This window comes from Quercus lobata, chromosome 7 (genome assembly GCF_001633185.2).
Source record: "Quercus lobata isolate SW786 chromosome 7, ValleyOak3.0 Primary Assembly, whole genome shotgun sequence".
Taxonomy (NCBI): Eukaryota; Viridiplantae; Streptophyta; class Magnoliopsida; order Fagales; family Fagaceae; genus Quercus; species Quercus lobata.
In genome coordinates this window covers 34,819,612-34,886,112 of record NC_044910.1, presented here as the reverse complement: position 1 = coordinate 34,886,112, position 66,501 = coordinate 34,819,612, and the positions used below count along the sequence as shown (strand labels likewise).

The following is a 66,501-nucleotide window of genomic DNA, read 5'->3' as shown; positions in this document are numbered from 1 at the left end:
TTAGGAAATTAGAAGATTGCGGCATTTCACACAACTTCCCTCATACTATTTTGTACCATCATATACATACTGCAAGGTTTATTTCCTTGCCATTTTTTTTAAAAGGTAACTTTGCTATCCTTTTTTTTGGGTGGTTTTTCTGATCAGAGTAATAAGCATACTCGGTTTGTATAACTTATTTAGTGTGTGGAGAGCATAAACTTTAACCTTTGATTTATGTATTGTCTCTTTTCAGATGCCCTGATACTAAAATATGATGATCAGAGGCTATGCTGGCATTTCAAAGCCTGGTTTTTTGCTTGTACATTCAGATTTACCTATTCTTACTTGCACCCAAGTTGACTTGCTTATCAATTCTTAAGGAGCTGGGTGACCAACTGACCATGAGAGAAGGATAGGGTTGATTACAAAATGTGAACATTTGCTTTGGGTTCTATGGGTTCATCAATGTCCAAGCCAGATGCTGTTCGTTTGGGTTGGAAACGAACAGCTTCTAGAAATGAAGAATTGATATAGTCGTCCCTATGTATTGTCTAAACCCTAAATCCTCATCCCTATATAGTCATCCTAGATGATTGGAAATGAAGAATGAGAAGGCAGCAACACGTGCCAGGTTTTATAAGTTCTTGCGGGGAATTGGCATTGTTCCTGATGAGCTTGATGGTGTGGTGATTCCTGTGACAACTGAGTTTATGAGGGAGAGTGGATTTTCATCACACATTAACACTTACAATTGATGACCTTAAAAACTATCCGCTTGTTCTTGGCTGTAGTGTAAAGAAAAACTATCCACTTTCATTGAGTTCTTGAGAAGATATCCACTAGTTCTACATGCTAGTGTTGTTAATGACCTTGCTCTAGTGGCCAAGTATCTTCCTGGATATAAAGTCCCACGATATTCCTTTGGATTCAAGCTTGAGGTGACCTTGAGCACATCGGTGGCATATTTGGTTGGAATTGGGGTGGTAAGAAGAGAAATTGGAGGGGGTTTTAACTAGATACCCTGAGATTTTAGGCATGCGGGTAGGCAGGGTGATCAAACCTTTTGTGGAGTACCTGGAGAGCTTGAGCATTCCAAGATTGGCTGTGCCTAGACTGATAGAGAAGTGGCCTCACATCCTGGGCTTTGGATCAGATGAGAGGGTAAAACCTGTGTTCATTATCCCTTTTGGAGCTCAATTTTAGAAAAACATTACTTCCATATGTAGTAGCACAGTATCCTGAGATTATAGCACTTGACTTGAAGCCAAAGCTTCTCAGTCAACAGAGTTTTCTTAGTTCAATTATTGATATTGGTCCTGGTTTTGGCAAAGTTGTTGAGAAGATGCCACAGGTAATTAGCCTCAGTAAAGAACCTGTGATAATGCGTTGGATTTTACTAAAGAACTGTGGATTCTCCTTGCAACAAGTGAGGAAGATGGTCGTGGGCTGTATTTTTTTTCCCTGCCTTCTTTACTTATGGTCTGGAGTCTACAATAAAAACCGAGACATAGGATGGTTGCAAAGAAGGGGTTAAAGTGTTCTCTGATACTATTGACATAGAGGAGATGGAAACATAACCATCATTTGACAAGAATACACTAATGGAACTAAAGAGTGATGAGTCAGCTTCTGATTATGATGAGGACTGTAATGAAGACTATGTATAGAAATCAGGCGTCAACTTCAGCCATAAGTCTGCTGCGGAATATCATGGCTTTTCTCAAACTGGATCTTACAGTAGACAGTTCAGATGCAAAAGTTAAATTGTAAAATTATTTACTTGTAGTATTTCATAAATTTTACTTAATTTTTGTGTGTACTTACATGTAGTGGATCAGACTCTGGTGCTTACATTTTCTTTTTTAGGTCCTTTTTTAAGGCTGTTGTCTAAATATGTTGTCTGAAGCCTGGCATGTACACACTTGTGAAAGCACAACTGATCTAGTAAACTCTGAGCGTCTGAAAACTGATAATATAGCCTTGATGCTTTGGTCATCATCGCTGGAAAAATAATATGAAAGAAATCAAGTTAAGGATAGGATTGCAGATTGACTGAGGGGAGAAGATAGGGAGTGGATCTGTGGATGGTCCAAAGATTTGAAAACTCAATCAGTTGTTTTCTTCAAAGTGAAGATGAATGCCTCATGGAAATGGTTTGATTTTGTATAATCTTAAACTTGCTTTGGGGTTGTCATTGAGGTCAAAGATGAAAAAGATCCTGAAATTCCTACTCAAAAAAAGGAAAAAAAAAAAAAAAATAACAAAGCTTCTTCTCTAGTTCTTGGAACATGGACTAAATGACTTTTCTATTAGATAAGCATGATGCATGATTAAACATGCAATTATCAATGTAGTAAATTTTTTGACATAAGGTGGTTATCAAGTTTGCAATGGTCAATTAAGAGAATCTATATGTCACTGCCCCCATTAATTAATTAAGTCTAGTATCTTCAGGTTGCCAAGGACCTGCTTGATCTACTGGCAGTCTGGCACCACCCCTTGTGAAAAACAATGGGGAGTTTCAACGTTCTGGTCCTGCATTCGATTCTAGGCAAGAATGGTTTATAACTGAGAACTGAGAAGGGTTTCAGTATGTAGAGGACTACCTTGATTGTATGAAGTAAATGAGCAGAATAAGAAAGAAAGAAAGAATAGGAAGGTGTGATAATACTTTCTCCTCAATAGCACCATTGATGAGATGGTCTTCAGATCTTTAGTGTAAAAACAAGTTCTGATGAATAATGCTAACATGCACAGCAACATAGCTAAAAATACTATAACTAAACATGAAGCTTCTACTGAAGTCTTCAAGTAACTAAGAAAGTAATAAGATATCAGAGCAGCAACAAAGCCAAACGTTTTTGCTGTTTCAAAAAACACCACTTGTAAGAGTACGGACATAGACAATCCATATTCCATTCCAATTGAACGACCCACATAGAAGTCAAAATGCATTCAATTTCAGTCATTATCTTCTGGCTGATGTTCCTCCTGCATGGAAATAAACATCTTATAAGAATTCCGGTACTTCAACTACAAAAGAAAACTTGCACAAAAAATAGAATGATGCAAGCAAATTGGATATCAACATCATGGCTAGATACCCTATCATGTCAACAATAAATGTCACACTTATCCTCTCCACTCATGGAACCATTTTAAACAAGTTCAAGAACACCAAACAGCTTACTCAAAACATCAGTGCTCTTAGTAAAATACTTATTTTGCCTACAGCCAGTAGAATGCAATAACATGAAAACCATCCATGAAATGCAACCCCAAGCTATGTTGACAAGTATTCAACCAAGCCAAAATTGTTTTTTTAGTACAGATTTTAAATCAAATAGTTTTACAAAATACTAAATCCTGCAGCAGTGCACCAATATTAGAGAGAGAATTGATCCAAGAACTTAAGCCAAAGCAGCAAGTTTAAAGTTTCCACACCTTCCACTCTCTTTATCATGTATATTGTGTAAGAGTATTATTTGATATACTTATGGAAATATTAGAATGCTTACAATTACAGCTTTAGATGTGGATTTCCACTTTCCTTGTCCAGCTTCCCCAGCCTCCAATTGCAGAACACGACGAACAGTTAAATCTTCAAAATCCTTCCTGACACTATTACATTAACAGGACATGAATCAATTAAATCTTCAAAGGCACAATCATCAAATGACTTCAACTATCAAAAACAACTAGAAAGGAAATAGCAACAGAAACACAGAGAAAGCACTAGGAGGCCTCTTAGGTAAGTATCTTTCTTGGCCTTCTATAACTGCTACATACACTATACACCATCCACTATGTAATATATTTAATTTAATGAGTATCGATTGTCATATCACTATCCTGAAAAACTTGGCAATGGCCATGAAACTAACATGGTCACATCAAGGAACAACCTGTTACAAAGTTATCTGAAACCACTGAATACAAAAACTAAAAAACCTGTCATCAATGGGCTTCAGTGCTTTCTTTAAGTTCTTTGCTGCCCCTTTACCGTTGCCAGCTATCATTGTTATAAGCACCTATTGGGAAAAAAAAAGATGAAGTAATTCGAAAAATAATAGTTGTGAAAGGACATACAACTCAAACTGGGACATGTATGTGGAACAACATAAATGACATTAATAAATAAAAAGAGAAGCACAAGCTTGATTGACCTTCTGATCATGTTTCCAACAATAGAGGTCAATGCAACACAGATACATAATAGGTAAGTTCATACATGCCTTAGCAAACAGAGAGATAAAGTCAGGAAGAAGTTCATTCTTGAAGAATATGCACATATATAAAGAGCAACTGAGGTTCTTCAATCACCCATGAAGGCAATGACCATTTTCACGAAAAGAGAAAGAAAGAAAGAAAACATTTAACAATTAACAAAGGACATCTGATAACAATATCAAAATAAGGGGACCAAAAGAAAAGTCAGGATTAGCCATTAGGACACAATAGGAGCATTCTCAGGTGCCAAAGCAGAAAAAAGTGACATTTAATTATGCGGTGTAATCTCACAAAACTGGAGACGAGATGTATAAAAAGGAATCATTACTTCAATTGATGTATCAATAATATATCACTGGCTGGCATCAAGAAAGAATTAAAAGATTCGAAAATATCATTTTTATAACTTCAATTCAATCTTATAATGAATTTTAAAAATAGTTAAACCAAACAATACTGGAAGTTTGATTTCCTTCATTAGTACACATGCGGCATCCTCATAAAAAAAATCGTCTGAAAGTGTCTATAATATATGAGATGAACACCTCTATGCGGTTCTTGCCCAAATTTCACATGCCAAGTAATTTCATCTTCTAGTTGTCCAAAGGCTACAAAGGATCTCATAGGATACGAGGCTAGTATGGGCTTTGTAAAGATGCTAACTGATGTAGTTTCCTCAGCCTTTAATTTGTTTATAAACTTATAAAGAAACAAATAATTGAGAGAAGATACTAAACACATGAGATTTACTCACCAAAATTTGGAAATTTTGAGTAGTGGTGAGCTCATTGCTGATGCTCTTAAGAAATAAAGACAGTTTCTAGAATTTTTCTACCAGTGTTATCTAGTGTGTGAAGCATTAAGCCCTAGGAGTGAATCCTAGAACACTAAAGTGAATCTGGGTCTTTTTCTTTCTTCTTTCTTTTTTAGGATAATTCGATAGTTACAGTGGGGTCTTTTCCCATCTTGTTTTCTCCTACTCCCCTCTCTATCTTCTGATCATAATTAGTCTAATAACCTGAAGTTCCAATACTTTTAGTCTCTACCTAAGGTACAAAGCTTTACCCAATTTGTTTAACATGACCCAGCCAAAACAAAAGTCATTTATCAAGCCGGCTTCTAAATACATTAGGTGCCACAAGAGGTGATATATTATGTGTAACCGTTGGATGTAATATCCCTATCACATGAGGGTGGGTCTCACACCCCCCACCGCATGAGAGAGGATATTGAGAGTGCAACATGTTACACAAAATAATAAATCATCAAGACGATTATCAAGACTTCATAAATCTATATGGAGAACACAACTTAACCATTGACTGGCCAGAAAATTAAACCTGTTAATCATCAACATAATAGGAAAGTGGACAAGTGCGATGCAAGAACATGTTGAGTACTTGAATTTGACCATACAGGTCACCAAGTCTAAATTACATCTTACCTGCAACTTTTTGGGAACTGTCATGTGTTGATGCCCAATAGACATTAAGGAAATGGGAGATGAATCATCAAACAAACCGAGTTTGTTAAATCCTGCTAGTAAGTCACTAAAATCTGCAATACCTTCAGTTTAAAGACAAAAAAAATTAATGCATATTTGAAGTTGCGTTTCCTATACATTCCAACATGGAAGGATGCTTTAAAAAGTTGAATGTGATCAATTAATTGAGAAAACCATTAAAAAAGGGAAAAAAAAGGAAAAGAAAGAGAAATGCTACATTCAGTTTATCAAAAAAGAAAAAAGAAAAAAACAAATGCTACATTCATAATTTACTGCGAATTTTAAGTAGTAAATTGTTACTAATTGGTAAAAAGTGACAAACTCATATTTAAACCAGTAACATCTTGTCACTTAGGATTTGTTATGAAAATGTTGTAAATATAGTATTTATACTAAACTCATCAAATAGGACATACCAAACAAAAATGCCAATTTTCGCTGAAACTTGTGCCTCGAACAACTTGCAACACTACTAACAGTGCTTTGTTCTTGATCATCACTTTCCATAGCAGCATCCTCGTTGTTATCAGGATCATCATCATCAAACTCATGACCACTCCCTTCTCCTCTGCCTTCACCATCATCATTGACATTATCATCCTCATTTGCTTCAATGTGAAGATGGTATGATCTTATATGTTCTTCAATCTCATAATGATTTCCCTCTACAAAATTTCTATCATCACATTGCTTACCATTTTCTCCTTTCCAATCACATTTTCGTTGTTTACCGTTGTAATATTCAGTAACCTCCGATGATTGCATCTCTATTAAAGTTACACCACCATCCCGGCTTGGACAACGAGAAAGCAACAATGATTCATTTATCATATCCCATTTCACAACTGCACCACCTCGAAGGAATTTATCGATGCAGTTAGATCTAAATCTGCTAGTGCCACATATCAAATGTGCGCATTTAGCTATACCATTACATTTGAGCTTCAAGGGTTGGTGAGGGACATCCTTACAGAAAAAACAACGCATACCGCTAATTTCCATAAAATCACGGTCATCATCTGGGGTTATATACTGAAGTCCACCATCACGATTCTGGTCAAACATACCAGAAAAAGTATGACGCCGATGAACATGACTTTCTATATCTAGATGGTGACCCCGATAATAACATGTGGCTCCATGCATATAATGGTCGCATTTACGGGAAAGAACATTATAAATTGGCCTGAGCACTGCAGCCTCTTCTACACCAAGGATGGTGCCCCCACAAGCCGCACAGGCACAAATCTCTGCTCTTTGTTGAGTCCTATTCCATAGGACTCTATGGCCATGTCTGATGAGATGGTGATAAATACAGTGGCTTCGTTGACTATTCGTGCCACAGACAAGATTCCTACAATTTGGATTACTGCATATTAGCGTAAGTGCTTGATGAGGAACTTCGTTACATTGAACACAACGCTGATCATGATTCATCATTCCTGTTAAAAATAAAAAATAAAAAGAAACTATCAATCTTCATTTTAACGTAATCAAATATTTTCCTCTAACTCTTGAAAACGATTTTCCTGCTATGGCAAACAGTAAAATCAAGTGCACATGCATATTCTACAAAGGAGAAGTATCATGTCTACGTAAGGCTATATGCATGCATGGCCAAAAAGACTTGATGTATGGGTCAAATAAAATCCTCTCCAACCCAAGTGAAGTTGGGAGACTTCATTTTATCCTCACATTTATTGTTTTTAAAAATCAACAGTATACATATGGTACCAGAGTGATGCAATTCAAGCAATGATACTGAAAGAATAAATCATGATGAGGAAAAAAGAAAAAAAAATGGTGGAGCTTTTTTTTTATTTTTTATTTTTATTTTATAAAAGGCATGCCTTGACTAAACCATGCCCACAATAAACTTGAATTGGCTTGCTCCAAAGAAACAAATGGAAGTTGAACATTTTGATCTCCGTTGCTTACTTCCCCAAAATAAAAAGACTTTCTAAGTTTCTATGAAAGATGAAAATGCCATTGAGTTAAATAACTTGATTTTCACAAAAATAATCAGACTATGCACGAAGTCAACTCAATAGTCAATGGAAAGGGAGCTCAAACACAACTCCAGTGGTGTAGCTATGATTCAAGTTGAGGGCAAGATTGAAAGACAAAGTTAAAATAAATTTGATTTAATAAATGCTAATTATTATAAGTAATAAGATAAAAAAATATCTGAACAAAATTTAATTTTAACCTAAAATATAGGTATAAAATGTAATTTATTTCTAAAACATAGTTTCAATTAAAAGATACTAACACAAAGAGTCAATATACATTCATCAATAGAATACCTTAAATAAACAGTTCAAAAAAAAAAAAAAATGTAAACAAATACATAATTTAACTACTTAAGAGTAAATTGAGATATACCTATAACCTTCCAAAAAATTCTATATGCATTTTGATTTATTTAGGAATTTGCACAATATGTACTTAATCTTTCTTTTTTCAACACTAGGAAGTGGGAGGGAGAGTAGAGGATCCATCCAAACATACCTTAAGTCCCTAACTTTTATTTTTAATTATTACAAATTTGTGTGTGAAAACACTAAAAAGGATGTTGCAGTATTGTAAAAAGAATTTCTGAAAAAATAAATTAAGATATACATCTTTTAACAATTGATAGTTCTCCCACTCATATAGTGTACCACTTTGTTCTTTTTTAAAATAAATGGATGTTCCACTATAAATGAGAAATATGTAACCTTTAAAAAATTTGGGAAAAAGAAATAGATGTGCAAAATGGTTTTTTTTTTTTTTTTAGTGTCCATGAGTTGAATTCTAAAAAATATAAGAATGTAACATAATAATTTATTGGGATTGTTAAGAGAGATAAATAATATGTAAATCTTACTGTATTAGCCAGAGGTTATTTGTCAAAACTTGAAACAAGGTATACAATTTGGGAGAGGGGTCAATGTATAAAACTCTTATAATTAATAAAGGGAGTAAGATAAGTAAAAATATATCCAAAAAAAAAAACCTCTCATAGAAATTAATCCTGAATCTCGAAAATACAACTAAAAAAGGCATCATTTTTATTTTTAATTTAGAAATGGCAGGCATAATTGAGAAGAAAAACACTGTCTTCATTGATTAGATTAACTATTTACATGATCTCTGCATTATACTAATAACTAAATGAATACAGAATCAATCACTGTGCATTAGCCGTTGAACAGTGATTCTTACAAACAAGCTAAGTTATTTTACTATATATTATATATCATCAAAACAAAAACTAAGTTATTTTACATTTGACCAATTACACAAAGCCACCTGTACTAAAGATGCACCTGCATATCACATGCTCTATCAAACGTAAAATCAGAAGATCACAACATACGACAGGCAGCATAGCACAATATCATAACTACTGTAGTTTATGCAGATGCAGTGACTTCATTATGCAGAACTTTGCCATCCATTTTCTCTACTCTCCAAAGACACTTATTTAATTTATTATACTTTGTATATATAGTAATATCTGATTTTTTTTATTATTATAATAAAAGTAAGGATCTGAAAAGATATGGTAAGAGTAAGGATGTGAAAAAGATATATTTAATTTCCTAGGCCAAAAAAGAAATCTTTGCAAGCAATGCATGAAAAAAGATCCAGATCTAAATGCAAGATAAACTTTTTTATTAAGTAAAAACTAGAATTTTTTTCCCAAAAGAGTTGTGAAAAAACTAAGGGACTTTTACTAATGTTATTTGTATTTTTTAGAAATATATGTGAGAAAAAAAGCATATATAAATATGTATAATGTTGTTTAAATACTGAAAATCGTTGTTTAAAATGCCTTATTAAACACCTCAAGTTTCAGCTGTGAGCTAGAAACACTCACACAAACCAAAAAAGAGAACTTTTTGGCTTTTACACACTTAACTAAGAAATAAAAAGTTGTATACACCAAGATCCAAACGGAAGATAAAAAGGAACAAAGGAAAAGGAAATGAAAGATATACCTTTTGCAAACTATAGAAAGTGTTGTCTTCTTCTTCTTTTTTTTTTTTTTTTTCAAAAGGGCAGTGAAAAATCTAAGTTTTAAACTGTGAGCTGGAAACACTCACACAAACCAAAACAAAAGAGACATTTTAGTTTTTGATAACAAGACCAGAGACTAGCTAGTGTTAAAGAATGAAAGAAAAAAAAAAAAAGTAAAGCTTGAGAGGGTTAAAAGAGAACAGAGAGGTGAGCTCATATATTAGGTACAGTTTTTTTTAAATTTTTTTGCTCAAAATAGTACTGAGGATCTCTGCATTGATGCTCTGTTTTTTCCATCTCCGGTAGCAAAACAGTGACACGGAGAGCTCTGTTTTTGAATAATAATGGGTGGACATGAATGTATGGGCCGGGTACAAGGTTCGGGTTTGACACAGGGCTGGAACATCAGCCCGTACTTTTATTCTTTGGGCCAAAAAATAGGCCCACTTAAAACGTTTCTATCTCTCTCTTCTGAGTGTGTAGCCAACTGGCCATAATCCAGCCTGATCCGCCCAGTTGGGTCAGTTTTTTGGGTTGGTAGGTGGGGTTGGATTGTGATTTTTATTTTTTATTTTTTTACAGTGGTCAGATTGAGTTAGTTTTTTGAGTTGGTGTATTGGGGAAATTTTTTTTTTTTTATAATGGGTAATGTTGGGTTCGGGTCATTTTGGGTTATAAAATTCATAAATCCGTTTAATTTGATTTAATTCACTTGTATTTAATGTATATTTAAAAATTAAAAAAATACATTAATATATATATATAATATAATTTTGTTATTTACTTTTTTACCCTCTTCTTCAATAAAATTCAAGTTCTAAATTCTCCTCATACAGTTTGGTATTATTCTAGAGATTATTTTATTATAAATTTGTTCTTATTTGTGATAATATTGTTCTAATACTCAATTTTAAAATAATAATAATAATTTTTAAAAACAAACAGTCTAACTCATGGGTCTAACCCGATTTACATGTGTTAGGTTAAATTGGACCTATGTGATAATTGGTTTGAATTGAACCTTTTTTTAACCTACTGTAGGTTAGGTTGAAGAAAAACCCCGAATTAACCCAACCATACACATCCCCACTTGAGTTCTGTACTCTTTTTTTTTTTTTTTTTTTTTCTTTTTTCAAATGTTGGGCCACAATTTCGACCTCATGGATTGGACCAGGCCCACCCCCATTCTTTTTTCCTCACAACATCCTCTAACTCGAAATTTCATTGGCTAACTCGCGTGGAACTCCCTCTCACGGCCACGTGTACTTAACGGCCCTTAACCCCGAAGGATCTGGATTTTTCTTGCCGCCGCGGAAACCTATTTAATGGCCCCAAATTTCAACATCTCTTATATGTCTCTGTCTGTAGCCTTACAAAACTCACTCTCATAAAAAAACCTAAAAAATCTCTACCTCTCCGTCGAAACCCGGATCCGAATAAGATGACCCGATTACCATTCCTGACCCTCCTCTTGGTTTCGCTTTTCGTTTTAACCTTAGAAGCGAAAACCAAGGACCTCTACAAGGTAAGCAAAGCATGTCAATTCATTCTTGATTAATTTACTTTGTCTAATTTTGTTTACAATATTGTCAATTTGAACTTGTTTTTGGCTAATTGTGGCTTTAGAAAACAAAAAAGTGTGTTTTTTATTTTATTTGTTTCTTTGTAGATTGCTAATTGGCATTGATTGAATAACTATATTGTTCTAGTTTTTTTATTTTTATTTTTTTTAATTGACATCATTGCTAATTATTTTTGTTACAATAATGTTAATTTTTAACTTGTTTCTTTATGGTTATTTGCTTTAAAGTTGATTACTTGATTAGGTTGATGATGGGAAATTCTCATGCTATGAATTTTGTAACGTGGGTTGAAATAGTTCATACTTCATATTATATAGAGATTTTTTGGTGGAAAAATATTGTAGCTTTCGATATTTGTGAAGTTCTGTGTGCTTTAGGTAATTTAGATTTCACATAAACAAAAAGAAATTTCAAATTTGAATCTTTAATTCTTTCGTGGGTTCCAGTTAGCTCAATTAGAAAATATCAATAATCCTTTTCTTTATATAATATAATCTTTTAAGTATCGTCACTACTTCTTTGTTTGTTTGCATTTTTTATTAATTACCGAGTATTTATCTATCTCTTTTTTGTGGATGATTAAAATTGTTGTTAGGTTCTTGGGGTCGAGAAAACTGCAAGCCAACGGGAAATTCAGAAAGCTTTCCACAAGTAAGTTTTCTTTAAATTTCCATCTCTGTTATGTTATTGTGTAAACTCTAAATTCATGTCTTTCCTACATCAAATTACCTGATCCATGATTCACTCTGCTCGTTTGGTAATAAGGTTCAGTTTTAAAGTGCACAACTTTTTCAAGTTTCAATCCTCCCCCCCCCCCCCCCAACCCCGGGGGCGTGCCCCCCCTTCTCCTGAATACAGCCTTTCCAACCCCAGTTTCAAAAAGCTGAAATAAAAAAAAAGTTGTACCAAACGGGAAATGTCTTCTTTGATGTAATTATGAATTGCAAAAACACATTAAATAGTTCACTTTTTTGTTACTAATATGGCCCTGGCTTGATCCAGCCTGAGTCTGGGCTATAGATGGAAATATATGTCTAAAGGGTATTTTTTGAGTTTTACTTTGCTTTGAATGGATAAAGTCGGTTTAAGTGTTAGTTTTGTCAATAATGATGGTCCTAGCAGTTAATGGTGATGTGGGGTAGTGAAAATTCGGTGTTAGTCTGTGGACAAGGGTTCTTTGAAGATCTTGACCAGTATTTTGCAGAAAAATTTTTACTTTGATAAGGCATTATAGAACAGGATAAGCATTGTCATGTTTTTCCATTTTTTCATCAAGTAGCTACATCAGTGTTGTTAAAAGTGTTGTCAAAAGTGCTGAGCGCACTTAAGCACAAAGGCCTCCTGGAGCCTAGGCGCAAAGCGCAAGCGCGTGCTTGATCGATGTGAAGCACACATTTTAAATTTTTTTTTGATAAATAAAAAAAATTTATTAATGATCAATTAATCATATAAATTACAATAAAACATTTTATATAATTTATATAATTCTATTGTGCTTTACAAAATATATGTAACCATGATATTTGATGGCGATGATTACAAAACATTGTTGAATCAAAATTGAAGTATAGAACCACGAAGGCAAAGGCTAAAAAGTACTAGAATGTTAAGTAATATTATTTTTGTGAGTGTCTGATTTAGTGTTTGTTTGTGTCGTTGTGGTTAAAAATTCAAAAATATCTAAAGAGACAAGCTTAGCCGCGTAGGTGTATGGTAGCACACCACACTATTGGTTTTTATATATTAAATCAATGGCTTATATCAAACATATTTAGATCTAATGGCTAAAAATCAAATCAGGATTTTTTTTATAAATTTTTTTACAAAAAGCTCAAAAAAGCGCGCTTTTGTGAGGGCGCTTCGCTTTAGAGGGAAAAAGCCCCAAGGGCTCTGCACTTTGCGCTTAAGCGCGCTTTTAACAACATTTAGCTACACACCATCCCGATCTATTGGATTATGAGTTTTGGGAAAAGCATGGGTTATTTAAAACCTTGCAAATTGTAGTTTGGCTTCAATTATTCCACTTTCGATTTCAATGTTTGGAAAGGTTTGTAACTAAGAATGTATCTCTTTAGTATAAATGCATTAGCTTCATTATATTTGTGTATAAGTTTACTAAATTATAGCAAATGCACAAAAACACATATTCATTGAGGCATGCATGTATGTGTAATTGTGCACAAATTTATATTTTAGGACAAAATTTAGATACAGTACCTTAGGTTGCTATTCTTTAGGTTCTCTTCTTAAGATTTATCCATGTTGCTACTTAACTAAACAAATATACTTCCATCTATGAAAAAAAATCCACATGGCAAAATCTTAAGAGGGGAATCTAAGGAATAGTACCTAAATACTATACTTAAGTTTTATCCTATATTTTATATTGTTTCCATTGAATTACTCATAGCTGTTTCTAATATTTCTTTTAGGCTCTCTCTTCAATATCACCCAGACAAGAATAAAAATAAGGGTGCTCAGGAGAAGTTTGCTGAAATTAATAATGGTATGATATTTCTAAATTGCTTTGTATCCTGTACAGGTTATTTATTTATTATTTTTAAAATATAAATATAAAAAGAGTCTACTTACATATCCAATCGGCATATAGAATATCTGGATGTGGAAATGAGTACCCGTGTTGTCATCATGAGAACAAATCCATTAATTATTTCTGTTTAAATAATGATCAAATGCAAGTGACTACAATGTGAAGTCTGTATGGTCTGATCTACATCTCTTGTAATTATTGGATGAAAAATGATTCAGTTCTTTTTATTTTGCTTTTGGATATTTCTTTTTGGCATTCATTTTTGTTGGAAATGTTGACTTTACCTTCTTGTTTTCATCAGCGTACGAGATTTTATCTGATGAAGAAAAGAGAAAGAATTATGATATGTATGGGGATGAGAAGGCTAGTCCTAGATTTGATGCTGGCCATTCACAGGACAATGATGGATATACTTACTTCACAAGTGGTGGTGGTGGACCAGGACATGGTCAGAATACTTTCAGACCTGGTGAATGGCAGAGTATGGGGGGGAGTGGAGGCTCCAAGTCATTTTCGTTTTCCTTTGGTGGCTCTGGTGGTCCAGGCTCATTTGGTTTTGGCTTGAATGATATTTTTTCCAACTTTTTTGGCAGTGATACAAAAGGTTGGGGTCAGTTTGGTGGTTTTGGTGGTTCAACCAGGTCTCAATCTGGCCCTAGGAGTTCCTCAAAGAACATAAGGACCATAAATTCACAGGTCTTTCAGAAAGAAATAACTGAACAAGGGATGACTTGGCTTTTGTTCTCGTACACACCCTCATTGAAGGGGAATCAACATATTGAGTCAATCTTAGAGGAGGTAGCCAGTACACTGGAGGGAGCTTTACAGGTACTCCTGTGTTTTTCTTTGTGTTCTCTAGCATTTGACATTCCTTTGATCGGTGTATGCTTATTATGTTTTTCCCTCTGACAGGTTGGAAGCATAAACTGTGAAACAGAACTGTCTTTCTGTAAGGACCTTGGCATATATCCCCGTAGAGCACCCAGGGTATTTATTTATTCATACATATCAAGTGACAAGGGTTCTTTGGTGGAGTACAATGGTGAGTTGGCTGTGCAGGATTTGAAATCATTCTGCCAAGAACACTTGCCAAGATTTTCAAAACGAGTTGACCTGAGGCATTTTGAGTTTCCCTCTGTGACCAGTGAAAAATTACCTAGGGTCATACTTCTTTCCACCAAAAAGGATACACCTGTTATCTGGCGTGTCCTCAGTGGGTTGTATCGCAAGCGCTTCATTCTATATGATGCACAGGTATGTTATCTCTGCCCATTAGTTTGATTTACTTGTTTTCCTTTATAGACCTTTCTTCAGTGAAAAGAAGATACTGTTGATTCAGTCTGGCCTGAAATCATTAATGATTTTATAGGGTGTACAGTGGCAGAATCTATTGGAAAGAATAAGGAGTTTATAAAATGATGACACTTTCTTTACTTGCATATACTTAAATGGAATGCTTTTGTATTAAAATCATTGATTAGGCTTGCCAGGTTAGCTTTCTTAGCAAATTGAATCAGACTCTTTTTCTTATGATGAAAAAGATACTTAGGCGGTTTACATACCAAAAAAAAATATGTTGCTTTTGTGGAGTTTGAAAGTGGTGGTTGGTAGACAGCCTTACAATTTTTGGGGAGGTTAATTTCCAGACGGAAAAAGTTAACCTACAAACTGGTTTGGAGGAAAATTCCTCCATGCCACTAAATGACAATTAATAAAACTATCCATGTGTACTTTTAGTGACATGATCTAAATAATGGAGTCATAGAATTTTTTAAATAATACATGTAGATGGTTTTGAGTCGCCACGTAATGGATTGGATGAGATTCCTCCAAACCAGTTTGGTGGAAAATTTTGTCATTTCCAGACTTAAACCTGCAACATCTCACTTGGGTAGAGGGTACTTCTAGGTTGTTTGCATACTCGAAGTAGATAATTTAATAAAAGATGTAGTAATTCATTCATTTATTACATTGCTCTAGGTTCAAGATGTTACTGATCCGACTGGGAGAAGGTTAGGAGTTGATGCACTTCCGGCCATAGTTGGTTGGCTATCAAATGGGGAGAAGCATGTCCTAAAAACAGGGATCTCTGTGAAAGACATCAAATCTGCAGTTAATGATCTTAGTATCTTACTTGACGGTTTTGAGAAAAAGAACAAGAAGGAAGGAACCAGAAAGGCAAAAACTAGTACAGAGGAGAAGCAGATACCTCTGCTGACGGGTTCTAATTTTGATGCTCTATGTGGAGAATCAACTCCCGTTTGCATTATTGGTGCTTTCAGATCTTCCAGAGCAAGGGAGAAGCTGGAATCAATCCTATCTATGGTGAGTCTAATTTTCTTGCGTAGGGTTTCTTTTCTTGGTTGAGTGGGTAGGTTAAAATTGTGCAATTATTTGTGTCAATAAGCTATATAGCTCCACTGGGTAAGGTTGTGGTTCAAAGACCCACTGGGTGTGTAAGTTGCCAATTAAAAAAATGCGTAATAATTTTTTTTTTTATCAGATTGGGGTGGGGGATTCAAACATAATAGTAAGTTTTTACATCTTAACTGGAGAGAGAACATAAAAGCCATCCAAAGTCAATAAATCAAGGTTTTTCACATATTGGAAGTTCCTTCTCCATGATTGTTATTTATTTATTATTTTTTTTTGGGTCTGATGAATAATTGTGCTTTCAGGTTTCTCAGAAATCACTCACGAGGCGACAAAATTCAGCCTTCGGTTCAAGGGATTCCATTTCCTACGCACTCTTAGATGCCACCAAGCAGTCAGCATTCTTAAATGCATTTGACAAAGCAGGATTTAAATCAGTTGATAAGCTCTTAGTGGCCTACAAACCACGGAAGAGGAAGTTTGCATCGTTTGTTGGTGAAATGACGATAGAAGAAGTAGAGAGGTTTATTGGCTCTGTTCTTAATGGGGACATACAGTTTAGGGAAACAAGAAAGAAGCCGGTCCTTAAGCAAGAGAGCTAATTGTAAAATACTTGTACATAGTTCAGAGTGATAGTGTCATTTATCTTAAGAGTACAGTAGAAATACAGATCATTGGGACTAAAGCAAAGAGTCAGCAAAGAGATACATTTTGGTTTAGCCCCACATATAGCCTTTAGCCATTAGGGCCTATTTGGATTGAGGGAGGAGGAGGAGGAGGAGAGGAGGGGAGTAGCGTAGAGTTGGATGGATCATTAATTAGGTAGAAGCATTTAGTTGTCATGTAAAAGTGCAGTTACAAGAGATTTGCAGAATGGGTGGGAAAATCCCTGGCCCTATAGAAGGGGTTTTTGTTACAAAGATGATAAAGAGTTTTCATACATAAGTTCAGATGTATGAAATCTAATTTTTTTTCATTTTTTGGTTTGGTTACTGTGAAATTTTATCTTATTATTATTATTATTTGATCTCTACGCTCATTTTGAGTTTGTTTAGACTTTAGAGAATGCTAGATGAAGGTGAAGGAATTAGGTACCAATTGTTGGGCCTGGGGAGATTGTTCTTTGCATTACCCTGTGGGCTCTAGATGTGCTGATTGGGTTAGATTAAGTAATGGTGCAAAAGCAGATCATGACCACGAAAGTACGAAACCCAGCTACTCAATTTCCACTAAATTTATAAGCTTTGTTTTATGTAAGCTAAAATGTAAAACTCACTTTTTTAAGTTTTTATTTTATTTTAGTTTTTTAACTTTTTATTTTTGTTTATTTTAGTCATCTAACTTTTAGATTTATTCAATTAAGGTCTTTTTGTTAACTTTTGTTAAAATTTCTTGAAAAAAAATCTGTATTTTTTAATCATTAATTGATTTTTTTTTTTAATTTAAAAAATTTGAAGAAAAATTTAAAAAATTGAAAAATTAATCATAACATATAACAAAAATTGATGAAAAAGTCTTAATTGAATAAACTTGAAAGTTCAAGGATTGAATGAAAGCAAAATTAGAAGGCTAAAATGAAATCTGAAAAAACTTATACGGTCAATTTTGTATTTTAGCCTTTTATATAATCACACAATTTATTAATTTATAAATTTAAATCAATAATAAAATTGTGAGACTCCTGAAACGTTGTACACGACTCTTCAATTAGAATATAGAACTAAAAGACTAGATAGTAAATTTAAAAAAACATTATTGTAACCAAGAGAGTGACTCTTCTTGCAAATTCCTTTTTTCCCTCATCTAATCAAAAAGTTCAAAACTAGCAACTAATGGTAGCCCATTCTGTAGCCTCCTAGGCATCTATTTTGTAATTCATTGTGCCCATTTTCTCACCTTCTATTTCGGTTAGGTAAGTATCTCAAAAGTCTTTTGACCAAGTGGTGTAGGGGTGAGCTCGAGTTTGAAACTTTGGATCAAGCTATCCTCTTTGAGAGTTTGGGAAAAAAAAGTATTGTAGATTTAGTGCGGATTGTGAGATGTGTCTGTCAATAAAGTGGAATATAAAATGTGGTACAGAGGTTTTATATTCTTTATTTTTACCTTCTCAAAAAAAAAAAATCTTTATTTTTATATATATAGACAAAGTTTAGTTACAAAATTGATTGTAATTTTAGGCTATAAAATTGGTTGTAAGTTGTAACCTTACTACAATATCTTTTTATTAGAAGTGAATTTTGACAAATTTATCATTGAATTACATTTTTATTTTTTATTTTTTATTTTATTAAATCTTTCATGCTTGCAAAATTGCTAGAAAATTAAAAATTAATAGCTATGTCATCAATAAATTGTTTAAATTGTAATTTTTTTTTAAATTAAAATTATGCATAAAATATAAGCTTATAAATCATATAGTAAATAAAATTTAATTAACACAAAATTTGATGTGTATTAAGAGCATAAAGAATATGCAATTCAACGGTTAGATTTTCAAAATATGATATTTATTTTATTGAGTAAGGTTGTAGTCTTAAGTTTTTATTCAAAATATAATATTGATTTTATGATCTTTGTACTATTTACTGCTTTCAGCATAAAAAATTACTTCCTGTTATTTCACACAATTTTTTTTGTAATTTTTTTCCTTAATAATAAATAAATTGATGGACAATTCAAATCCATGTTCTTTCTGGCGGAGAAAGAAACTAGTCAAGTAGTCCAATAATCAAACCACAAACCTCTATACAAACATCTTGATAATTTTATATTGATAAAATTTATGTACAGTACCTTAGGTGTTGTTTTTTAGGTTCCCCTTTTAAGATTCAGCCATGTGGCTACTTAATTAAAAAATACACTTCCATCTCATGAGAAAAAAATACACATGACAGAATCTTAAAAGGAGAACCTAAGGAACAGCATCTAAGTACTGTACCTAAGTCCTGTTCATTTTATATATACAAATAATGTTGTTTCCCCAAAACATTAATTTTAGCTTGGACCTATAATAATAATTTTATAATCCCTATGATAACAAATAATGTGTACCCAAACACACATGATGTGAACGCATCTATGTTCTTTATGTCTAGATAATGACATTATTTGACAAAGAATATTCCACAAAGTATTGCCACCTAAACCAGGAGGACAGTTGATGTGGTACTCTTGGTGGACTGTAAATCTCATCTTGGAAGCAAAATTGATCCACCCTTTGAGTTTGAGGTTTTAATTTTCTTCGAGTCATGCATTTTTTTCAATTTAAATATGTTGGGTTTTGTAAAAAGAAATGAAAAAAAGTAGATATTTGAATAAGTGATAGTTTTTTTTTAATAGAAAATTTTTGTGTCCACAAATTTTTACAATACTTTCACAACAAATCTATCTATCTATAGAATCTAAATTAAATTTCAATTGGAGTCTAATTGTGTGATATGTGTACTATTTAATTTTTTAAATTTTTGTGCCAAGTGAATTATTGAGTGTAAAAATCGAAAAGTTGAAATCCAATTAGATTCTAAATTGGATTTCAATTAAAGTTCAATTTTGCACCACATGTCCATCTAATTTTTATTTTTATTTTTGTAGCAAGTGAATTATTGGGTGTAAAAATTGAAGAGTGATGAAATAAATTAGATGTCCTTGTTTATTCCACCACTGTTTACATTGATGATAAGCTAGCAACTAGGACTTGTTTATTTCACCATTGTTTACATTGATGATGTCCTTTTTTATTCCAAATCCATTGATGATTAGTGGAAACATTTGTATTCATTTCTTGATATCATCAGACGTAATGGATTTATTGTCTCTGCTAAGAAAATGAAACTACATCAAATAAAAGTCTGGTAAACTAAAAAGCAAACTTAATATATTAAATATTGATGATAGTGATAAAGAAGATATTGATTCAAGGATTCGAAACAAGTCTTCTCTATCACTATCATCAAAATATATATATATATATATATATATATATATATATATATTAAAAGCCAAAGTGCGGGAAAAAAATAACAAATTAGAATCTAATATGAATTTCAATTGGAGTTCAAATCCAATTAGATTCTAAATTGGGTTTCAATTGTGGTCTAATTTTGCACCACATGTCCATCTAATTTTTTAAATTTTGTAACAAGTGAATTATTGGGTGCAAAAACTAAAGAGTCTAAATCCAATTAAATTTAAATCATATATATATATGTGGGGGGGGGGGGGGGGTCTGAGGACCGAAGGTGAATAGTTCAAGGAGTAGCTTGCATAAATCAACCCAAAGGAGTAAATAAGCTCTGAGGATTCTTTCAACTCGAGGATGGAAGTAGAAGCAGGGCAGTTAGTAACTTATGAAGTCCCAGGGAGAGGGGAAAGAATCATATTGGGGGCAAAGGATGTGAAAGGAAGTTTCTTGAAAGATATACTTCTCACCTCCACATTGAATGCCTTATACCAACCATATCAGCTGAATTAATGTGGAAATGACATCTGAACAGTAACTTCACAGCCAGTAGCCCCTTCTAACACCTTCAGTAGAGTTTTGATGGAACAAGTATCCTAAGGAATGCCTTAAGGTGCATAGGTGGAGGGCTAGGATACAAGGAGGGAAGATATAAAAGGAAAGGAACCTCCCAGAAGTTAAGGGACATTTCTATAAGAAATAGAGTTAGGGGACATTTCTATAAGAAATAGAAAAACAACCAAGTGAATAGGGTATCACTTGGTTTAGAACTTGTAACATTCATATATAAGAAACTAATCCTCAGACATATTTGAGGAGAGCATTATTCTTAATCATCACCTGAATTTCTATTCTCTATCACTCTAAACTCTTCGGCCATACACCATGACTTAGTTTAGAATTGCACTTGAAGTGTTTTCTCACTCTTTGAAGAAATTCTATTGTTTGGGCTTGGTTTGAGGGACAAGGTACCACTGTTCTTTGTGGGCTTGGGCCTTTATTTTCTAAGCACTTACAATTGGTGTCGTTTGTGGGAAAACTCATTTGCAGTTCACTCTTTCCAAGCTATGGTCAACTCCAGATAGCATAGGGAAGAATATGTTGAGTCTCAGCGTGTGGATCATTTTGTTAACTTGGAAAGGAGGAGAGATAAAGAGCACAACCATACCCTAAGTATTAGAGTAGAAACGCAGTGTACTGAACGTATTGAGAGGAGCCACTCAAGAACTGGAAGTCATATTTTACATGAGCAAGAGACTTAGAATCTTAAGTTGGAGATTGACCATTTATGCAAAAAGTTGTGTCGGAGGGAGCATGATAGGGGAGATTCAACACCCTTATCAAGTGAAGGATTTGATGAAGATAGAGATCGTACTTATAGATAGAGGTCAAGGACTCCTCCCAGTGAATCTTTCTCCACATCTTCATGTTTAGATTAGTTAGAAAGGCATAGAAGAAGGCGAGGAGAAAGCTCATCCCCTAGGAACATGGGGAATGATGCAATGAGTAAGGCCCTTCGCGAGATTTCAAAATCACCCTTCACAAGGAGAATTGATAGGGCCAAGCTTCCTCATTTCTTTACATAGCCTATGTTCACCATTTACAATGGGAGAACCGACCCTGTGGAACATATGAGCCACTTCAATCAGAGGATGGCTATCTATTCGAGGAATGAGGCCCTTATGTGCAAGATATTTCCCTCCAGCCTCGAAACTGTTGCTATGAGATGGTTTGATGGGTTGAAGGAGGGTTCAATAAGATCTTTTAAAGAACTAACTACGGCATTTGGAGCGAGGTTTGTGACGTGCAGTAGGGTTCCTAGACCCTTGGATTCCCTATTGTCCATGGTTATGAGGGAAGGGGAGACTTTGAAGACCTACTTAAATAGGCATTGGGAAATGTTTAATGAGATAGATGGTGATTTTGAGAATGTAGCCATTAGAACCTTCAAGGTTGGGCTTCTAATGGAACACGACCTAAAGAAATCTTTGACGATGAAACCCGCTCAAAGTATGCGTCAGCTTGTGGACCACGTTGACGAGCATAAGCAGGTTGAGGAGGATCAAACCCAGGGGAAAGGTAAGGCTAAAGTATTTCCCCTTGAAAAGGGAGACCCTCAGTTAGGAGGATATAATCACAGTCGACCTTGGAGAGAGTCATCAGGGGCTAGCACACAAATGGTCAACTTATTATTTAAGGTGCTAGTTTACCAAATCCTTGAGAAAGTAAAGAATGAGCCATACTTTAAGTGGCCCAATAAGATGGGGGAGACTTGTCTAAGCGTAATCAAAGTCTCTATTGTCACTACCGTCAGGATAGGAACATATAATTGATGATTGTAGAACCTTATGTGACCATTTGGGTTAGTTGGTGAAGGTTAGGAAGTTGAAGCAGTTTTTTCACCAGCCTGCAGGGCAGATAGACTAGGCCCTTGCTGGGTACTAGAGGGATGTTGTTACTCGGCCAGCCTTGGGTACAATCAACATAATTTTTGCCACACCTAGGTGTGATATTGGCTCGTACTCTGGAGTTATGTCTGTAGCTTCAAGGCCAGAGCTGGAGGATCAAGCCTGAGAATCAAAAAGGGTTAAGCTTGAATCATCACCAACTTTGGGCTTCTCAGTGGTGGACAAAGTGGGGACTTTCCAACCCTATGATGATGCCCTAGTGGTGACCCTTAGGATTGAGGGATAGGATGTGAAGAGTGTCCTTGTGGACCAGGGAAGCGGAGTTGAGATGATGTATCCATATTTGTATAAGGGATTAAATCTCAGGCTTGAGGATTTGGAAAAGTATGATTTGCCCTTGGTAGGATTTGATGGGAGAACTACAATCCCCCGAGGAATGATTAAGCTACTCGTACAAGCTGGGGACGAGGTGGTGCAAGTTAACTCTATTATGGTTGAAGCTTATTCCCCTTATACAACTATTTTGGCAAGGCCCTGGCTTTATGCTATAGGGGTAGTGTCGTCTACCTTGCATTTGAAAGTCAAGTATCCTATAGGGGAGCAAGTTGGGGAGTTGGTTGGAAGTCAAGCAATGGCTAGGCAGTCTTTAGTGGCTACTATTGGGTAACAATCACTAGATAAAATTCCTATTAGGAGGGAGAGAGCTCTATAGCAATTAGCCAATCCCAAGGATGGACTTGGGATTGAATCACAGGGGCTACTCTTTAAAGAATTGGAAAGAGTTATAATTGGTTCAGATGAAGATAAGTATTTTCAGGTTAGGGCTTAGTTGTCCCCCATTGAAAAAGAGGAACTTGTAGATTTTTTGAAGGGTAATTTGGATGTCTTTGCATGGAGTGGTTATGAGGCACCAGGGATTGATCTCGATTTTATCTGTCATTAGCTGAATGTAAGTCCTAGGGCTGTACCAAGAAGGCAACCACCCCGATGCTCCTTGAAGGAGCATGCTAATACAGTAAAGGAAAAGGTGAACAAACTTAAGCAGGCCAGGGTAATCAAAGAAGCTTTTTATCCTGAATGGTGGGCTAACATTGTGGTAGTAAAGAAGAAAAATGGGAAATGGCGCGTATGTGTTGATTTCATGGATTTGAACAAGGTGTGCCTGAAGGATCCTTTCTCTGTTCCTTAAATTGATCAGCTAGTGGATGCAATGGTGGGGCATCCTTGGATGAGTTTTTTAGATGCTTTCTAGGGGTACCACTAAATACCTTTGGCGCTGTTTGACCAGGAGAAGATGGCCTTCCGAACTCCCACTGGGAATTACCATTATCAGGTGATGCCTTTTGGCCTAAAGAATGATGGGTCTACGTATTAGAGAATGGTGCTCAGATGTTCAAATCATAGATCGAGTAGACTGTTGAGGCATACATTGATGATATGGTGGCGAAAAGTAAGTAGACTTCGGAGCACTTGAAGACTTAGAAGATGCATTTTCAGTGCTTAGGGAGCATAGGCTATGCCTTAATGCCTCCAAATGCTCTTTTGGTGTTGGCTCGAGAAAGTTTTTAGGGTACATGATAACACACCAGGGAATAGAAGTTAATCCCGACCAAATCAAAGCTATTAAAGATTTGCATCCACCTCGAAATCCCAAAGAAGTACAAAAGTTGATAGGAATGACGATTGCCTTGAATAGGTTTATTTCTTAGTCAGCAGATTGGTGTCGGCCATTTTTCCAGCTTCTTCACAAATGGAAAAACTTTGAATGGACTGAGGAATGTATAGCAGCTTTTGAAGAGTTGAAGCAATATCTATCGCATCCTTCTGTTTTTCCCGACCCAAGAGGGAGGAGGTACTATATGCTTATATAGCAGTCACTGATCACGCGGTAAGCCTAGTTTTGCTCAAAACAGAGAACGGGGTGTAGAAGCCTGTCTATTATGTAAGCAAATCCTTGCAAGTGGCAGAGACTCGTTATTTACCCTTGGAAAAAACAGTTTTGGCCATTATATATGCTACAAGGAAACTTTATCATTATTTCCATGCACATACTATTGTGGTGCTCACGCAACTCCCTTTGCAAGCCCTGCTTCAAAAATCTAACTATACAGGAAGGATTGCTAAGTGGGGGACCATGCTTGGGGCCTTTGATATTAAGAACATGCCTTGTACTGCTATAAAGGGTCAAGTTTTAGCGGACTTGTTGGCAGAGTTTACTAAGGGTGTAGAGGGGGATAAGAATCTAGGACCAAGCGTTTTGGTGGTTTCTACCTCCTCTCTTGTAGCTTGAGAAGTATATACGGATGGAATGACCAACCAAAAGGGTTCTGGAGGGGGGATTGTCCTGGTATCCCCTGAGAATATAGTTGTAGAAAAGTCCATGCGGTTAGGCTTCCCGACCACGAACAACAAAGCAGAGTATGAGGCTTTATTGGCTGGAATGTCAATGGTTGCCAAGCTTGGAGGGGAAGTTGTAGAAGTTTATTCGGATTCATGGTTGGTGGTCGGGCAAGTCAACGGAGAATTTGAGGTTAGAGATCAGCGAATGCAAGGGTATCTCATTAAAGTTAGGCATGCTCAGTCCTGCTTTAAAATTTCTCTCTAAGGCAAATCCTAAGAGGACAGAACTCCCATGCTGATTCATTGGCTATGTTAGCCACCTCTTCTGGACTAGGCCTCCCCAAAGTCATAATTTTAGAAGATTTGGTAGCTCCCAGTTGTAATGGCCAGGTACCAAGTAGAGTGTATAGCATACAAGTTGGGCCAAGTTGGATAGATCCTTTAGTTTTGTTTTTAAAGGAAGGGTTGTTACCCGAGGACAAAGGTGAAGCTAAGAAGATACAGAGAAAGGCTCCGTGATATTGGCTTTCCGAAGAGCAGAAATTGTATAAATGCTCCCACTTGGGATCGTATTTACTGTGTGTTTACCCAGAGGCTGTAGAATCCTTGTTGGAGGAGTTCCATGAAGGGATATGTGGGAGTCACATTGGGGGAAGGTCTTTTTCACATAAAGCTCTCACCCAGGGATATTGGTGGCGAGGTATGCAAAAGGCTGCCCAAGATTATGTCAAGAAATGTGATTAGTGTCAAAGATATGCCCTAAATATTCACCAACTTGTAGGGGTCTTGAATCCACTACCCAGTCCTTGGCCGTTTGCTCAATGGGGCTTGGACATAGTGGGGCCATTCCCAAGGACTGTTGGAAACCGAAGATGGCTTCTCATTGGGACTGACTACTTCACAAAATGGGTGGAAGCCAAGCCACTTTCTAAAATTAGGGACATGAATGCAAAGAGGTCCATTTGGAGGAACATTGTAACCAGATTTAAGATTCCCTATACACTGATCTCGGATAATGGTCTCCAATTTGATAGTAAGGCTTTTAGAAGGTATTGTGGAGAGCTAGGTATCAGAAATAGGTATTCCACTTCGGCCTATTCACAAGGAAATGGGCAAGTAGAGGCAGTCAATAAAGTCATAGTATCTGAGCTAAAGAAAAGGCTGGATGAAGTGAAAGGGAAGTGGGTGGACGAGTTACCCCATTTACTATGGACATATCGCACCACACCTTGAAGAGCAATAGGGGAGACTCCGTTCTCAATGACTTATGGGTTCGAAGCGGTCATACCTCTTGAGGTAGGGTTCCTAACCTTGGAAACTAATCAGTTCAATGTAAAAGAAAAGATCGTTTGCTTTCAGCGAGCTTGGAGTTAGTTGACGAAAGAAGAGAAGTAGCCATGGTTAAAATGGCACATTATCAACAAAAACTTAGACAAGGGTATGACAAGGGAGTTAAGATGAGGCCACTGGCTCTCGGAGATTTGGTCTTAAGGAAAGTAGTGGGAACGACGAAGAATCCATCTTGGGGAAAGTTAGGTCTTAATTGGGAAGGCCCGTACATGATAACTTCAATAGTGAGAATTGAAGCCTATTACTTAGAAGATTTAGACGAAAATGTTGTTTCGCGTCCATGGAATGTAAATAATCTACATAGATATTATTATTAATAATACAATGGATTCTATTCAGTTCTAATTTATTTGTTGGTAGATGCTCGATTTACAGGATGTTTTTCATTGAAATTAACCCTAATATGAAGTTAAACAAAACCTTGGCTTTGTTCAACTCCTCGAGTCACAGGCCTTAGGTAAATTAACCCTTATGTGAAATTGGTTAAGTGTTATATAGAACCTTGGCTTTGTTTGACTCCTCGGGTCACAGGCCTTGGGTAAATTAACCCTTATGTGAAATTGGTTAAGTGTTAAACAAAACTTTGGCCTTGTTCGACTCCTCAAGTCACAGGCCTTGGGTAAATTAACCCTTATACAAAATTGGTTAAGAGTTAAACAGAACCTTAGCCTTGTTCAACTCCTCGGGTCACAGGCCTTGGGTAAATTAACCCTTATGCGAAATTAGTTAAGAGTTAAATAGAACTGTTTGACTCCTTGGGTCACGGGTCTTGGGAAAATTAACCTTTATGCAAAATTGGTTAAGAGTTAAATAGAACCTTGGCCTTATTCGACTCCTTGGGTCATAGGCCTTGGGTAAATTAACCCTTATGTGAAATTGGTTAAGTGTTAAACAGAACCTTGGCTTTGTTCGACTCCTTGGGTCACAGGCCTTAGGTAAATTAACCCTTATGCAAAATTGGGTAAGAGTGAAACAGAACCTTAGCCTTATTCAACTCCTCGGGTCACAAGCCTTGGGTAAATTAACCCTTATGTGAAATTGGTTAAGTGTTAAACAGAGCCTTGGCTTTGTTCGACTCCTCGGGTCATAGGCCTTAGGTAAATTAACCTTTATGTGAAATTGGTTAAGTGTTAAACAAAATCTTGTCCTTGTTCAACTCTTCGAGTCACAAGCCTTGGGTAAATTAACCCTTATGCAAAATTGGGTAAGAGTGAAACAACACCTTGGCCTTGTTCGACTCCTCGGGTCACAAGCCTTGGGTAAATTAACCCTTATGTAAAATTGGTTAAGTGTTAAATAAAACCTTGGCTTTGTTCGACTCCTCGGATCACAAACCTTGGGTAAATTAACCCTTATGTAAAATTGATTGAGTGTTAGGCAAAGTCTTGGTATCAGCGGTCCAAATCAAAAGTGTGGTTGTAAGTCTATCTGAAATCGTGGATTATGCTATTGGGTTTAAGCTAAATTTAAAGATAGTCTAACATGCTTTGATTTATGCGCCTTGGTCAATAGAACGTGTGTTATAACTGTCAAAATAAAGAATTTGGAGTCTATGCAACACAAGAATGCAGTCAAACTTGGATATATTCATTCGAGAATTGATTACAAGGGCATAGAAAGAAAAAAGAGAAGAAAAGGGGCATTAGCTAAACCTGGCCCATTACAAAATCAGCCCAAGTGCTAAGCAAAAAAGAACTTAGCTACAACCTCCTTCTCTTTTTCCTTCTTTTTCTTTTTTAGTTGCTTAACTTCTACAACCTCTTTGGAGTTTGTTGTTCTTTCTCTTTACTAGCAGAAGGTGTAGAAGTCAGTGCTGCTATGGATTTAGGTGTTGAGGAGGTGGAACTTAGGTCGGGAGGAGGAAGGGCAGAACTAGGAGCGATGCAAAGTGCTAGAGGGTAGTAAACCTTATCGGTTCCCCTCAGATTAGAGTCAGCACTAATACCGGCAGTATTAAAGGCTTTGCCCCAAACTTCTAGGCAGAAAGCCCGAGCTACATCTCTGAGCTAGGTAGTCAAGCTTTGGGCAGTTTTGGTCATGCTAGCATCGTAAACAGGCTATTTGGCCTTCGCTTTTTTGGCATCTTTACCCTTAAGTTGTTTCTGTTGAAGTTTGGTCTGCTCAATGGCCAAGGCTAGTTGCATTTTGGCTTTCTTCAGAGAAATTCACAACTCCTCGACCTGCTTTTCGAACCCTGCCAGGGCAACCTCAGCGTTCTTGTGCCCTTTTTCGACCTCAGCCAGGTGAAAAAGTGATTCTTTGTACTTTTTCTCAGCTTTGGCTTGGGCCTTCTCGGAGTGAGCTAGTTTACCCTTTGCATCTTGAGATCTTGACAGAGCATGGTCCACCTACTCCTCGGCCATGAAAGACGCTTGCATAGCTTGTATTCAAAAAAGAAAAAGAAAAAAGAAGTAAGTACGTCTAATTTTGCGTCACATGTTCATCTAATTTTTTAATTTTTGTGGCAAGTGAATTATTGGGTGCAAAAACTAAAGAGTCTAAATCCAATTAAATTTTAAATCATATATATAATGAAAAATTATTACATATTTTAAAATTTTATGGTTTAAAAATGGTGTAAGCTAATATCATGAATAATTTTAACATTTTCTAAAAAATATATAATTTGAACTGTATAATTGTCATTATTTTTAATTGTATCTGTGCATATGCAAGGGGTTACACACTAATATTACGTAGTAGGTCATTATTGGTAGATAAAAAAGTAATTTTTATTGTGAATTCAAATTAGAACTAGTAATAACCTACTATCTAAGATTTGTTATGAAAATGTTCTGACATAACAACTCTTTTTTATATGAAAAAAGATTATTAGGTATCTTACGTACTAAAGAAAGTTACATAATGTAGAATTCACGTGATTTTTGAAATTTTGTCGTATTTTTACTAAAATTCTTTTCATTAGTTTGGAGTTTGTAATACAAAGTTGTTCGTTCTTGTGATATGATGTGATTAGATATTCAATTATGTTACCTTTTGAAATTCGTAGATATGTATTCCTACATCTTTTTAGATAATCTTATTAAAATTTTGTTTTTGGTCAATTTTAACAAATTAAGTGATAGGGATATTTTCGTCCATAAAACTCATCAATTCACTTTGACCCGTTGGGATAGATGCCTCCTCCAATGGGACCAACCAACCACAGACCTGTTGAGATAAATTCCCTATTCAATATCCTCAACATCCTAACGGTTCAGTGGTCCACTCTTCCTGAAGACCCATCAGGTAGCTCGGATATGTGCTTGACGGGCAATCGTACCTCATCCTTTACTTGTATACTAACAGACGGATGATCATACCGACAGATGGATGATCATACCGACGGTTAAGTGTATTGGGTCCCACAAGCCTTTACATGTTCTCCACTCATGTACCCCTACATGGAAATAACTTGAACACCACGTCCAAAGACCCTACTACACATTCATATCCTCCCTATATGGGAAGAGAAACCTTGAAATCTTGGAGCCTTAATTCCAAATCTTCTCTACAAGGAAAGCTCCTACATTCAAGGATCTTGGTCAACTTTACATCACTATATAAGCACCAAACCTTCTCTTTTTTAAAGTGCGTGAAAATTCCTAGCTCTCATACTATTGAGTTCTAGGAGATTTTCCTTTCACTGACTTAAACTTTGGAGGGTCTTTGGCTAGCACCCCACTAGTGCTCTTTGTTGGTTCTTTGTTTTCTTATTCTATAGGTACCCTAGTTGGCACGTGTGTGGATGAACACCTCACTAACTATTTTTGTGCATCATCATTAAGTATAGCAGAAGAGGCGTGCCAAAAAACGATGAGACATCCTTGTAGACTTTGATCACATGCTTCCGTGTGGAGGAGGAGGTTAGAGGACAAGATGCACTCATGACACAAGAGAGCAATGGTAATTCTTCCACAAACGTAAACCTTATTTTTGCCAATAATAATATGCCCAAAAATCATTTTCCTAGAAATAGTCAATTGAAGCCTAAAAAGAGAGTTTTCAAAGATAATAATAGACCTTAAGGAAGGGGAAACCTGAATAAAAATAACAATAAGAACCAAGGACCCCCTTTACAAGATCAATTTAATAAATCTTGTTTTATCTGTGGCAAGAGTAGGCATATTGCTCGATTTTGCAAATTTTGAAAACGTGAACATTCATATATAAGTAACTAATCCTCGGACATACCTGAGGAGGGCATTATTCTCAATCATCACTTGAATTTCTCTTCTCTATCACTCTAAACTCCTTGGCCATACACTAGGACTTAGTTTAGAGTTGCACTTGAAGTGTTTTCTCACTTTCTGAAGAAATTCTATTGTTTGGGCTTGGTTTGAGGGACAATGTACCATTGTTCTTTGTGGGCTTGGGCCTTTATTTTCTGAGAACTTACAATATATAAATATATATATATATATATATATATATAAAATGAAAAACTATTACATATTTTAAAAATCTATGGTTTAAAAAAGGTGTAAGCTAATATCGTGAATAATTTTTACATTTAAAAAAAAAAAATTTGAATCGTATAATTGTGATTATTTTTAATTATACCTATGGATATGCACGGGGTTACACACTAGTATTATGTATTAGGTTGTTATTGGTAGATATAAAAGTAATTTTAATTGTGAATTCAAATTAAAATTAGTAATAACATGTTATCTAAGATTTGTTGTGAAAATGTTGTGACATAACAACTCTTTCTTATTTGAAAGAAGATTGTTAGGTATCTTACGTACTAAAGCAAGTCACATAACGTAGAATTCACCTAATTTTTTTTAACTTTTATCATAATTTTACTTAACTTCTATCCATTAGTTTAAAGTTTGAAACACAATGTCATTTGTTCTTGTGATATGATGTGATTAGATATTCAATTATGTTACTTCTTGAAATTCGTGGATATGTATTCCTACATCTTTATAGGTAATCTTATTGAAGTTTTGTTTCTAGTCAATTTTAACCATTTAAGGGACCATGTTTGGTGGATCCAATTGAATTGAGAGAAAGAAGCCAAGAACTTGAGCTAGTAAAAAGGATATTTAGCACAAACATGTCAATATATAATGGGTCTGGATCCCCTCCAATTCAAAATTCTTCAGTTTTCTCCAGTTTTTACCCAGATGAAGGACATGTGGCACATAAAACATTTGAAGGTCAAAAAAATGCCACATCAAAACATTATTTATCTCCATCTTACCCATCCCATTCACTCAGCAACAACCTCTATTCACAAACCCACCTCCCATGTACACCAACAATCTTGGCAAACGGACGGCAAGGAGCCATTGGAATGGTGCCAGAGAAGCCACCCACTACCACCCATGGCAACAAATAGCAATGCTACGAAGGTTTTGCGGCTACTGTACTTTTATTTTTTGTTTTCATAAAAGGAAATGGTTGCTTTGCTAGGACCAACCATAGTTGGGACATTCTTCTATGCGGCTTTGAGAAGAAGAGGAGAGGAAGCAGTGTAAGAAAGGAAAGAAACTTACCCATATGCAAGATTTCAATTTCCATTTTTTGATAAAAGTTTCAATATTTCAATTTCATTTCTTTTCTTAGATTTCTCAGAGACCAAAAAGTGCAAGATGGTGATGAGCAAAAAGTGAAAATTGACAATCACCAAGTGGCCTTTCTAAGGAGATGACAATCACCATGGGTGTTAGTGGGTGGCGCCTCTGGCACCATTCCGATGGCTCCTTGCCATCTGTTTGCCAAGATTATTGGTGTACATGGGAGGTGGGTTTGTGAATGGAGTTTGCTGCTGAGTGAAAGGGGTGGGTAAGATGGAGATAAATAATGTTTTGATGTGGCATTACCTTCAGATGTTTTATGTGCCACGTGTCCTTCATCCGGGTGAAAACTGGAGAAAACTGAAGAATTTTGAACGGGAGGGGAGCCAGACCCTATGTAAATAGGGTCGGTGGCACACATTAACAAATCTATTTTTAGAAAATTTTTATTAAGAATTGAAAAAGTTGACAACTTTTTCAATTCAAGATAATCTTCTTTCAAAATTGGTTTACTTGTGTAGTAAAATCCATATAAATATATATGACCATCCTTCGAGGTGTCCTATCGTAAGATGGTTATAGTTACAACCAAACAAAGCCTAAATTATGTTTGGTCAAAAGGAAAAGATGGCAGGCACACCAACGCACCACAACTTTTCTTCATATCTAACCAAATTATGTCCTTTCACTTGGAAAATTCAATTTCATGGAGCCCACTCTCTTATTTCATGACACATACACCCCAAATTACACTTCCATGTGATCTTTGCTGTTTCTGTCCATATTTGATATTTACGCACACTTTTTATGAAGAAATTCTAAATCTCGACTTGAGATTTCAATTTTTGTAAGCAAGTTTCACATATGATATATAATCAACATTAGTCATTCAATTTATTTATTTGTTTTCTCAGCAATTTTTTTTTTATTTGTTTGTCTATCTGTTTCTTTCTCTCTCTCTCTCTCCCACTCTCTCTTTCTCAGCACTAATATCAAAACTGGAAATTAGATTTCATATTTCCTTCCTCATGTATCGCCCATCAAGTGTAAATTAAACTTTCAAAAATTTAGATATATCATTTTTTTTTTTTTTTTGAAATTTACATGATTCTTTATATAAAATTAATTTTATTATGGTTAGATGATTTATGTTTTAAATTCGTCTTTGTTTGGATATGTTGAGATTGTTGGGTGATGAACTAAAGTTACAATAATTTACTTTGATATTAGTTTTATTGTTCTATGCATTAAAAATTATTTCATTCTTTTCATACTATAGTTTTATATTGAAAATACTGTTTCTTTTATTTATCAATATGTTTTAATTATTAATGCATATAGAAATCAATTTGGATATAAAAAGGTTAAAAAGTAGAGAAAAATAACAAAATTAATTGAAATAATGACAGTACTAAAACGAAGCCCACAATTTATGCTACAATTTGCCCATGCGATGAATTATGAGTGGTACGTTTATGTTGATCCACGACTTCACAACTTATAACTCGGAAAATGGGCAATTTGTGTGGCAAAGTTAGAGTTTATTGTAGTATTACTCAATTTGGCTGGTCTGAGTACCACTTGAATATTTTTGTGCATAGAGGGTACGTACACGTCCCAATCATTAGCTCATTCTCGTGCCGAGTATTACTCCACATGAAATTCACCAAGTGTTGAGTGCTAGTAGGGTATATGTGCTTACTTGTGCATGCAAACCACACGGGTACCTTTTTATTTCTAGCTAATTGTTGATATGAAATCTGGGTTTTGGCAAGTCCAAATCAATGAAACTGATTAGTACAAGACTGCTTTCACCACTCCATTTGGACATTATGAGTGAAATGTTATGCCTTTTGGCCTTAAGAATGTCCCTAGTTAATTCTAGAACATTATGAAAGATATCTTAAATTCTTTTAGTCATTTCACCATTGTTTACATTGATGATGTCCTTGTTTATTCCAAATCCATTGATGAACACTAGAAACATTTGTATTCATTTCTTGATATCATCAAACGTAATGGTCTTGTTGTCTCTGCTAAGAAAATCAAACTATTTTAAATAAAACTTGGTAAATTGAAAAGCAAACTTAATATGTTAAATATTGATGACAATGATAAAGAAGATATTGATTCAGGGATCCGAATCAAGTCTTCTTTATCATTGTCATCAATATATATATATATATATATATATATATCAAAAGACAAAGCATAGAGAAAATCAAATTAGAATCTAATATGAATTTCAATTGGAGTCCAATTATGCGACATGTGTCCTATTTAATTCTTAATTTTTGTGCCAAGTGAATTATTCAGTGTAAAAATCGAAAAGTCTAAATCCAATTAGATTCTAAATTAGATTTCAATTGAGGTCTAATTTTGCGTCACATGTTCATCTAATTTTTTAATTTTTGTGACAAGTGAATTATTTTGTGCAAAAACTAAAGAGTCTAAATCCAATTAAATTTTAAATCATATATATATATAATGAAAGATTATTACATATTTTAAAAATTTATGGTTTAAAAATGGTGTAAGCTAATATCATGAATAATTTTAACATTTTCTAAAAAAAATATAATTTGAACCGTATAATTGTCATTATTTTTAATTGTACCTGTTCATATGCAAGGGGTTACACACTAATATTACGTAGTAGGTCATTATTGGTAGATAAAAAAGTAATTTTTATTGTGAATTCAAATTAGAACTAGTAATAACCTACTATCTAAGATTTGTTATGAAAATGTTCTGACATAACAACTCTTTTTTATATGAAAAAAGATTGTTAGGTATCTTACGTACTGAAGAAAGTTACATAATGTAGAATTCACGTGATTTTTGAAATTTTGTCACATTTTTTCTAAACTTCTTTTCATTACTTTGGAGTTTGTAATACAAAGTTGTTCGTTCTTGTGATATGATGTGATTAGATATTCAATTATGTTATCTTTTGAAATTCGTGGATATGTATTCCTACATCTTTTTAGATAATCTTATTAAAATTTTGTTTCTAGTCAATTTTAACAAATTAAGTGATAGGGATATTTTCGTCCATAAAACTCATCAATTCACTTTGACCCGTTGGGATAGATGCCTCCTCCAATGGGACCAACCAACCATAGACCTGTTGAGATAAATTCCCTATTCAATATCCTCAACATCCTAACGGTTCAGTGGTCCACTCTTCCTGAAGACCCATCAGGTAGCTCGGATATGTGCTCAACGGGCAATCGTACCTCATCCTTTACTTGTATACTAATAGACGGATGATCGTACTGACAGATGGATGATCATGCCGACGGTTAAGTGTATTGGGTCCCACAAGCCTTTACATGTTCTCCACTCATGTGCCCCTACATGGAAATAACTTGAACACCACGTCCAAAGATCCTACTACACATTCATATCCTCCCTATATGGGAAGAGAAACCTTGAGATCTTGGAGCCTTAATTCCAAATCTTCTCTACAAGGAAAGCTCCTACATTCAAGGATCTTGGTCAACATTACATCACTATATAAGCACCAAACCTTCTCTTTTTTAAGGTGCGTGAAAATTCCTAGCTCTCATGCTATTGAGTTCTAGGAGATTTTCCTATCACTGACTTAAACTTTGGAGGGTCTTTGGCTAGCACCCCACTAGTGCTCTTTGTTGGTTCTTTGTTTTCTTATTCTATAGGTACCCTAGTTGGCACGTGTGTGGATGAACACCTCACTAACTATTTTTGTGCATCATCATTAAGTATAGCAGAAGAGGCGTGCCAAAAAACGATGAGACATCCTTGTAGACTTTGATCACATGCTTCCGTGTGGAGGAGGAGGTTAGAGGACAAGATGCACTCATGACACAAGAGAGCAATGGTAATTCTACCACAAACGTAAACCTTATTTTTGCCAATAATAATATGCCCAAAAATCATTTTCCTAGAAATAGTCAATTGAAGCCTAAAAAGAGAGTTTTCAAAGATAATAATAGACCTTAAGGAAGGGGAAACCTGAATAAAAATAACAATAAGAACCAAGGACCCCCTTTACAAGATCAATTTAATAAATCTTGTTTTATCTGTGGCAAGAGTAGGCATATTGCTCGATTTTGCAAATTTTGAAAACGTGAATCTGTTCTACAGACTACTGTAACTAACGAGCCTTTACACTTCGTCCATGAGAAAGAATTTGATGTCAAGCTTTTTGCTTAACATGGCTGGCTTCAAGCAGGCAATGGAATTTGATAATTATGTAATCACTAAAAAAGGATTATTTGTGGGTAAGGGTTATACTTGTGATGGAATGTTTAAGTTAAATGTTAAGAATAATAAAGCATTTACTAAGTTAAATTTATGTGCTTTCTTCTATTAATTTTTGGCATGCTCATTTGTGTCATTTAAATAGTAGATATTTGGGAATTATAAGTAGTTTAGGATTAATTCCAAGACTGTCATAGATTTTGAAAAATGTCAAACTTGTAGTCAAGCTAAGATTACCAAAAGGCCTCATAAAAGTGTTGTAAGATTTACCCAATTGCTTGAGTTAATTCACTCTGATTTATGTGAATTTGAGGGAATTTTAACTTGTGGAGGAAATAGATATATTATCACTTTTATTGATGATTTCTCAAAATATACAACTATTTATTTATTTAAAAAAAGTGATGCTTTTGAAAAATTTCAAGATTTTAAAAAAAAAGTTTAAAATCAATTCGGTAGAAAAATAAAAAGAATAAGAAGTGATAGAGGCTATAAGTATGAATCAAGTGCATTCAACTTATTTGTTCAGACTTTGGGAATTATCCATGAAACTACTGCACCATATTCACTTGCTTCTAATAGTGTGGCAGAAGGAAAAAATAGAACTCTGATTGAGTTAACAAATGCCATGTTAATTGAATCTGGTGCACCTTTACATTTTTTGGGTGAAGTTATTTTAACTGCATGTCATGTTTTGAATAGGATACCTCATAAAAAGTCACAAACCACACCTTTTAAGATATAGAAAGGACATAAGCCAAATTTGGGATATTTGAGAGTTATCTTGCTCATGTAAGGCTTACTAACCCTAAAATTCCTAAATTAGATATAAGAACTACTACCTATGCTTTTCTTGGTTATGCGATTAATAGTACATCCTATAGATTTTTTGATCTTGAAAACAAAATAATTTTTGAAACTGGTGATGCAATTTTTCATGAAGAAAAATTTTCTTTTAAATTGAAAAATAGTGGGGGTGAAGAAAATATTTTGTCACAACCTAGTTCTTCTACTTCTCATTTACAAAATCAAGAAAACTTTGAAATAGAACCTAGAAGAAGTAAAAGAGCTAGAGTTGAAAAAGATTTTGGTCCTGATTTTTATGTTTTTCACATTGAGGAAAAATTCCCAAAATTTAAAAGAAGCTTTAACATCACTTAATGCTATATTTTGGAAAGAGACTGTAAATAATGAAATAGAATCTCTAATTTCTAATAGAACTTGAAAATTAGTAGATCTTCCACTGGGTTGTAAGACCATAGGTTGTAAATGGTCCTTAGAAAAAAGTTAAAAATAGATGGATCAATAGATAAGTTTAAAGCTATACTTGTTGCAAAAGGTTTTAAGCAAAAAGCTTATCTTGATTTCTTTGATACTTTTTCTCCGGTAACAAGAATTACATCGATTAGATTGTTAATTGCTATTGTTGCAATTTTTGATTTGAAAATTCATCAAATGGATGTAAAAACTGTTTTTCTAAATGGGGACCTAGAGGAAGAGATTTATATGGACCAAACTGAAGGCTTTGTAGAGCCTGGACAAGAAAGCAAGGTATGTAAGCTAACTAAATCCCTATATGACTTAAAACAGGCACCTAAATAGTGGCATGAAAAGTTTGATTCCTGGATGATTGAAAATGGTTATAAATCAAATGAATGTGATAAATGTATTTATTCTAAATCATGGAATAATTTAAATGTTATTATTAGCTTCTATTTGGATGATATGTTGATTTTTGGCTCAAATATGCATGTTATAAATGAGACAAAAAATATACTTAAAAGCCATTTTGATATGAAAGATCTTAGTGAGGCTAATTTTATGTTGGGCCTATAAATTACAAAAAAATGTGATGGAATATTTCTTGATCAATCACATTATGTTGAGAAAATATAATTTTCATAATCACAAAAGTGTAGCTGCTCCTTTTGATTCTACTGTTCATTTATTTCCTGTGAATAGTGATGATGAGATTTTTAATCAAAAGGATTATGCTAGCATCATTGGTAGTTTGCATTATGCTACTGATTGTACTAGACCTGACATTGCATATGCAGTAGGAGTGTTTAGCAAATTTACTAGCAAGCCTAGTAGAGATCATTGGCTAGCTATTGAGCTAGTCATGAGATATTTAATTGGTACCAAAAGTTATGGCTTATTTTATAAAAAATATCCTACTGTGAATGGAGCTTTTAGTGATGCCGATTGAAATACTTTGTCAGGTGATTCTCTCACGACCACTAGTTATATTTTTACCTAAGGTAGTGGTGCTATTTGTTGGAAATCTAAAAAGCAAACAATAATGGCTAATTCTACAATGGAAGATGAATTAATAGCATTAGCATTGGCTAGTGAAGAGGCAAATTGGCTTAGAGATTTTTTATATGAAATTCCACTTTGGTAAAAGCCCATTCCACCTATATTAATTCATTGTGATAGCATTGCTGCAATTGGTAGAGTTAAAAACCGTTATTACAATGGTAAATCCAGACCTATAAGAAAAAAGTATAGTACCGTGAGATCTTATTTGAGTTGTGGCATCATACTATAGATTGTGTTAAATCTAATGAATCTTGTAGATCCATTTACCAAGGCCTTGGAAAAAGATAGCGTCTGGAATACATCAAGGGGAACGGGACTAAAGTCCATAGATTCATGAGCCATGTATAAGGATACCTAACCCAAGGACTAGAAATCCTACGAATTTGGTTCAATGGGAAAAAAAGAATCATACAATAGTCGTAAGAAATGCACTAGTTATTTCTTTAATTATTTATTTTGTAAATAATTTTTTAATTGTTTATCCCTATGATGTAAGTGCATTTATCCCGTAATGTGGAGAGATTGAGTAAAAATCTCTTAATGAAATTTGTAGCTCATATGAGTGGGGTGTCAAAATCATTGTTATGGATACCGTTCCGTTCCGGCCGGAATGGCCGGAAAATTTCGTACCGGCAAATAAACTGGAACGGCAAGCCCCTCTATTCCACCTCGGGTAAGATTTCGGCCTGTTCCGGTGTGTTTCGGCAGTTCCGGGCTGTTTCGGTTAATTTCGCCCGAAATAAAAAATTCGGCCGGTATGAGTTTGTTGCACAGAAAGTTGAACTTGGGAGTCTTGGATCTTCATAACAGACCAAAATCGATCCCATCGTTCCTTTCCACAAATACACTGTAGTCTTTTGCTTCATAAGATGAGTTGTAGAGGAATAACAGTATCAAAACTAGAGGAATGTTGTGGCTCACGCAGTCATGCTTAACAAATCTGGATATCCGTCAGAGAGAGAGAGAGAGAGAGAGAGAGGAGAATACAGAAGAGAGAAAAGACTTGAGAGGAAAACTGAGATAAGTTGCGTGTGAGAGTTAAAAAATAAAAAGAAAGATGAAAGTCATGAAAAGGTAAGATAGTGTGTCAGTTTTAACGTGTAGATCTCATAAAAGATGGGATAGAATTCAAAAGTGAGTAGTGTAAATATCAAGGAGTTAGATACAGTAGACGTGTGTGGATTAGAGAGAACAAATTAAAAATAGGAAGAAAGTGAAATATGGTGGGTGAGAAAAATTATAATAATATAAAAAGTTGTAAATAGAGTTGGCTTGGGCGGTGTGCTTTAGTCAAATTATGAAGCCACTGTCCAGGCTTACTTCAAATTTGCCTTTGCATTAAAAAAATTAATTAGTATTTTAATTAAAATAATAATATTTTAAATGAATTAATTAGATTAATCTTAAAATAACAAATTTTATAAATGTATGAAAATATAACTTTTATGTTTTTTTTTTTTAGTATAAAAAGTAATAGGATATGAAATTATATATATATATATATATATATTATTTTTTTGGAATCCGAAACATCCTAAAACGGTACACTGAAATTATCCGGTACCGAAATATTCCGTTCCACTAGACAAACCGAAACAGGGTCCGAAACGGTATTCATAACAATGGTCAAAATTAGAGGACCCTTGACAAAATTTCACCTATGTGAGTGTGGGGGTGGGGACGCTCCCTATGAGATTTGGATCGCGAATACACTTATGAAACTGGGATCAGCATATGGTCGTAAAGCAAAGAAGTCAATACCGTATTGTACCGGCTAGTATCTTTGGTATTTATCCTACCGATTGGTGAACCGGTATAGAAACACTTACGTTTCATACCGCTTCAAATTTCAACCGATACTAGACTGTATTGGCCTTACCGGAGAAAGTCGGGTGTTTTGGCTGGTAAAACTGATTCGGAATGGTAAAGATAAAACCAAAAAAAAAATAACACTAAAAAAGAAAAAAGCTAAGAAAATGTTATCACCACCGCTTTTAGCCTTGCACCCTTCTCTTTCTCTTCTTCTTACTAAAACTGAAAACTTTTTGCTGAAAGTACTGTTTTGTACGCTGACCAGTGCTCTTCTCAATGCAAAAGTTAAAAAATATATATTAAGGGTCTATTTGAAATCTGCTTATTTTGCTAAAACTGAAAACTTTTTGTTGAAAGTACTATACATAAAGGTAAAAGTTAAATGACATAGTACAGTAGGACCCATAAATAGTATCAAAAAGTGCAGTGAGACCCATGAATAATAGCAAAAATAAACTGAATAGTAAAATAAATTGGCAAAAATAATTTTTGCCAAATAGACACTTAAAGTTGTGTTTGACATTGGCTTAAAAAGTTAGTTTTTTTTTTAAATACTATTTAGCTTATTTTTGCTACTATTGAGCTTATTTTTGCCACTATTTATGAGTCTCATTATACTTTTTGATACTATTCATAAGTTTCACTGTACTATTTCAGTTACCTTTTAGCTTTATTTACAGTACTTTCAGCAAAGAGTTTTTAATTTTAGCTAAATATGCTGTTCCCAAATGGACTCTAAAAGCGAGCTTCTAGGACATGTGGTTGATGGGAGGGTGTTAAGAGTTTGAAGAAAGCTTTGGGTTTTGCCTTTTTCAATGTGAATGAGAGCCATAAGTCTTTTTGAAATTTAAAACTTAAACTTTTTTCTTTATTTTTTTAGTTGATTGAATTGTACTCATATGACATTTCCACTTGTTGTTCAAGAATTAATCCTTCATTTTATTTTTATATTTTACTTTTCATATATTTTTCATTAAGAAACTACATATTTTTTATTTTTTAGGAATTAATCCAAGGTAAAAGAAAAAAAAAGATCTATATATGTACCTGAATATCTATATTTTTATTATAATTTTATAATTATAATGTTGGGTTAGGTTAGAACGTAATATTTTATATATAAATATATATATGTATATAGCGATAGTCCTTAAACGGTACACCAGTATCAACTGGTACCAAAATATTTCGTACCTATAATCAAACCGAAACAACTTCTAGTATAGTATTGACTCCCTTGCCGTAAAATGCTAGCTATAAAAACTCATGTCAACACCTGAGTTGTTATGGGTAAGCAGTGACCCTCAATTTCTCCAAAGCAGTCTAAATTCAAGTTGGAGACCACTACGATTCTAGAATTGAGATCACAGTTTTACTAAGTGAAGGTTCAATGCAGAGCACACCTTCATGATGCATAGTAACCCATCTTTGCATGGTAATCTCTCTTTAGCCAAAAAAATTTAATATTAAAATGAGTGGGGGATTGTTGGAGCATTTTAATATTAATTAATTAAAATGGATTTATATTACAATATAAATGTAAAAATGTGGGAGTTAATATGGAAGATAAAGAGTTAGTAAAAATGTTTAATCCCATATTGAAAAAGAGAGAGACTTTTTATTTTTTATTTTTTAATTGTGGTGATTAATGAGCTAATATAAATTGATTCAGATATTGGGCTAGATGCGTGTGCAAGAAAGAGGCAAATCAGAGAAGGTATGTAACACCAACAAAAATGTTTAGCATCATTTTCATTTACATAATTATGAAATTAGTTTTTTTTTTTAACCTCAAAATCAATTATTAGTACGCAAACATTTCTTTTTTGGCAACATTACTGTTTGCTAAAACTACAAACCAACTTCCAAAACCGCCCCTAGAAACAAATCCCACTATCAAAATCACCCTATAAATTCACTTCCACTACTCTTACTCACTCACACCAATTCCTAAACAAACAAAACACTCCTACACTATACCAGTATTCCTCTGTTCTCTCTCTCTCCAGTTCTAGAACTATCACACAAACAAAAAAACTAAACAAAACCAAAACCATTCCTTCATTTTTTACATTCTCTCTCAGAACATGGACACCAAAATAGGAGCACTCGACGCGTGCCCACCCACCTGCACAGATCTCTATGCCACACCGTCAAACGACCCCGCCTCCACCATCCAAAGCTCATCCTCTCCCACCATTATCACCCCCTCGGACACCACACTGGGTCGCTATCTTGCTCGTCGACTCGTTCAAATCGGTGTCACCGACATATTCTCTGTCCCAGGTGACTTTAACCTCACTCTCCTCGACCACCTCATCGCCGAGCCTGGTCTCACCAACGTCGGCTGCTGTAATGAACTCAACGCTGGCTACGCCGCCGACGGCTACGCGCGGTCCAGTGGCGTAGGCGCGTGCGTTGTTACTTTCACCGTCGGTGGGCTCAGTGTGCTCAACGCGATCGCTGGTGCTTACAGTGAAAACCTTCCTCTCATTTGCATTGCTGGTGGGCCTATCTCCGATGACTATGGAACCAACAGGATTTTGCACCATACTATTGGATTGCCTGACTTTAGTCAAGAGCTTCGGTGTTTTCATACTGTCACTTGCTATCAGGTAAAAAAAATGATTGAAACCCAGTTGAGTTTTGGTAAAAAATATTGAGATCCCGTTGGGTTTTATTGTTTTTAAACAGCCCAACAAATATTTAATATCTGAATCAATACATATTAGCTTATTAATTATCATAACTAATCGCTAACTCACTAACCCACCTTTGCACGGACAACCAGTTAAATAACTATTACAAATAGTAAAAAAAAAAAAAAAAAAAAAAATGTTCTTTGATTACAAATGTAGGATATTCCACATAACACATAAAGGCTACACCTTGGTTGCTTTATGGCAATGAAAACATTATTACCAATATTCCAATAGCTCATAAGTCATAGCTTCATACATAGATATGGGCACAATCTTTATTATCTAATAAAGATGAGAGTAGGACCTATAAAATAAGTATTATTAAGTTGTTAATATGTAAAGGGAATAATTTATAACAATAATAGTTTTATACTGATTTTTTTTTTTTTTTGTTTAGCAGTTATTAGTAGAACGTAATTAGTTTAAATTTCTTTATTAGTTCTATCATTTCAGTAAAAAATAAAAATCTTTATTAGTTGATTTAAATTTCTTTATTAGATGGTTTCAAAACAAAATTTTCTTTATTAGATAAAAAAAAGAAAAGCGAGAGTTATATATTAATCTTAACTCTCTGATTCGTTTTATATAGAATAGTGATTTTAAATTTCTTTATTAGATAAGAAAAGAGAGAGTTATGTATTAATCCAAACTTTGTGTTCGGGTTAAACTTATCTAATACAATATTCTTTAAAATTGGATAGATTGGATTGTTATAAAAATTTAAAGTTATTTTGTTAAATTTATTTTGGCAATAGGTGGGATAAGAATAAGATGATCTAAAAAAAAAGGTGGAGTAACATTGAAAGCAAATTTTTACATTGCAAATACTTTGATGGGATAAGCATAAGTTTAAACGTGATAACTAATAAGCTTAAGTTTAATTTTTTTTATTATTTTTTATTTTTGTTGTAACTGTGATAGACATCTTCTGGCTTCTGCCACTACTACCATCCACCATTTAGCAAACAAAAAATTGTGCTGTATATGATTTCTCCTCAAATATAAATATAAATATATATATATTATATAGATATAGATATAATTTTATTTAAAAAATAATAATAATGATGTGGCAAGTTCTGTACCCTTTTGTTGAATGTTGATTGTAGATTTTCTAACCAAACCTCACATTTACAAATCAAATGGTAGAGAACCAAAGTCTGATTTATGGATTCAACAACACATCAAACCATAACAAAACCAATTACAACAAAACTTAAATCTCACCATAAAACCATAACAGAACCAAACCAAAAAAACCAAAAATTAAACATGCATAACAGAAAGAACAACACACATTCATTACAGAGCAAACAAAAAATCAAAATTAAATTGCTACAAAACCATAACAAAACAAAAGGGCTTAAAACAAAATTGGAGTAGAAAATTAGTAATTCCATAAGACCCAAAACTGTAAGCAATATTTTTTGTAATTTTCGTAATCTATAAAATAGCTTGACTTGAATATGAAAAGAGACAAACAAAATCATATGAAATCAACATGTTCTCCAAAACCAAATAGGATTACAAAAACGTACCAAGATTTAGATGTCAAGACTTGATCAGCTAGCAAAAGCTATGAATAGAGAGAGCGAGACTAAGAGAAGAGGGATGCTTTGTGTTTAAGCCAAAGAGAAGGGAATGAGGGGCAGCATGAAGAGAGAAGAGTAAACCTACGTGTTGAGTTTGTGTTTGTGTCTATCGGGTTTTGTTTATTTTTAAAGATAAGTATCGAATTTTATCCAAAAAAAAAAAAAGGGGAAGAGATAAGTATTGGGTTTTGAAAATAGTGTTTTTGATTTAATTTTTTATTTTTTAAATATTGTGTTGTGCTGATGTGGAAAATTGTGGTGCTGGCAAAGGTTTCAGTTTATATATATATATATATATATAGATTAAAAGGAATAAAAGAGTGTCTCTCATTTTCAACGTGAGATTAAACATTCCGCTAATTCCTTATCTTTTATATTAACTCACACATCTTTACATTTATATTGTCATGTAAATTTATTTTAATTAAATAATATTAAAATGCTCCAACAATCCCCTACTCATTTTAATATTAAAATTTTTAGTTAAAAAGAGATTACCAGGCAAAGACGGGTCATTATGCATCATGAAGGTGTGCTTTGCATTGAACCTTCACTTAGTAAAACAACGATTTCAACTCCAGAGTTGTAGTAGTCTCTGTTAGGTTTTTAGATCCCTGAAAACTAGATTGTTTAATCTAATTAATTAACCAAGTGAATACTTAGGTTTATTATTAAGATCTAGACTAAAACAATAAAGTCATATCATGTAAAGCAGCGGAAAATAAAGAACACAATGATATGATCACCCAGGAAAACCAAACTGGTAAAAAACCTTCGGAGGATTTAACCTAGCTATCCTCAAGGTAAAAGCAAATTCACTAGAAAAAATTGAAGTTTACAATAAGACTTAGACCACTAACATCCTATTGCTACCACATGTAGAACTTATTAATATGACCACATGCAAGCTCCGAATCCACGGATTTGCAACACAAGCACCCACACTTGTGACTTTGAGACTTTACTCAAAGGTTTAGCAACACAAACTCTTTTGTTTGTGACTCCAAGATCACCCTTGAAGGTTCAGATCGTCAACACCTTTGATGACTAGAGAAGGCAGCAACTTCTACATCACCAGATCTTGAGATTTTTCAAGGAATAACACCGATAGAAGATATGAGAGAGATTTTTGGGTATAAAACCCTAGATACAAAAGAGGCACATTCTTCTCTCTCTGAAAAGCCTTATAAAAATGTGCTTAGGATTTCATTTTTTATACCAGAAGAAGTAGATCTGAAACTCTAATCCTTAATGGACTTGAACTGCTGTTGGGCCGACTTAAAGTAGACCCGTGTTTCGATTAGTCGAGCCTGTTTCTCAATCGGTCGAACCAGGCAGTTTCTGAACTCTTCTTTTTGCAGCTTGTATATTCTCGAATCTTGACTTGTATCACCTTGAGCATTGTCTAATAATACTTATAGACTTTAGGATCTATATCTAGACAAGTTTGTGTTCACGGTTTGCCAGTTGTTTTAAACTTTTAGAACCTAACAGTCTTCGACTTAAATTAGGATTGCTTTGGAGAAATTAAGTTTCACTGCTTGCATATAACAACCCAAGTGTTGACATGAGCTTTGATAACTAGCACTTTACAGTGGCATGCTTATCTCAGTTTCATAAGTGTATTTGAGATTAAGTCCAAATCTCATAAGGAGTGACCTCAGCTCCACACTCACAGGTGAAATTTTGTCAAGAGTGCTCTTGTAATTCTGACACTCCACTTATACGACTACAAATTTCATTAAAAGTTTTTTAGTCAACCTTTCCAACATTACAGGATACATGCACTTACATCATAGGGATGAACAATTACAAAATTATTTACAAAATAAATAATTAAAGAAATAGATAGTACATTTCTTATGACCATCATATGATTCATTTTTCCCATTGAACCCAATTCTCAGGATCTCTGGTCCTTAGGTTGGGTATCCTCATACATGGCTCATGAATTTATAGACTTAAGTCTCATCCCCCTCGATGTATTCCAAAACCTATCTTTTGCCAAGGTCTTAGTAAATGGATCTACAAGATTATCGTTAGATTTAACATAATTCACAATTATGATGCAACTACTCAAATAAGATTGCATGGTACTGTGCTTTCTTCTTATAGGTCTAGATTTACAATTGTAATAATGGTTTTTAACTTTACCAATTATGACAATGCTATCACAATGAATTAATATAGATGGAATTCGTTTTTCCCAAAGTGGAATTTCATGTAACAAATCTTTCAGCCAATTTGCCTCTTCACTAGCCGAAGCAAAGGCTATTAATTTAGCTTCTATTGTTGAATTAGCAATTATTGTTTGCTTTTTAGATTTCCAACAAACAGCACTATTACCTAAATTAAAAATATAACTAGTGGTAGAGAGAGAATCACCTGACAAATTATTCCAATTGGCATCACTAAAAGCTTCAATCACAGCAGGGTACTTTTTATAAAATAAGCCATAACTTTTGGCATCAATTAAATATCTCATGACTCACTCAATAGTTAACCAATAATCTCTACTAGGCTTGCTAGTAAATTTGCTGAGCACTCCTATTGCATATGCAATGTCAGATCCACTACAATCAGTAACATAACTCAAACTACCAATGATGCTAGCATAATCATTTTGATTAAAAGTCTCAACATCATTATTCCAAGAAATGAATGAACACAAGAATCAAAAGGAGTAGCTACACTTTTGTGATCATGAAAACTATTTTCTCAAAATTTTCTCAACATAATGTGATTGATTAAGAAATATTTTATCACATGTTTTTGTAATTTTCATGCCCAAAATAAAATTAGTCTCACCAAGATTTTTCATATCAAAATGGCTTTTAAGCATATTTTTTTGTCTCATTTATAACATGCATATTTGAGCTAAAAATCAACATATCGTCCACATAGATGCTAATAATAACATGCAAATTATTCTATGATTTAGAATAAATACATTTATCATATTCATTTGATTTATAACCATTATCAATCATGCATGAATCAAACTTTTCATGCCATTGTTTAGGTGCCTGTCTTGTCCAAGCTCTACAAAGCCTTCAGGTTTATAAATCTCTTCCTCTAGGTCCCCATTTAGAAAAGTAGTTTTTACACCCATTTGATAAATTTTCAAATAAAAAATTGCAGCAATAGCAATTAACAATCTAGTAGACATAATTCTTGTTACCGAAGAAAATTTATCAAAGAAATCAATATTAGCTTTTTGTTTAAAGCCTTTTGCAACAAGTCTAGCTTTAAACATATTTATTGATCCATCCAGTTTAACTTTTTTCTAAAGGCCCATTTACAGCCTATTGTTTTACAACTCAGTGAAAGGTTTACTAATTTCCAAGTTCTATTAAAAATTAGAGATTCTATTTCATCATTTACAGCCTCTTTCCAAAATATAGCATCAGGTGATGTTAAAGCTTCTTTTAAATTTTGGCGATTTTCCTTAATGTTAAAAACATAATAATTAGGACTAAAATCATTTTCAACTCTAGCTTTTTTACCCCTTCTAGGTTCCATTTCAAAATTTTCTTGATTTTGTAAATGAGAAATTGAAGAACTAGGTTGTAACAAAATATTTTCTTCACCCCCATTATTTTTCAATCCAAATTTTAAATTTTTCTTCATGAAAAATTGCGTCTCCATATTCAAAAATTATTTTGCTTTCAAGATCAAAAAATCTATAAGCTGCACTATTAATCGCGTAACCAAGAAAAGCACATGTAGTTGCTTTTATACCTAATTTAGGTGTTTTAGGGTCCATAAGCCTATGCAAGACAACCCCATCCTATCAAATATCCCAAATTTGGCTTATGTCTTTCCACATCTCAAAAGGTGTGGTATGTGATTTTTTATGGTGCACCCTATTTAAAACAAGACATGTAGTTAAAATAGCTTTACTCAAAAATGCAAAGGTGCATCATATTCAATTAACATGACATTTGTTAACTCAATTAGAGTTTTATTTTTTTCTTTCAGAACAAACAAATGAGTTGATTCTCAAAGACTGAACAAATGAGTTGAATGCACTTGATTCATACTCACAGCCTCTATCACTTCTTATTCTTTTTATTTTTCTATTGAATTGATTTTCAACTTCTTTTAAAAAATCTTGAAATTTTTCAAAAGCATCACTTTTATTTTTCAATAATAAACAATTATATATTTTGAGAAATCATCACTAAAAGTGATAATATATCTATTTCCTCCACGAGTTAAAATTCTCTCAAATCTCATAAATCAAAGTGAATTAACTCAAGTAATTAGTACTTCTTACAACACTTTTTGTAATCTTAGCTTGACTACAAGTTTCACATTTTAAAAAATATATTGACAATCTATGAATTAATCCTAAACTACTTATAATTCCCATATATCTACTATTTATATAACACAAATGAGCATGCCAAAAACTAATAGAAGAAAGCATATAAACTGAACTAGTAGATGCTTTATTATTCTCAACATTTATCTTAAACATTCCATCACAAGCATAACCCTTGCCCACAAATAGTCCATTTTTAGTGATTACATAATTATCAAATTCCATAGTCTACTTGAAGCTAGCCTTGTTAAGCAAAAAGTTGATATCAAATTCTTCCTCATAGACAGAGTGTAAAGCACATCTTTCAATGTTAGCACACATCCAAAAGTGAATTTCAAATCAATCTGGCCACTCCCAAGAACCTTGGTTTTGCTAGAGTCACCAAACATAATTATTTTTTCTTCTTCAAAGGGAGTGTACAACTTGAACCAATCTTTGTCATAGCAGACATGCCTAATAACACCAGAATCTGCCCACCACCCTTCAATATATTGCACCATATTGATGTCTGTAATCATTGCCACTAAAGGCTCTTTGGTCATGTTAGCTTGCGGAATAGATTCACATTTTCAAAATTTGCAAAATTGAGTAATATACCCACTCTTGCCACAGAAAAAACAAGAACTACTAAATTTATCTTGTGAAAGGGGTCCTTGGTTCTTATTGTCATTTTTATTTTGGTTTCCCCTTCCTTAAGGTCGATTATTATTTTTGACAACTCTCTTTTTAGGCCTTAATTGACTATTTCTTGGAAAATGGTTTTTGGGCAAATTATTATTGGTAGAAATAAGGTTTACTTTTAGGGGGGAATAACCATTGTTCTCTTCTATCATGAGTGCATCTTGTCCTTTAGCCTCCTCCTCCACACGGATATGTGTGATCAAAGTCTCCAAAGATGTCTCCTTTTGTTTGTGCCGCAAAGTCTTTTGGAACTTCCTCTAAGATTGTGGTAGTTTATCAACTATACCAGTTACCACCAAATTATCTTCAATCTTTATGCTTTTGGATTTCAATTCTACCACAATCATCTGGATGTCTTGTGCCTGATCCACCACTGATTTTCCATCCACCATTTGGTAATGAAAAAAAATCTACTAGTAGCATATTTCTTTGCATCAGCCTCCTTGGTATCATACTTTCTTTGAAAATCTTTTCAAATTTTTTTGGCAGAATTATAAGTTGTATCATAATATATATATATATATATATATCTCTCTCTCTACATATTATCTACTTCAATTTAAATCTTTAATATTCCATGTCATTTAACTTGATGGGCTGGCTGTAATATTATATAATGAGTTTTTTTTTTTTTTCTTTTTTTCTTTTTTTCTTTTTTTCTCATAAAACCACTACATTAATAATTAAATGCAAAATGGCCTCCTCAAATCTCTCCTCATTAAATCTATCTTCCTAGAGTAACATTATTTTTATTTTTCTTTTTCTTTTTTCCCATCAACAGTTACTAAACCACAAAGTAATCCTTAAATATCCCTAATCATTATGCTCTTTATTTTTTGGTTACAAAGATTTATATTTTAACATTTATGAGGAGGGACCCCAAATGATGTATGATTCATATATCTAAGAATAAATTACTATTAAATTCTACCTTTTATGATGATGACCAATGAGTTGCCAATATAATCAGAGCAACTCCCAAGTAAAAATAAAGCATCTTTATATGCAAATAAGTTTTTGAAAATTTATAGTACGACAAGGGTATGATACCCTAAATGAAGTGTATGTGCTTTCCTAGAAAGTAAGGCTACACAAAAGACATTGTTTACAAAGAAGCTTATAATATCAATCTTCTTAAGGAAAAATTCCTTCAATTACAATACTTTTGAATTATTCTTAACTAAATTCCACCAGGATTTTCACATTATTTAGAGTGAGCCATCCACCGTTCCTTCTTGAATGTTAATGCATGTTATGATTATCTTTTGTTTAATTAAAATAATTTTCATTTTTTAAAATTAATTTAATTTTCTTTACCTCCATATAATTGTGAATGTGATAATGGTGTATTTTTAGTTTTGGTAGTTTCCATAGCACTTCTTTTGATTCCTTCCACTTTTTTTTAACCCATTTATTCTCTTATTTTTCATTGCTTGTGATGCAATAAAGAAAAAAAGTCTATATATATAATTTTAATTTAGTTTTTATCAATATAGTTGGTTATTAAAAATTTTAATTCTGTCTCTAATTTGTTTTGTTTGTTGTTTGATTTTTCTTAATCAGCAAGTTGTGTGAATAACATATATTAATAAATAAAATATTTTCATGCGGAAGAGATACTTCTGAATTTGGTCTTTTGTTGATGTTTTAGTGGTACTATTGCAAAGATACTTGACTTTCTCTTGTATTTTAAGTGACCCGCTGGGAAAAAAAAAATACAATGAAAGTAGAGTAAATTTTAAGATTTACTCTGCTGAAAAATGAGTTATATTTCTATTTGGTGAGTCAAATTAATTATGATCTATTATATTCTTTAAGATTTGTTCCCATTTCCTAATATAACAAATAGCATTTTTATTTTTATTTTTATTTTTTGAGGCATGTAAAGAATGTTTACAAAACTCTTTTTGCAACACATCTTTAACATCCTTTATTATTATTATTATTATTATTATTATTATTTTATTTTATTTTTTTGCAATTTTTATTTTGTTCAAGTTTTCATCTTCTTCAACTATTGTCTTCTTAATTCAATCTTTCATCTCCTCCAATCTTTGTTTTTTAAAATTTTACATTTGATTCCCTCTATAAATTTTTAAATTTTATTATTTATATTTTCTTAAATTCTATAGTTTGACTTTGTTCAACCTTTCATTTACTTCCACCACTCCTCTTCCTTCTTAATTTTTATATAAGTTTCTTATTATTTCATTTCCACCCCTCCTCTATTCCTTCCAAGTTGTCCACAACAAAAGAGGTCAATACTCTCTCTCTCTCTCTCTCTCTCCAATTTTGTTTCTCTTTCAGTGGATTTTTATTATTGTTTCAAGCACTTATTTTTTCCACTAATGGTTATTTTTGTTATTGTTGATCTAATTGTCACATTACATTTGTTTCTCTTTTTGATAAATTTGTATAGACTTTTATGCATATTTAGGTATTTTGGTATTCTAATTCTTGATCACAAGTTCTTTTTCTTTATCCCATTGGTTTTTGATTTGATTTGGGTTAATAATTAGTTGTTTTGCAAGTTAGAATTTGATTTTTTTTAGTGATCCATTTAAATGTTAAACTATGAGACTTTGCAAAATTTTGTTTATTTTTTAATCCTTTTAGGTGGAAAAATTTGTAGATTTTATAGAAAAAGTACTCTTAATCGTTGTATTAGAAGTACTTTATCATACAACTTATTCAAAGAAATCAAAGGTTGGTCAAAAGAAAATAATTCATTATTATTATTATTATTATTATTATTATTTTACAACGATGCACATATAGAAACTTAATTCTAAGTGTGGGGTGTTTGAGGACCGAGTAGAATAAGAGGTAGGGTGTCACGCATCAAATCATTTATAAAAGCGCATCTGACCCGAGGAGTTGGCCTACCCGCGAAGAGGATGGGGAAGAGACTTAGCATTTTATGAGCGTCTGACTGGGAAGAATGGAGCTGTAAATGAGGATCCGTATGGTGGGAGGAAGCTTCTTGAGAGGAAATACCTTCCACCCTTGCATTGAATGCTCTGTAACAACCTTATCAGCTGTATTAATGAAGAAGTGGCCCTTGAACAATGACTTCACAACTAGCAACCTCTTTTACCACCTTCAACAGAGTCTTGATAGGACAAGTATCCAGGGAAAAGTTTTGAGGCATACAAGTAGAGGGCCAGGATCCTAAAAAGGATGATATATAAGAGGAAAGAAGCCCTATAGTAATTTATTTTTATTTTTTTAAAAAAGAAACAATAATAGAAAGGTAAATAGTGTATAACTTGATAAAATCCTAAGCAAGATCTATATAAGAACTCTTCCTTAGAAGTGACCGAGGATAACTTTTCTTAACATCAACTACCAGATTTGTTCCTCTGTATTTGAAGACTACTTCCTTAGGCTTAGCTTGCGACTAAATTGTAATTGTCTTCGCACCTCTACACATAACAACTCTACTGTTTAGGCTTGGGTTGAGGTACAAAGTACCACTATTCTCAGTGGGCTTCGGCTTCTAAATCCAGTTCCTACACTAAGACTTTGCTAATAATTTTTTATTTAATAATCTTTGTTGGTGGACGAATTTGTAATTTCCACAAAGATAATAACCTCAATAGATTATCAACAACAAATATATTTCCTAATTGGTCCAGTCAATAATTGTTTGGTTTTATTAATTTTTTAGATACTTTTTCTGGTGTTTTGGATATAAGGGTAAAAAAAAAGGGTTTGAGAAAGTTTTTTTAAAACTATAAATAAATAAAAAATTACTTACTTTTTAATGTTACACAAAATATTATAAATAAATTTTTTAAAAGTGAATATTTTCACTAACTTGCCTTTTGAATTCCTATAAAAAAATTTGTATTGTTTTCATTCAGGTATGAAATAAATTATATATATTACATTTTTTTTTATTGTTTCTATAATAAATGAAAATATGATTATCAAATACATTACTCTTTATTAAATTAGTCTAAATTTTAAAAAAATAAATTTGATGAGATCACCTTAAAAATTTATCTCTTTCTCAAAAAAAAAAAAAACCTTAAAAATTTATCATGTGCAGGTTTGCGACTAATAATCATAGAAATTATTGGCCTCTTCCCTTCACCTCTCTCTTGGGCATGTATCTATATATATATATATATATTAATTCATTAATCACCACAATTAAAAAGAATAAAAGAGTCTCTCTCATTTTTAATGTGGGATTAAACATTCCACTAACTCCTTATCTTCCATATTAACTCCTACATCTTTACATTTATATTGTCATATAAATTTATTTTAATTAACTAATATTAAAATGCTCCAATAGTTGTGATCTTTTTGCTTAAATTTGTTGTTGTAGGCTGTGGTGAATAATTTGGAAGATGCACATGAGTTGATTGATACTGCGATTTCGACTTCATTGAAGGAAAGCAAGCCTGTTTATGTTAGTATAAGCTGTAACTTGGCTGGGATTCCTCATCCGACGTTTAGTCGTGAACCTACCCCATTTTCGTTAAGTCCCAGGTAAAATTTTGGACTTTTTATTTTTTATTATGAAATTTACTAACGTGTGCCCTTAGGACACATATTAGTAAACCATTTTAGAAAAAATTTTATGGAAAAATAAAAAAATAATTAGTTATTTTGACAGCTTTTTCAATTCCCCATAAAAACTTTCCCAAAATAGATGACCGGACCATTTATTATTTACAACAGGAATTGTAATATTTATTACTAGGAATAAAATGTGTTGTAATGTAATAACTAAACCTATTTATTAGTTTGGTTGTGAGTTATAACATTAAAATAAAACTTAATATTTATTTTATAAATTTCTTACTCATACAATTATATTTCCTTAAAAATTGTTATTTTTAAATTTAAGAGAGATATGTGTTATTTTTTATGATTTTTTATTTTTATAATTGTTAGATGTATATGGAAAGTTTGTTTACTTAGAAATATATTAAGTTTAATAGCTAATACAATATTTTAAAGAGGAATAGTTATTCCTCATTTTGAAGAATAGCTATTCATAAGGAATGATTATTCATTGTAATAAAAACATAACCAAATTAAAAAATAACTAAACTATAAAAATAATTATTACATTACAATGCCTATTACAGTCTACCAAACATGCCCTAAAAAACTATATTTGAAAAGGTATTGTTGAAACCATGTTACCAAATAGGAGATTCTACTTAACATTACTATTTCGTGGAGAAAAAGAGTGATCTTAAATGAAAACACACAAAAAAACTGGCATATTTTTGTGTTCTTAAAATCGAAGTTAGAAGAAATGCATCTTCAAATTGCAAATTATGTATTTTCAACTTCGTTTTTGTATTGCAGTTTTTAAAGCAAACGTAAATTTTATAGATTTTACCAAATGCTTAAATTGCGTTTTTAAAAATCATGTTTTCAAAACCATCTTTTTGTAGAGCCCGTGATTCTGGTTGTACTATTATGAGATTTACTTATTGGGTTTTTTGTGTTTTGGGAGGATAAAGATTGAGTAATCAGATGGGATTAGAGGCTGCATTGAAGGCAGCAGCGGAGTTTTTGGACGAGGCTGTAAAACCAGTTTTGGTGGGGGGTCCTAAACTGAGAGTTGCAAATGCAACCGATGCATTTGTTGAACTAGCTGATGCTTGTGGTTATCCCCTTGCTGTGATGCCATCAGCGAAAGGGCTTGTGCCTGAGCACCACCAACATTTCATTGGGACTTATTGGGGTGCTGTCAGCACTCCATTTTGCGCAGAGACTGTGGAGTCTGCAGATGCTTATTTGTTTGCTGGACCTATATTCAATGACTTTACCACTGTTGGGTACTCATTGCTTCTCAAGAAAGAGAAGGCAATCATTGTGCAACCTAACCATGTTGTGATCGGGAATGGACCTGCATTTGGGTGTATTTTGATGAAGGATTTCCTCAGAGCACTTGGCAAGCGGCTCAAGTGTAATACAACTGCTTATGAGAACTATCATAGGATCTTTGTTCCTGAGGGGCATCCTTTGAAGTCTGCACCAAAAGAACCTTTGAGGGTTAATGTTCTGTTTCAGCATATACAGAACTTGCTGTCTAGTGCGACTGCTGTGATTGCTGAGACAGGGGACTCATGGTTTAACTGCCAGAAGCTGAAATTGCCACAGGGCTGCGGGTAAGTGGTGGAGAGCATATAGTATTTGATGTTTGTTTCTAAGTTGGAGCTTTTAGTATTAATTCAAAGTTTTGATTGGCTTGCAGATATGAGTTCCAAATGCAATATGGATCAATTGGTTGGTCAGTTGGTGCGACTCTTGGCTATGCACAGGCTGTGCCTGAGAAGCGAGTGATTGCTTGCATTGGTGATGGGAGCTTCCAGGTTTGCCTTGTTCCTATTTGTCTGTAGCAATTTTTTTTTTTCTGGTTACAATGTAGGCAACTAAGAACCTTGTGGACCACATCCAAATTGTTAATTGATTCTTTTTAACTTAATCTTGAATCAATATTGTCATGAAAAATTCTTGCAAAATTCCAGAATGACATTGTATGTCAATGTTTCAAATGTCATACATGGATTGCTGTATCTTACCTAAATCTATATATTAATTCTTTCCAACATACGAAAACTGCCAAGATTTCACCCGGGACTTTGATTCGTAAAATCTTGATGTGTTTTTTATTGCCTCACAGGTCACTGCACAAGATGTATCAACAATGATTACATATGGGCAAAGGTCCATCATCTTCCTGATAAACAATGGTGAATACACCACTGAAGCTGTAATCCATGACGGGCCTTACAACGTGATTAAGAACTGGAACTACACTGGGTTGGTTGATGCACTCCACAATGGCGAGGGCAAGTGCTGGACAACCAAGGTGAGTTGTTTAACATGGTGCATACCCTCTAGTGCATCAATACCAATGCTTAGAAACACTGATAATACTATTATTTTGTACATTCATTGTTTTCAGGTCCATTGCGAGGAGGAGCTGATTGAAGCAATTGAAACAGCAACAGGGGATAAGAAGGACAACCTGTGCTTCATTGAGGTGGTCGTTCACAAGGATGACACCAGCAAAGAGCTGCTTAAATTTGGCTCAAGTGTCTCTGCTGCCAATAGCCGCCCACCCAACCCTCAGTAAATCTTAGCCACATTAATGAGATTCAAAAGCACGGAATAAATTGAGCAGTTTTATGTTAACATGGTAATATTGAGTTTGTTTCTTGAGTGGTTTGCGTAATGAACAAGGAGAGTTTTACTGATTTATGTGTATATTCTCTTTGGATTTGCTTTACTATTGAAAGATCAAATTAATGAGTTTTGTGATAAAATTTTTCAAATCTTTTCCCAAGACTATTGTTATGGTCTGTTGAGATTAATCCATAATAAAAGTAGTATTAGTGGTAGGCTAGGTTGCACCGACACACCATTTTTGGCAAAGTACCAATGTCCGACACGATACCAGTAAGACTCGCCAAACTCCGGTGTTCGAGTAGTGTTTTTTGTTTTTTGTTTTTTTTTTTTTGTTTTTGTAGGTTTTTTTGTTTTTTTTTTTTTTTTTTTTTTTTTTTTGCTTCTCCAACTAGGCGCCGTTGTAGTGCCAACACGGCGTGGACATGCTAGCAGTGAAAAAAACAAACAAACAAACAAACAAAACCGCACGGTTTTTAAAACCGTGAACGGTTCTCAAAACCGCACGGTTTTTAAAACCGTGAACGGTTCTCAAAACCGTGAACGGTTCTCATGGTCTTTTTTTCAGCATACGCTTTGGACTTTTTTCAGATCTAGAACCAAAGGATTGGTAGGAAAAAAATAATAATAAACAGGGAAGAAGAAAGACAACTAAGCAGGGCTACACCAAGTACTTGAAGTAGCAGGTTGCCCACAGAAGTTGCGTGCCACGCCTTCATCTTCTGCTGCTGTTTCTCCTTCTTCTTTCTTCTTTTTCCCATTTCCCTTTCCTTTTGTCTGTCTCCACTCTCTTTTAGTTTTTGTATGCTTTTTTAATTTGTGTTTTCAAAGCCCCTCCACATGATTACATTGGAAAGGTAGACAAGTTTCAGCCATTCCTTTTTATCACCTTGCCCGACGTGCTAAGACAAATATCTTAACTCTTAACAACTTTTAATTAATATTTACAATTTTTTTTTAAAAGAAAAAAAATCTAATACCACAGTTACCCAAGGTTTTCAGACCCAGATCGAACCGGGAGGTCAGACCGTGAAAACTGGAAACCGGATTGAAATCCGATTTTTTAAGCATAGAGAATCGGCATATGTGGCAATTCCATGAACCCCTAAAACTAGGGTTGGATCACACGAACCGGTGGCAAGAACCGTGTGGTCCAACTCCTTAGCAATTTTTTATAAAATTTTTTTAATTTTTTTTTTATAAAAACAACTTAAATCAAATTTATTCTACTTAATTAAATTATCCATTTCTTACAAGGAATAAAAAAAATTATAATTAAAATCCTTCAAAAATATTCAACTTTACTTCAAAAATTAATCATAAATTTTAATGTTTTCATGGTTATTGTTTTATTTTATTAACTTTCTTATTTAATTATTAAATATATGCTTGAAAATCATTAAATTTCTCTCACATATATAGATATATTAGTCAATTTTGCTAGTTTTATAAATTTAATATCTATATTTAGGCTTTAATTAATTATGACGTCATCACGGTTTGACCCCGGTTTGACCTCAAAAACCTTGAACCTCTTCTTTTTACGGTTCAATGAACTGTCCAAGTCTGAAAACCTTGCAATTACCTTGCCCTCCGTCCCTTCTTTCTCTAGACATAAACGTATTTTATGTCTAAAAATATTAAAAAATATGCCTAAATATAAAATTTAATTAATTATTTAATTGTCGTACCTACGCCATGTTGTACTCTTATTTTTAAAAAATTGCAGTACCTCCGTATCCGTACCCGCGTCATATCTGTACCCATGTTCGTGTCAGTGCAACTTAGGTGGTAGGCTTATCCAAAACTTGAGAATGACATTGCTTCAATCACAACTTATAATTTTAGTGTATTGTCGAAATGGTGTTAGGTCTTTAGTTAGGGGGTCTCACAGTTGTAGGAATAGGAATTAGAATTGGAATTGGAATTTAGTACTCATTTTATTGATGAGATTTGTCTCTTTGTGGTGTGAGACTAGTAGGGACAGAGAGGAAACTAAATTGATATGTAGAGAGATATACCAGTTGTAACATCCCGACCCAATTTTTATAATTAAACTATGTGTTTAAGTGGTTAAGTATTATTAATATTTTAAGCCACTTACTTACAAAAATTAATATAAGAGTATTTAATAAGCATATTATTTTATAATGCCATTGAATGAGAATTGTAAAGATTATAAATAATTGAAATGGCTATTTGTATTATAAATATATATTTAGTATGTGCAAAACTATATTAAGTGGTTAAGTTATGAGATATATATATATATATATATAGTTGTTGGTGTTTTAACTATGTATGATGCATGAGATATTATAGAACATATATGCTCTTTTAATGTGATGAATATAACTTTATAAAGGTAAGGATATATATATATATATATATATATATATGGGTGTGTGTGTGTGTGTGTGTGTGTAAAGTGATATTGTTCTTTGTAAATGAGTGTGAATGCAAAGAAAAAAAATAAGTGTGAATGCAAAGAATATATATATATAAAAGTGTGAATGCAAGAAAGTTGAAAAGTGGGTATGATTTTCTTCCTAGCATCCCACGTATTCCACCCCAATTTGTCTACATTTCTTATCTTCTTTTGTGCCCCAAAAGTCTCCTTCTTATCCTATTTTGCTGGCTGCCTCAGACCAGAAAGTCCAGCAGCTCCTTTTCTTCTTTCTCTATTCATCTTTCCTTCTTCTTGTTTTCTTCTTCTCCCCTTCTTACACAGCTGCCTTCTCTCCCTCACCAAAACAAAATATCCCTCTCTAAAGAAGAAATTAAAGGTTTAACACTAAAATTTCAGCTTCCAAGTTTGTGGGTAAGTAATCAAACCTTCATTTGTTTATTTCTATTTCTTTATCTTCTATCCTGATTTTATAGGCTGAATTATGATTCTGTTTTAGTGATTGAAGGTTTGATGATATTTTGATCAATTGAATGCTTATTAACATATTTTAATATGTATACTATAGGTATAAAAATACCCAAATGAAATTAAGACCTATTGCTATTTGTTGATGATTTTGTAAGAATATGTACTGAAGCTGTCTCTGTGACAGATTTGATGTCTACTACAAGAAAATTATGTATTAAATTGTATATAGTGAATTTGGATGCTAGGGATAATTCTATGAAACCTAAGACCCTTGTGGTTATTATTGAGTTGGTCTCACAGCATCTGGATTAATATAAAAATAATGGTTTAATTTATAAGTTGCATGAAATTCTGTCAGGGCAGATTGGAGTATGCTGTCTTGTGTGATTTTTAGTAAATCATGGGTTTATTCTTTGACTCCGAAATTTTTATGGTTTATAATGAACATACAGGGGAGTATTTATATAAAATTTCATGACAATTGGATGTGTTTGGACAGCCCGTTTGTATTTTACAAATGGGGCATATGCTGCTGGAATAGAACAGTGAACAGTAAGGGACATGCCTAATTTTGAGGATTTAATTCTAAAGTTAGGGTGAATGTTTTGAGCTATAATTTAATATGCTCATTCTTTGGCATGTTAGAATCATATATAAATTTTATGAATTGGTTTCTCTATGATTATTACATCATGTTGTTTGATGAATGTATTTTGTATTTGTGAGAACCTATTTGAGGTGGGATTAGGACTTCCTTGATTCTAAGAGATAGGCTTTGAGGTGAATGTGAAGTTTATGATAAGGAATTATAGATAGTAATAAGCTTTGATATTTGGTTTAGGTGTTACCAGTATCCAAGTCAAAACTCCTTCGACTTTAGGCTCTCGGTTCCTCTGCTTTCAGGTAAGGGATAAGTCATATGGGCATTTGGTAAGTCATGAGATTGTTTTAAAGTATATTATGCATTAAAATGTTTTTGACTAGAGATATGGCATGTAATCATTATTCTGACAAAGATGTGTTCGTACATTTTCGAAACTCTATGTATATGATTTGAGCATATTGATGCTATTACTAATTTCCACGAACATGAAGTTTAAAGAAAAGAATGAAAACGCTATTATTATGAAGTGTTATGCAAAATAAGAAATTTCAATATGATGTAAAGTATGAAATGTTTTCGGGTTATGTCCTCTGGTGATCTGAACTCTGCCAGTAGGGGTTAATTACTGGCTTTCCATGGAAAATGTTATATGATTGGCCATTAAGTGGGACTAGCTCTGCTGTACCCGCCCCTTGTTGGTTACAGCCAACTTGTGGGGGAAGCCAACCTACCCCCATGATTGGAAGATATGTATTATGATGTGATCCCAGGAATACCTGACATTCTGGGGAATGCTGGATGCCTAGCACCGTGGTGCTAGAAGCCTCCCAAATAAGTACGGACTTATCAAACATGGGCTAACCAATAAGTTAATTATGAACAGCTATATTATGTTACTAATCATGAGAGAATGATTTCGTTAAATGCATTGTGAAAAGTTAAAAGCTCTCATGAAAATAAGAAGTTTCTAATGAAAAGAAAGCTGTTCATTAAAGATAAAAGTTTCTGAAGTTCTGTTGTGCTATAAAGATAAAGTTTCTGATGAAAATACAAGTTATGTTTAAAAGTTATCAGATACCTGTTCTTTATGAAATGTTAAGTTTTATGACTATGAAAGTTATAATATTTTTTTGGGAAAATGTTTATAAAGAAAGATTTTATTATTGGGTCAAGATGTTTCTAATTTAATACAAAATTGCTGATTATCTGATTTAAGTTAAAATGATTATTTTGTAATGAGAATATACATATGGTGACTTTGTAGGAAATGAAATAAGCTTAATCCGAAAGGTTTTGATAATATTAACCTAATAAGAATAAGGAGGACAATTATTTTCTATGAAGAGCGTATAAGTTATTATTGTGAATAGTATAAAATACTATGCATGAAAAGATGTTCTCCTATTCGAATATTCATAGAATGAAATGATTTGATTTACATGCATCCTTATTGAATTCTCATATATCTTACCTTTACTGAGCTGTGTAGCTCACCCCTTCCACTCTTTCAGTTAGCAGGTTTTATTTTGGAGCAGAGGGAGCCTTAGTCAAGTTTTGGAAGGAGCTGGTTTAGTTTTATATGTATAGATCCTAAATTAGCAATATGATGTTTAGATTTGTAGCATTGTTTATTTTAGGATCTAATGAAAGTGTATACCTTAAAGTATTAAGAGATGTATTATGTGAAATTCCGAATTTGAACAAGTGGTGAATTATGTTATTCTTTGGAGTACAATGTAGATGCTCTGAATGTCAAGTGAAATGTTATATCATTTAAGTAAAGAAACAAAAATGAAAAGAATGAGGAAAGCTTTTGTAAAAGTTTTCAAAAAGTTAAGTTGGTTCTTGTTAATATTAAGTTTAGGCTTGATATTAGCATGTTGGTCATGGTCACAAATCCGGGTACCGGGTTTGGGGTGTGACACCAGTACTCTGAAAAGACATGCATGAACGTATTACATACCCTCTTTTAGCCTGCTTTTTTGAAACCACTGTGTGAGGACCGCCACACCCACAAGTCCCTAACACATTGTTGTCACTAGGGAAATTCAATTTCGTGGAGCACACCCTCTTATTTCATGGCATCGTACACCAAAAATTTTACTTTCTTGTGATCTTTGTTTTTTCTGTCCATGATTGATATTTAGGCAAACTTTTTATGAAGAAATTCTAAATCTCAACTTGAGATTTCAATTTTTGTATGCAAGTTTCACATATGATATATTATCAACATTAGTCATTCAATTTATTTATTTGTTTGTCTCTTTCTCTCTCTCTCTCAACACTAATATCAAAACTGGAAGTTAGATTTCATATTTCCTTCACCATGTATCGCCCATCATTCAAGCGCAAATTAAACTTTTAAAAAATTATATATATCATCTTTTTTTTATTGAAATTTACATGATTCTTTATATAAAATTAATTTTATTAGGGTTAGATGATTTATGTCTTAAATTCGTCATTGTTTGGATATGTTGATGAGGATGTTGGGTGATTAACTAAAGTAATAATTACTTTGATATTATTTTTATTGTTCTATGCATTAAAAATTATTTCATTCTTTTCATATTATAGTTTTATATTGAAATTACTGTTTCTTTTATTTATGAATATGGTTTAATTATTAATGCATATAAAAATCAATTTGGATATGAAAAGGTTAAAAAAGTAGAGAAGAATAACAAAATTAATTGAAATAATGCTAGTACTATAACAAAACCCACAATTTATGCTACAATTTGCCTATATGATGGATTATGAATGGTATGTTTATGTTGATTTACATCTTCACCACTTACAACTCGATGAATAGGCAATTTGTGTGGCAAAGTTATAAATTTTATTGTAGTATTATTCAGCTTGGCTGGTCTGAGTACCACTTGAATATTTCTGTGCTCGCCCGGTATTACTCCACATGAAAGTCACTACTTGTTGAGTGCTTGACTGCTTGTAGGGCATACGTACTTACTTGCATGCAAACCACATGGGAACCTTTTTATATTTCTAGCTAATTTCCCAATGATCAAGAATTTGACAACTTTAAAACTTTAAATTACCAGCGACTCTGGTAGTTTCCAAAACTAGTGGATTCTTCTTTTACTTTCCTTTTTGGCTTTCAGCGGATTCTGGAATTCAAAAGCTTGCTTACGGTTTTAACTTTTAAATCTTAACTAGTTGCTGACTCGTGTGATGCATGGGAAACCTATTGACTATGAAAAAAAAATCCAACAATGAAAGAAGAATTTAAATTATCATTTATGCAATGTTGTTGACAATGCCAAACAACCTTAAAAATAAACTTATAGATCAAAAAATATCTTTATAAATTAATATAGTATTGATAACGCACTTAAACTTTAATATGTTTAATATAGAACTCTTGATCTTACTTCAAAATAAATTCTACAAAATAGGAATTTTGTTTTTTTAAATCAAGTTAAGAAAATAGAAAAACTATTAAATTCATTAAAGCAATCTTAGAAGAAAGAAAACAAATAACAGTGCTATTTCCATTCAATGACACATATTGAGAGTATATAGGAACAATAACAATACAACTCAAACTTGTGAGCTACTATGAGTAAACAAAAATAAAATTAAAATTAAAATTAAAAAAAAAAAAAACCCTTGTGTATTAGCCTCAATTGATGGCTATTACATACTGGATCTATTTCAACTGAGTTTTAATTCAAGTATTTGTCTAAAATTTTCATCAATCTTTGGATTGAATTTTTGCATAACTTGGTTAATTGTATAGTCACCCTATTTCCATCCTTAGATACCACAGTAAACACACAACTATGATTAAGTTGTCACACAAGGTTTTTATTTTTTATTTTTTTATATTCTTTTTCAATTCACCGATCTATGAAGGTTTTGGGGTTAAGGTGAAAATTCTAGAGAAATCAACAATAGTCAAAGGCTTCGATTATATTGTATATTCACACTATTTCCACCAAAGTTTTAAATTCCATTTTAGAGACTGTTCCGAATTAGCTACTGGAATGGAATATTTTGGTATCAGTGTGTGCCAGTGTACCATTTTAGGATTACGCACCAAGTATATATTTAAATATATAAATAAAATAAAATTACTATTATTTATTATTATTAAGCTAAAGTTTTTAAATTGATTTTTTCAAAAAAAAAAAGTTTAAAAATGATTATATATAAAATTCTAATGAAGGAAAGTTCAAAATTAAATATGCTATTATTGTAAATAAGCAAGCATAAAAGGGTATTTGTAAAACATGCAACTTTCCTGAAAACTTTCAAAAATTCATCATTCCCAAGCTCGTGACTCACCGCTCCATATCTCCTCAGCCACTACCCTTCTTTCTTTCTTATTTTTACTTTTTCATTATCACAAAACCTTTTCAAACTCTCTCCTCATCTTTTTTCACCTTCCTTTAATTTAGAGTCTTTAGCCAGAACTCTAACCTTCTCGCCAAATCACAATAGTGTTGAGTACCTCATAACAATCAGACCTACTCATTCCTCATGATCAACTGAGATCAAGTACACAGAATCGAGCAAATCAGCAAATAAGGCCAGCTTTTATTTTGGCCCGGAAAGAGTATTTCGGCCAAAATGCCGAAATTTCAGATTTTTTTTTTCCCCTCCTAGAAGATGTGGGTGGTTTTGGTTTGTATTGGGCTTGTGGTATAGAGGGAGATGGGAATGCAAGGAAGTGTAAAGGTTGATCGGGACAGATGAGTGGTGGGGGAACGGCAGAGAGCTATATTGGGTTTGGCTGTGAATCTGTGTTTTGGAGGAAGGAGAAAGCTATATTGGGTTTGGCTGGCAAAGCATCGTGAAAGGGAAAGGCAAAGCATCGGGTTTTAGAAAAGTTTTATTTCGCTTTTTGTTTTTTTTTTTTTTTAAATTGTGCTGACGTGGAAAATTGTGAAAGTTTCAAAGGTTTCGATTTTATATATACTAGCATTTAACCCGCACAATGCGCGGGAAAATTTTACATAGTTAAAATTCAATCAACTTCACATAAAAATGTAATAAAATACATTAAAATTCATTTGGGTATGTTGCACATCCATTTGTCCTCTTGTAATCAATTGATTATGCTTTTTTTGGATTACCATCATTTTGAGCGTCAAACTAAGTCTTAAAAATTTACATCAAGTTAATTGTTATAATGATTTGATACATAATAAACTATTTTAAATTGTATGTGCAAATATTTATGATAGATATTATGAAGGATTTTTTTTTTTTAGAAAGAACATCATGAAATTTCATTAAAGAAAAATTAGCTATAATCGATTGAAAGTATAGATGGAAGGTGTGGAGGAACATCATCCATCCACACCAAGAAACCTCTAACATGTCTAACATGTTTAGATAGGTTGTGACCGATAGAATGACCAAGCCTACAAACATGAGAGAAAGAAATACAGTAGCTGGAATCGGTGATGGCTTTAGCTGAGGCAAGAATATTACCAAAAGGGGAGAAAGAAACATCCTCGCTAAGGAGGCTCTTGATCACATAGATCATAGATCAATGTAACAACTTTGAAATCATAACATCAAAAATTGAATAAATATTCACTACATTAGAAATATTGTTAAAAAACCATTTACAATTTATTGAGGCTATAGTGGAGAAGTTGGAGCAATGTCTTTCATTCCTCATTTTAATTGTTTTTCAACAGCATTTGTCATTAACCTATTTTCAAAATACAACACATAACCATCAACTCATTAAAACAAACAAAACCTTACATGTAGAAAGAAAATCTATTGAGAAATAGTTGAATCACATTTATTTTTTGTTTTTTGTTTTCATTTTTTGTATAATTATCAATTGTTATAATATTATTAATATATTGATTAAGATTAAAAAAAATTAGTGTTTAAACTTTAAAATAATAAAATATTGATTATGTAGTGATCTAATGGAATGAGATTGGATATATTCACTACTCTATAAAATTAGATTGCTTGGATTTCTAGAAATAGCATATAGTGGATTTATGAGATATTGGGAGAATTCAAACAAAATTACCTCAATGTACAACATAATAATTCCAAACATTCCAAAAGAAAACACCAGCATTCAATATTTACAAAAGTACATCACATTCACATCATTCACTAAAGAGAATCAGAGACATAAGGACTTCATGAAATAAGAATGAATGTTAAAGAAAAATATATATACCGAAAGTACCCTAAACAAAAGATGAGATTCTAGATTCCATCTTATTTTTGTTGTTGAGTTTGAGCTGTTTGTCTAAAAAAGCTTTCCTCCTTGGATCCTTGCTCATTCAGCCACATGCATAACACCCATTTGAAATCATTCTTCTTCTAAGAGAGAGATTTATAGTTACATATCTTTTATG

At 33.4% G+C, this 66,501-nt stretch overlaps 2 protein-coding genes, 1 long non-coding RNA gene and 1 pseudogene across 4 annotated transcripts; all 4 read left to right on the top strand.

Annotated features, from left to right (window-relative positions):
* Window positions 1-524: 524 nt before the first annotated feature.
* Window positions 525-1,649, top strand: LOC115951954 (annotated as a pseudogene).
* Window positions 1,650-11,018: 9,369 nt separating this feature from the next.
* Window positions 11,019-17,202, top strand: LOC115953949 (dnaJ protein ERDJ3A). The gene is made up of 7 exons (XM_031071783.1): window positions 11,019-11,246; window positions 11,900-11,955; window positions 13,737-13,810; window positions 14,157-14,683; window positions 14,768-15,109; window positions 15,836-16,180; window positions 16,534-17,202. Exons 1-7 carry the CDS (start codon window positions 11,163-11,165, stop codon window positions 16,828-16,830), a joined length of 1,725 nt encoding a protein of 574 aa, XP_030927643.1. The 5' UTR covers window positions 11,019-11,162; the 3' UTR covers window positions 16,831-17,202.
* A 25,076-nt stretch (window positions 17,203-42,278) lies between these two features.
* On the top strand, window positions 42,279-56,622 carry LOC115953727 (pyruvate decarboxylase 1-like). The gene is made up of 6 exons (XM_031071495.1): window positions 42,279-42,806; window positions 53,833-53,996; window positions 54,986-55,636; window positions 55,723-55,840; window positions 56,152-56,340; window positions 56,437-56,622. Exons 1-6 carry the CDS (start codon window positions 42,279-42,281, stop codon window positions 56,605-56,607), a joined length of 1,821 nt encoding a protein of 606 aa, XP_030927355.1. The 3' UTR covers window positions 56,608-56,622.
* A 2,559-nt stretch (window positions 56,623-59,181) lies between these two features.
* On the top strand, window positions 59,182-61,692 carry LOC115952430. Of its 2 annotated transcripts, none has more exons than XR_004083406.1 (3): window positions 59,182-59,478; window positions 60,377-60,465; window positions 61,651-61,691. It is a non-coding gene; the product is annotated as an uncharacterized LOC115952430 (long non-coding RNA). The 2 variants fall into 2 exon arrangements; XR_004083405.1 differs by having other exon boundaries at window positions 59,185-59,478; window positions 60,377-60,438; window positions 61,651-61,692.
* Window positions 61,693-66,501: the final 4,809 nt, after the last annotated feature.

Bases quoted from the DNA above. Each gene is read 5' to 3' on its own strand.
- LOC115953727 (XM_031071495.1), top strand. From the start codon at position 42,279: ATGGACACCAAAATAGGAGCACTCGACGCGTGCCCACCCACCTGCACA. The intron at 53,997-54,985 runs GTAAAATTTTGG...GGGAGGATAAAG, and splicing joins CCATTTTCGTTAAGTCCCAG to ATTGAGTAATCAGATGGGAT. The intron at 56,341-56,436 runs GTGAGTTGTTTA...CATTGTTTTCAG, and splicing joins GCAAGTGCTGGACAACCAAG to GTCCATTGCGAGGAGGAGCT.
- LOC115953949 (XM_031071783.1), top strand. From the start codon at position 11,163: ATGACCCGATTACCATTCCTGACCCTCCTCTTGGTTTCGCTTTTCGTT. The intron at 11,956-13,736 runs GTAAGTTTTCTT...TATTTCTTTTAG, and splicing joins ATTCAGAAAGCTTTCCACAA to GCTCTCTCTTCAATATCACC. The intron at 15,110-15,835 runs GTATGTTATCTC...ACATTGCTCTAG, and splicing joins TCATTCTATATGATGCACAG to GTTCAAGATGTTACTGATCC.